General features: G+C 38.4%; 1 pseudogene; it reads right to left on the reverse strand.

The window, feature by feature from the left end:
• Positions 1 to 14566: 14566 nt before the first annotated feature.
• Positions 14567 to 33789, reverse strand: LOC127205535 (tubulin polyglutamylase complex subunit 2-like; annotated as a pseudogene).
• Between the last annotated feature and the right edge of the window lie 38300 nt (positions 33790 to 72089).

Raw genomic sequence — 72089 nt, forward strand, 5'->3', positions numbered from 1 at the left:
GGGGGAGGATGTTGCTCTCAGTCACAGTCATAGGGGAGGGGAGTAAGGGGAAAATTGGAGGGAGAGAGGAATGGGAGGATACAAGGGATGGGATAACCATTGAGATGTAACAAGAATAAATTAATAAAATATATTTTTAAAAATTGAAAAGCTTTAAAACTTTGAAATCTCTTGAAAATATCTGAAGTCTCTTAATTTGGGGCTCTTGTAAAATCTAAAACAAGCTTAGTATTTTCATACTACAAAGGAGAAGACCCAAGACACAAAACTCAAGTGCACTTAAGCAAAACCAAAGTCCAGAAGTGTAGCCCCAAATCTTGTAGTCCAGTGTCTGTCTACTTGGACTCACACATGATCTTCTGAGCTCCATGCAGCTTGGATAGCTCCATTTTTTTCCTGCTCTGCTAGCTGTAAGACAAACAGCCTGTCTTGTGTGTGAGGACCTGCTCTCAGCTACATGCTGTCCTTGGTGGTCATTGCACAGTTCTGGCATCTCTACTTTCCTAGGGTCTCCCTTGCAACTGAGCCCCTGGGCTCCTGGGGCCTCATCTTCAGGGACTTTGACCCTGCTATATGGTGCCAAACCTTAGCTTTTTCTGTGACCCTTTTAATACTGAGATTCCCTAGAATTTCAGTTTTGTCATTTGCTATTTTGTAGGTAGCTGAGTCTAGAGCTTAGGAGGTTATATATTAGATATAAACTAATTTATCATAGTCATAGCTTTGTTAAAAGCTGACTAAATATTAAATATGCCCTCTGTTCTTCATGTGTAACATGGAGGTAGGAGCATGGGGTTTTCCATAATTAATGAAGCATGCAGTTAGAAAAGACTTTATATGTACCATGACAGTTTTAGTTAATATTTCATCATCTCTTTTCATCATCTCTAACACACAACTGAATCAGGTAATATGAGCTCTACCTAAAATGTATCATATATTTTGTTATTTAAACTTTTCCTCACCTTAAACAGCCTGTGGTCAACTCTGCTTTTTTTTTTTTTTTTTTTTTTTTTTTTAGCAGTAACTTAGAAAAAAACGAGAATGAAAATGGTGACTCCATTGTTATATCCTTTAAGCTTTGAAGCAAATGTTGCTTCCCCTTTGAAGGGGAATTTTCTGTCTCAGTCTGGGAAGTAGTCTTAATTTGACCAGTCATAAGCATCTGTTTTATGGCTTAAGGGCAATTTATTTTGCATCACAATTATTTCACTGGGATGTCTTCTTTGACTTACACAGTAATTTGGCTGACTGATTTCTAACTTGTGTATTCTTCCAAGAATATTTGGTTTTATTATATTTATTTTTAGTTGTATACTATATATATATATATCTGCAGTACGTGCAGAGGGGAGGAGAAGGCATAGAATACCCTGGGATTAGAGTTATAGACTGTCATGTGGGTGCTGGGAATAAAATCCCTGGATCCTCAGGTATATCAGGTACTCTTAACTGCTAGGCCATCTCTTCAACCTTCTTATTTTTTGTAATCCCTTTATTGTTGAGAAAATAATCTCCTTGAAAGATAGATAATATGTCATTCATTACTTCTCAGAGAAATGCAGCTGGAATTTCAGCCTGGTCTGTCTTACCTCTTGAGTCAGAGCACTGTGCTAGCAGAGGGATGCATCAAAGAAAGGTTAATCAGAGCCTCTCCACCGCATCCTCCATTTCTGTTCCACCACAGGCTCAGCCACATTCTAACCTAGGATACGGAGGGAACTTTCTGAATGCTCCAAATCTCCACTTACATTAAAGAATGCGCTTTATCCAACCGTGATTCCTCACATGGGCAGCATGTCTCTAGTTGGTAGTCCTGCCAGCATATTTGCCTTATGGTCTCTGATGGTGATGAGAACCATCTTACTTGAGAAGACTTGTACCTGAGTCTATCAAACTATAAAACATACATGAACTTAAACTAAAGGCTTTGTAGTCTTTCAAATGCAGTTACATCACTTGTTCTAGGTGTTTAGGTGCTTTCCTGCTTATATAGACACCAGAGGACACAACTAAATAAAACTGCTGCATTCCTTTAGTTCTTTTTTGCTGCTTTCAGACAATGGATTTTGTACTCTTGTTTTCTAAGTAGCTACATAATTGTGTTTTTTTTTTTTTATTTGTGAGAAAGTTCAATAATGGAAATTTAGATGACAGGTAAGCAAAATGTATTATTCTCATAGATTTTTTTAAAAGTCTAATTAGATGGATACTTTCAGATGTTGTTAGAATCAAAGGAAACTGACCTTTCTTATTGAGAAGATAAATCTATTATGTTAAAAACATTATCTGGGTCTTTGATAAATTACAGGCTAGTCTCACTTGACAGCTACATACATTTGAAAACCAGGAAAAAAAAAAACCCATAACTCACTAACAAACTGTAATTTCCATGTCCATCTCTGAAAAATACTTCCAGGATTTGGTTCTCTGATTTTACAGATAAATGTTGAGAATTTTTGGATAATGAGGTTAGTTATGAGGTGAACCAAGCTCACCCAGAATATCAGGGTTCAGTCTTGTTGACGATACTTAAGTCTGTGGATGCACAAGCCCCTTATATATAAATGGTGGTATTTATATATAATCTATACAATCTCCTGTGGACTTTAAATCATCTCTCAAATGCCTATAATGCCTAATACCATATAGTATTCTGCAAATAATTGTCATGTGGTTGTTGAAGGGACAATGACAAGAACAGATTGCTGCATATTTAATAAAGACACAAAAATTTTCCTGCAGAGTCTGGCTGGTTGAATATTTAGATGCAAATGAAGAGTTAACATTGCTTCATCCTCTTCACCGTCTATTAGTGGGCATAGTAGTTGTTTATTATTCTTCCAAATTACAAAAGGGAATCTACAGGGCAACTGTATTGATACTGTTGTTCATGTTCAGAGTTGAATTTCCACTTTTCTGGTTGATGGAAAGGACCACTGTATCTAAGATCAACATATAGTTTGCCTTGGACTAGTGAATTAATCCCTTGTAGACAAGTCAGAGACGTTATAGAGTCTAGGCTTTGGGGACAGACTGTGTACATTGAAATATTAGCTTATTACCTCCATGGCCTTCAGCATGATGGTTAATTAAGAATTCATCTGTTTAATGTTGGAGAATTATGACTTTTTTTTTTTAGCAATGGGTCCAAATGACAAACTTATTTGTATGGGAAAGAGGTTGTAAAAACTACCAGGTTCTTAAAAATTAAACTCCTAATATAAATATTAGCCATTGCAATTTTTTTCCATTGTGTGTTAAAATTTTCAGAACAGTGTCTATTTATTAAGATGTTAACCCCTTAGAACAATTCCAGTAGATAGGAAGATATTTAGTATATGATAAGACTGACAAAAACAAAGACATTGCTTTTCATAAAACTCTGGTATCACAGGGCTGATCCCCTGTGGTTTCCCAACCACTACGTCAAGAGCGTTTAAATAAAAGTTAAATCTAGATTTTTGACATACTACCTTTCCCATAAGTCATGCTCTAGCTCACCCTTTTTCTCTTGGACAACTCTAATTTCCATTTTTGGCTACTCAATCCTCCTAGGTTTTATATGCACATTAAAACCCTTTCTGTATAGTGCCTTTCTGGCTTGCATGGAGACGTGGATTCTACTCATAAGTAGAATGATTGTGCTATTCTGGCACTACTTACCATTACTGCTTTCACTCATTGGTACCTCAGTTATCACTCAAAATGTTATGTGCAGATACAATGTTCAAGCTTGTTGTACAGGTAAAGAAACTGAGGTCCAGCTGAATCACTGCCAACCTAAGCTGGGAGGCAAAGCCCAGGCCATCAGTTACAGTTTTTTGGGGGGTTTTGTTTTTGTTTTTTTGACAACTACTGGGCCTTTTCCTGCAGAGCTCACTGTCTCTCAGAGTCAGCCAAACCCACAGTTAATCCCTTGCCCTCTGTCTTTAAGACAAAGCTCTTGTGGTCTCATTACAGTGAGGCTCTTTTTCTGCTTATTGCTATTCTGAAAACCTTATCTGTGCTGAGATTTTAGCAGGTGAAATATGCTAGTATGTGATTATCCCAGAAAGTGCATTTCCAGATATCAGAAAGGCTCCTGGGGAGGGTTGATTTCTGGCTGGGGAAATCTTTGTCCCTATCCAAAGAAGAATATTTATTCTGCCCATGTTCTCAGGGCACCTTTCACTTGAAAGAGCAAGTCATGATAAATCAAATAAAGCATGTGACTTAAAATTGACTTATTACAAGAAAGATGGGGTTTGGGTATCCCAAAGAGACAAATATGCATAACCATTATGAGCTCTGGATCACAGTGAAACATTCCAATTTTCTCACCAATTCTGGCACAAAGCAGAATAAAAATAAAATTCAGAATAAATGGTACAAAACATGCAATCCTAAATAACCATTACTCCAAAGGTATACCACCTTCTGTGAAAATGTAAAAGTTGACCTTTTTTCTTCTCCCAAATTTCAAATGCATGAACTCTTTGAACTTAAAGCAAAGAAACTTGAAATGTGCAAGAGGTCTTGGCTGAATGAATAACCTTGAGCTGTAAGCTCAAACGTATTGATTTACACTGCACTTTAGTTTTCAAATGCATTTAGGCTCTTGGTTTCTTTTGAGGCACTCCTGAGACCTCTCAGTCTGCTCTCTTCTAATGGACTTGGTTCTGCTTTTCCTCCAGTGAATATTCTAGTCCATCTGGATGCCAGGTTAAAGGGATGGACCCCTGTCGTGCTTTCTGCAGAAGTAGCTAGGCTTTGATTGCAACCCTCCCTGGAGGCTGCAAAGACACAGGCCACCCTTAGTGGATGAATCTCACATCATAAGAGAAAAGGGAGTGAGCAGGTGGACAGAGATAATGACGGTATCAACACATTATGTCTGAGAAAGGGTAAAAAGCATTTCTTCTACCTCATTAAGCTAAGAGGTTATGATTTAAAAACAGAGATCAGCTTCTTGGCTAGAAGGGAAAGACCAAGAAAGAAAGAAAAGGGGAATGATTTTCTGCTTCTACTACTTTAGAGTCCTCCTTCTCTCTCTTTTAGAAATTACCTAATGCTAGCATAAAAACTAGATGAAGCGTCAGGCCAGTGAAAAGCCTGGAGGTGTTCAGTAATAAGTTGCTGATGGAGGTTTTATTAAATCAAACTCCCAAGGCTCATAAAACAGAAACAAAAACAGCACAAAACAAACAAACAACAACTGGCTAAACTTTGGCTCAATATGTGGCATAATTTTTGACAGGTTCCACTGTTCTTTTATCTTCCTACAAAAGGAGACATTTTCTTTTTTCTTTTTTTAAGATTTATTTATTTATTATGTATACAGTGCTCTGCCTGCATGTACATCTGTAGGCCAGAAGACAGCACCAGATCACATTATAGATGGTTGTGAGCCACCATGTGGGTGCTGGGAACTCAGAACCTTTGGAAGAGCAGTCAGTGCTCTTAACCTCTGAGCCATCTCTCCAGCCCCAAGGGAGACATTTTCAGGTTGTGCACTTTGATACTCACCTGTGGTTTGGTGTACAGAATCAGTTTTCTGCCTTCTTGCAGGGCTGTGACTTTTGAGTGAAAATCACACACCCCATCAGCCTTATGACTTTCTGCATTCTACAAGCCCCTTTCTTGTGCCCAAGTGATTCTTGGGAGATTGCATTACTTTGCTGTGAAGTTCCTCATGGTACAGCAGTCCATGGATCCTGACATTGTCAGTCTCAACCAACTGTCCTGTCTTTGTCTAGAATACTGGGAATCTCTCATATTCTATTTATATTTCTCAAAGGACAAAGTCTCTTTTTATCTTGCTTTGTTGATTTATTGCAGCTCCACCCCCACTCCAATATAATATGTTCAAATCAGGTAGTCTCTGGTGAGCAAACTTTAGCATGTTTTTGTGAGATGTCTGTGAAGGAGAGATAAACCTGTTTTTTTAGGATCCCGAGTGCGGGATTGGAATGGTCTCGTGAGCGAACAGGTGAGGTTAATCCACTAGAAGAGCAACCACCTCGTGCAGGAGCTTAATTGCTGCCAGCTGAAAAGATCCCACGAACAGACTCTGGGAAGAGATATATAAATGAGCCCAGAACTGGAGGCAGGGCTTTTTGGAGACTTGGGATAGTTTTAGCTATTCATTGCTCCACTTCGAGATGCTCCTAGAGAGAACTGCTCAAGGGAAGGCTTCGGGGCTCTGGCTCCTGTTGAGGTTCTGGGTTCTGGGTACTCTGGGTTTCAGCAGAAGAAATCCTGCAGATTGTGCCAGGAGAATCATTCCTCGGAACTGATATCTTTACGGGTTTGTTATTGTATCCATTAATCCTCATTTCCTATTGTTTTGGTTAGTCGGGTTATAAGTGACATGTGCTTGGTTACTTCCAGTTTCTTTTCTTGTCATCCAGTTTGCAGGTTCTTTCTAGAAACAAGGAAATACAGAAATATTGTCTTTGTCCATTGGTCCTTTATCCTTGACATATTACCTTGAGATATTTCTTACCCTCATCACATCCAACATGACTCACCCAAAGCATATTGTCAGGAAAAGCCAGGTTGGTTGGTGGACTCAGGCCTAGAGTGCGCAGATACCCACTGTTCCCTTCCTCATACTTCAGAATCCTTTTATTATAGTTTCGGTGTGGTCTCAACTTTGTTGTTATCATACCACTGTTGGCACAAAAATGTCTGTGCAATTTACACTGATATTGCAACCACTTTGCAACAGGTATGTAGACTATTCTTACAAGTCTATATTTGAAGCACTCATAGATAGACTGTAAAAATATGTTTTAGTGCAAGAGCCAAATATACTTTCTATAAGGTTTATATTTCTCTGTATTTCCATAAATGTAGTCTTTTAGAGAAATACAGCACTATGGTAATGGAATAAGCCTTTTTATTTGTATTTAACACAATATATAAAACCACGTATGAAATATATAATTAAAACTAGCAAAGGTTACTTTTCTCTTCACATAGCACATCTTAACATATGCATAAAATTCAAGATAATTACTCACATTCTGTCATTCAATATCAGAATAAAACTAAGAACCAAACACAAGGCAAACTAAAGAAACTCAGATCTAGCATTTAACAATAGTGTCTGTTTTTCTTTTTAGTGCTTGCTGGCCTGGAACTTATTATATAGACCAGGTTGGCTTTAAATTCACAGAGACCCTCTGGCTCCTGTCCCTGTCTGCCTGAATGCTGAGATTTAAAGTATTTGCCACTATGCTTTGTCCAACAATGTGATCTCAAATAAACAGTGTGTCCTTGAGGAAATCAGACAGGAATTAAAACAAATTATAATCAAGAGAATATGGTGTTATAACTTCCCAGAACCTTTATCCTACAACTAAGACAGTTAAAAGGCAAGTTCACAGTGATGAGTACTTGCATTAAAACAATCAGGATATCTCAAACAAATAACTTACTGCCTGTCTTAGTTAGGGTTACAATTGCTGTGATGAAACCCCATGACCAAACAACTTGGGAAGGAAGGGATTATTTGGCTTATGCTTCCACAATACAGTCTATCACCAACAGAAGTTAGGACTGGAATTCAAGCAGAACAGGAAGCTGGAGTCAGGAGCTGATGTAGAGGCCATGGAGGGGTGCTGTTTTCTGGCTTTCTCATTCCCCCCTTTTATTTAATAGAATCCAGAACCAACAACTCAGAAATGGTATCACCCACAATGAGTTGTGTCCTCCCCCATCAATCACTAATTAAGGAAATACTCTGTAGACTTGCCTATAATCTGATATTAACTGTCCAGAACACTTCTTATATAAAAATCTTAGAAAAACTGGAGCCAAACTCCAAAGAAGGAGGTGAGAAGAAATAAATAATTAGTATCAAGGAAGAAATTAATGAAACAGAGTCTAAAAGACCAACACAGAAAACAATCAAAGAAGGACTCATATCTTTGAAAAAATATAGAAGATTGAAATAGCCTACCCAAATTAACCAAAAGAAATAGAAAACCAAATCAGTAAAGTTAATAGTTAAAAAGGCAACACTACAACATGTATCAATGAAAGGTAGAAGATTATTTGGGAATAATTTGAAAGCAGATTATGTAACCTACCAACATTACCTCAAGGAGATGCTAACAACACACAGATCCATAAAAAGCAAGAGATAGAAATAATAGTAACATTTTCCAACATAGACATGACTAGCACTGGGCAAATTGATGTCTAAATTTTACCAAATATTTAAGAGTGAATGCACACATTCTTGAAGGTACTATATAAACTAGAAGTGAAATATGATTCACCAATTTGTTTAGTGACAGCATTATTACTTTGATACCAAAACTAGATACAAACAGGGACAGAAAGAAAATCAGGTCACTTTATGATGACTGCAGATGCAAGATTTCTCCATAAAATTTTTACAAACTAAGTTAGAAAAAATGCTCAGAAGAGCACAAACCATTACCAACTTTGTCCCATCCTGTCTACACAAAGATGCTTTAACATAACACAAATAAATCAATAAATGTCATTCAGCATGTATATAAATGTAGAGAAAATATAATCATGTCAATAACTAGACATAATGGTTTTGATAAATTCCAACATCCTTTATGATGAAATCCTCAAAGAGTCATAATTAAAAGGAAGATAATTCAACAGAATAATATATATATATATATATATATATATATATATATATATATATATATATATATATCAAACTGTAGCCAATACTATACTGAGTGATGGAAAACTAAAATCATCTCTAAAATCAAGGATGATTCAAATACGAACGTTCTCTATGAATTTACTTAGTGTAGTAGCATTTGAAGTCTTTTTTTTTTTATCTCGGGCATTGTTTTATTAATTTATTCTTGTTACATCTCAATGGTTATCCCATCCCGTGTATCCTCCCATTCTTCCCTCCCTCCCATTTTCCCCTTATTCCCCTCCCATATGAGTGTTTGGGCCCAGGGGTCCCACTCAAACTAAGGCACCAGCCAAGGACAATACAGGCAGTAAACTTTAAACCTCTACCCAGATCTAGCCAATGGTCAGAACATTCTCCACAGTTGAGTGGAGAGTGGGATATGAGTTTCACATGTACTCTGGTGCCTCACATTTGACCATGTCCCCTGGAGGGGGAGACCTGGTGGCACTCAGAGGAAGGACAGCAGGTTACCAAGAAGAGACTTGATACCCTATGAGCATATACAGGGGGAGGCAATCTCCCTCAGGACCAGTATTTGAAGTCTTAAGCAATAAGAAGAAGAAATAAAAGAAATATCACTAGTAGAAGAAGAAATCAGGTTATTCCTAACTATAGATAACACAATGCTATACTGAAAAGACCTTAGAAGAAACTTGACCAGAAAATATTAGGACATGAAAAACCCACTCAGTGAAGTTGAAAGAAAAAAATCAACATGCAAATAAAGAGCTTTTATAAAGACCAATAATAAAATTCTGGGGAAAACAAAGAAAAAAGTCTTCATCCATAATAGTTTCAAAAATATGTAGGTGCAAATAGCCAAGGAGATGAAAGACTTCTCAAATGTAAATTTTAAAAAGTTGGGGCTAGTTTGAATAAATGGGACCTCATGAGGCTGAGAAGCTTCTGTAAGGCAGGAGACACTGTCAAGAGAACAAAGCGACAGCCTACAGACTGGGAAAAGATCTTCACCAACCCTACATCTGACAAAGGTCTAATATCCAAAATATATAAAGAACTCAAGAAATTAAACACCACCAAACCAAATAACCCAATTGAGAAATGGGGCTCAGAACTAAACAGAGAATTCTCAATAGAGGAATATCAAATGGCTGAGAAACACTTAAAGAAATGCTCAACCTCCTTAGTCATCAGGGAAATGCAAATCAAAACAACTCTGAGATTCCATCTCACACATGTCAGAATGGCTAAGATAAAAAATTCAAGTGACAGCACATGCTGGCGAAGATGTGGAGAGAGAGGAACACTCCTTCATTGCTGGTGTGAATGCAAACTAGTACAGTCACTTTGGAAATCCATCTGGTGCTGTATCAAAAAATTGGAAATAGGGCTTCCTCAATACCCAGCTATTCCACTCCTTGGAATATACCCAGAAGATGGTCCAGCACACAACAAGAACATTTGCTTAACCATGTTCATAGCAGCCTTATTCATAATAGCCAGAACCTGGAAACAGCTTAAGTATCCCTCAGTAGAAGAATGGATAAAGAAACTGTGGTACATTTACACTATGGAATACTACTCAGCCATTAAAAACAAGGAATTTCTGATATTTGTGGATAAATGGAATGAACTAGAAATGATCATAATGAGTGAGTTAACATAGAAGCAGAAAGAGTCAAATGATATATTCTCACTTATATCTGCACACTAGCCCAAGGGGCATGTCTCACAAAGCCTTCACTTACCAGGAAACTGGGACAGAGGGGAGGACATCCTATTGGTGAGAGAAGCATGGGAGAATGGGGAAATGGAAGGATCCAGAGGGTCCTAGAAACCTACAAGAAGAATATTATGATGGGCGGATCTGTGTCCAGGGGTCCTGCTCAAACTATGGCACCAGCCAAGGACAATACACGCAGTAAACTTTGAACCCCTACCTAGATCTAGCCAATGGACAGGACATTCTTCACAGTTGAGTGGAGAGTGGGGACTCACTTTCACATGAACTTTTGTGCCCCATATTTGACCATGTCGCCTGGATGGAGAGACCTGGTGGCACTCAGAGGAAGGATAACAGGCAACCAAGAAGAGACTTGATACCCCATAAGCATATATGGGGGGGAGGTCCCCCTCAGTCACAGTCATAGGGGAGGGGAATAAGGGGAAAATGGGAGGGAGGGAGGAATCGGAGGATACAAGGGATGGGATAACAATTGAGACATAACATGAATAAATTAATAAACTATATTTAAAAATTTTTAGAAGTTGAAGAACTAAATAGAATATGATATTAGAATATGCAAAAACTTCCCATGCCATGGAGTGATGCCATTGATACCATGAAGATGGTTGTATTTCTGAAAGTAATGTAAAAACTTAGTACAATACCCCAAACTACCACTGCCATTCTTCACAAGAATAGAATGAATGAAACCTAAAATCTATGTAGAAACATAAAAGACCTGCACAGCCAAAGCAATCCTAGATAGAAAGAAAAATGCTGGAGATATCATAATACTTTTCTCAAGTTGTATTATTGAGACATATCAAAACAGCAGAAAAATTGAAGCTTAGAGAAATTCTATTAGAAATATCCACAACATCCATAGCCAGCTAATCTTTTGCAAATGTATCCAAAACAGATGGGGAAAAGATAGATTTCCAACAAATGTTGCTGGGAAAATGAGATATCTTCATATAATAGAGTAAAATTCCATCTGTTTCTCCTACTATAACAGAAAAACAAACATAGAATATCAGCCCTGAGACTTTGGAACTTCTAGAAAGAAACAGACAAACTGCTTCAAGACATGGGTACAGAACTAGCAAAACCAAGCATTGACAAATGGGATCAGATGGAATGAAAAATTCTTTGTGGTATAGAAACTAATCACATAAGTGAAGCAACCAACTACAGATGTGACCTGTACATCCAAATAACTATTATTATCTGAGACCTTGAAAGAATTTCCAACTTAAGCCACCTCTCCAAAAAAGTGTCCAATTAATAAAAGAGATGAATAATTGAATGGATAATTCTCAAAGGAAGAAACATAAATGTCCAATAAATATTTGAGCAAGTGCTCAATATATTCAGCCAGCAAGAAAGTGTAAATTAAAATTACATTGAGATTCCATTTCATCTCAGTCAGAATGGCTGTCAACATGAAGATAAATGGCAATAAACATTGGGGAGGATGTGAGGAAAGGAGAGCCCTGCAGCTGCTGGCTGCAATGAAAGGCAGTGTGGCCCAACAGGGATGTCTTCTGAAAGTCTTCACTTACCAGAAGATAGGGATAGATGTGGGTACCACTTATTGGGACTCTCGGTGAGAGACGTATGAGAGAATGGGGAAATAGAAGGATCCAGAGGGTCCTAGAAACCTACAAGAAGAGCATAATGACAGGTTGATGTGAGCCCAGGGGTGTCTGCTCAAACTATTGTACCAACCAAGGACAATACACGCAGTAAATATTGAACCCCTACTCAGATCTAGCCAAGGAACAGGACATTCTCCACAGTTGTGTGGAGAGCAGGGACTGACTCTGACATGAACTCTGGTGCCCCATATTTGACCAATTCCCCTTGGTGGGAAGGTCTGGTATCAGTCAGAGAAATAATAGGAAGGCTACGAAGATGAGACTTAATAGGCTGTGACCATATGGTGGAGAAGGGTGTCTCCTTCTGTCACAGACTTCGGAGAGGGGGAATAGGGTTAAAGAAGGAGGGAGGGAGGAACAGAAGGAGACAAGCAAGGGGATAACAATTGAGATGTAATCTGAATAAATTAATAAAATATCTGAAAAAAAAGAATAGCAAAAAGAAAATTCTACAGGATAAGTATGTCAGAAAAGAAGAATATAAGATATAGGACATGAAAAGGGAGAAAGGAGGGTCCACTTGAGCTGAAGAAGGGTACCAATAATAGGCAGGGAGAACAGTGAAGAGAGGTGCGACAAATAAATACAAAGTATAATTTTATGTATGTGTGAAAATAAAAATGTCACAATAAATCCTATTGTTAGTACGGTAAACCAAAAATTAATAATGAAGACCCAACCATATCATTATGGAGAAAAATAAGGATCTTAATTTTATTTATTTTATATATTTTTCAAATATTTTTATTCCTTCATGTGTGTGCATAGGTGCCCATGGAGGCCAGAAAGCACTTGGAGCTCCCTGGAATTGTAGTGACAGGTGGCTGTGAGCAACTTCACATGGGTGCTGGAAAGTGAACCTGGGCTCTCTGTTGGGCCATCTTTCCAGCCCCCACCACAAGAATTTTAAACTTTCACTAAATATTCAAAGTGATGTCAGGAAAGCACAGGAGGAGAACAGTAGGGCCTCCTCCCTCGCATCACATAATAGAATCCCTACAATGGTCAGTGGGTAGAGGTAGAACAAAGAAAAGTCTAGACAACCACTATGGTAGGAAAGTAAAAAAGAGTGAGTTGGCCAATTGCAAACAGAGCACGCAGTCTGCCCCTCCACAGAACTCTTTATTCTACCTCTGGAATATCAGTACAAAAATTCCAGGTATCAGGAACACTGTGGCTCTATGGGTAACTCCTGCCCACTGCCAGGACTCCAAAAGAATCAGATATTATTAAATGAAAATCAGAGTAATGCCTTTCTTCTGCTATATGTCTAACATTTGACACAAGACATGTCTGAGGGGTGCCTCTGCCTGGTCCCATCATGTTTCTGTGGGAAAATGCCTTTGAACAGGACACTTACTTACAAAGACCTCCTGGCATCCTGCACTGGTGCAGGCAGCCTACGGCTTAAACCAGAGGAAATTGAGAAATATAGCTCCCAACTGTGAATAGGCAAAAACACTGGAAGTGCTTTTTTTTTGGATTTAATAGTATATTTAATAGTATATCTTTCTTTTTGTTTTTTGTTTTTTTTCACATGGCAAATTTAATGCATTCAATTTTTAACAAAATTGTTCATTTTTCAAGAATCAATCCATAAAATAGGAAAAAAATTTGCAAGCTCTGCCAAGTCAGGGTAAGAAAGTCCTCAATAGTTCCTGCCTCACAAATATGTTTGTCAGCTATATTGGGCCAGAAGGTTCAAGATGATGCACCAATGTTATAAAGAATTTTGAGTGACTGTTCAGGCAGCACACTGTCTCTGTTATCTTCTCATTTGGAAGCTGCTAACCTGCACTCCCTATATACTCAGATAATTATTTTTATTCCTTTTCACGTCTCTGATGGGGATGAACACTGGAAGTTCTTAAGAACAGACTGGCAATAACTGTAAACAGATGCCCAGAGGTTTAACAGATAAAATGCAGCAGGGGTTAAGCTCCTTTAAAGATGATTTTGGCAAATGTAGAAAAATCAATACAAAACTGGAAATAAAACTCATTATAGGAATTTGATCAGGAACATGGTATTTTATACAGAATTTAAAAAATGACTCAAGTGAGAAGTGTTTATGGTATTGGTTCTTAAGGACACAAGACCGTGTCTTTGAAAGTGTTTTCTCAAAGCATACCGCCAATGAAGCTAAGGCATCAACATTATATATAGTCTGAAGAACAGTATGAAAATGTTCGCATGAATTATGGACAAAACACTTGTATGAAAGAGATGTTCCCATCTCTGAGTTGTCCAGTATGCAATCTACTGTCATGTGCATACTCAAAATATGGTTAATGCAATTGAAGATGTGAACTTTTTTCATAACCGAGGTGGTCACGTGACTAGTCTTTAATTGATGTTTCATGAGTTGAGCCACAGGCTTATTTTGGGGGGACCTCTCTAGTTACTGCTAAAAAGTTAAGCACTGGGTACAGCCATAAGAAAGCTCTAGGTACATCTGAAAGTCTTAGCTGATTTTGGAGATGTGGTTGGCACAACCTATGGTGAAAGGGACTCCTGGGAAGATTCAGTGTGGTCTTCCTAACTCCTGGCTAATGACAATGGGAGTAACAGCCCAAGGCTTTGGGCCCTCAGGAGAATGCCTACAGCCACAATGTCTACGGGTGGGGTCACCCCAGGGCATCTGTGCATTGACACCATTGCTGTGAGGTTGATGTAATGCTTACCTTCGACAGTGTTTCTAGAGCCCAGGGAAGGTTTAGTGGTAGGAGGAGCTACAGCCCCAGGCCCTTTCTGGCCACTGGCTGGCTGCACTGAGCCTTTTTCTCTTTTGGGATTAGGATCTTGTTCTTGCTCTTGAATACTTAGCTGGGTCCACCTTGTTCACAAAGGTGTCGAGCTCTTCTGTGAGCAGGCTTGTGTTGTGGATGATGGGTTTGTACCTGCCGACCATTGCTTGGCCTGTGGGCTAATGCCATAGCTGGTGAAGGTGTTGGACTACTGAGGCAGGCCTAGGTGGGTGATGAGCAGGACGTAGTAGGCGGTAAAAGTATCTGTGAGAAAATGCCAGTCTAATGCTCTGTCCAGGAACTAGATCTCAGGGCCATGACCTAATCCAGGTTTCCCATTTTTGTAGATGAGGCAAACTTTTCCATTCCTGTTGCACAAATCCAGATCAAATATTGCACTGCGACAGTCAACGTGAGGCTTTTATCGCTGGTCTTCCTTGGCTTCTTATATCATCTTCTAGGTCTGCCAGAGTAGGTGCATTAGGAAGTGAATACATGGGAGACTGGATAAGTCGACCCAGTTTTGAAATGCCATTAATCAGGATGCTTCCGCGTAGAATGATATGCCCGTCTAGGTTAACGCTCCACGTCATGGGAAAACCATTGGTCATCAAGTAGAAGTTCCTCACGTCCTCAGGCATCATACAATTGTTTTTGTGTTCCCATGAGGAAATCCTATGATGTTTAGCAGGCAGCTTTTCTATTATGCTCACCTCTGTTACAACAAGGGAAGATTCCAGGATGCGGGTGACTCCCAGAGTCAGCTTCTCCGGGTGAACCTTGCTGCAGGCTTGCAGTGGGAGCAGGGTCTACCCCATGAGATACACCGGGACTCCACGCGCACCAGCAGTGGAGGCCTCAGTCCTGGGTGCCAGGGGAGCTGGCCTTGAGATCTTAATTTTAATCTGTTTTAGACACTTTTTATGAGGTGTAAAAAGAAAAGTGATTTGTGTGAAAGCTAGAATTTTCTGGATTGAGACACAGTACATAGCAATGAAGGAAAGTGAAACATGGGTTTAGAAATGATTTTCCTATACTTCATTCAGTCCTTATGCTTTGATTCTGAGGATAGAGACGTTTAGGAAAACAGTAGAGAATTTGTTAAAATCAATTAGATAGGGATAAGAAATAAAGCTTAACATTTTTAGGTATGAATAGGTATTTTTAATAATAACCCATTAGTAAAATCAATACCTTATTAGAAGTCAGTAACTGAGAGAAAAGCTAGCTCCCTCATTTGATATAAAGAAGTTTCATCAATAACATGTTACCATCGCACTGTCTACTCTCACAACATTTTATCCTTGGAGTTCCCATGTGAGATTTATAAAGGCAGTCTTTGGGGTTGCACATCATTTACTCGCTGGTGAGGCCAGCAGTCAGCAGTTAAGAGGAGCAACAGGAGTTCTCAAGGAAAGGGCACCACCTCAAGCTAATGAGACCCCCCCAACCCAGGGGATGATCTGAGATAGCAGGGTTCCGGATCTTAAGCTGGCATTGTGGAGAGTGTCCCAGTGCTAAGGGACCATGAATATCTGCCAAGGCAGCATACTGCCCAGGGAGCAGGACTTAGGTCTCAGCCAAGAGAACTACTAAGCACCAGGAATGAACAGGGATGGGGCTCAGTGAGATTTATGAAAAATACACACACTGGTCTACTTAGGTTCAGAGGCCCAAGAGTGGCTTTATCTTGGAGGACATGGGGGTCTAGAACTTATCATAAGAACCAGTGTAATATGGTTCTTCTATGTAACACAAAAAGCTTCTGAAACAGCTAGATTTTAAGTCAACAGAGTGACCCATTATTCCAGCAGATCAGCGGAGACTTGCTATAGAGAGCACAATTCATAAAGTGTGGCACCAAAGATATGAGTGTTTATATAGATGATATAGATGGGTGTATTACTTATGGCACACATTTTAGATATGCATGTGTAGTGTGTTATGTGTATGTGATTTGTTCTTGCATATTAACTGTGTTTTATATATAGTGAATTTACACATGTGTGTAGTGTGAAGTAAATGTGCGGTGTGTGTTGTGTGTTATTTAAGTGCATTATATGTTCATGTATGCTGTGTACGTTTCATGTACATTCTGTGCTTTTACAGATTCGGGTGCATGCAATAAACACTGGTGAACCTGACATCTTTGGTTACACATTCAAAGACAAGCTAAAAGCAACATAATAATGACAGTTATCAATTGGTGGCCTGGACCATGCACCACACTGGAATCTGTATGCAGATTGGGCATTCATTTCTATGGTCTCCAGTTGTGGTTAAGGAAATAGAATTGGAGAGCTTTTGTTGACAAGGAGAAGGACTTTCTGTAAAGAGGAGCTGAGCTAGCACTTCTTGAAAGGTTTTTTTTGACCCTACAGAGAATCCTTTCAATTAGGAAAAGCTTCCTTGATTGATTGGCTGTGTGTTTCTTTCTGTTAGCTTAGAAACAGGATTCCAAACATCAAAAAGAAGGAAAGCAAGTTTTCAGCTTCACTTCTTCCTTCCTCTGGTCCTAGATTGCCCTCACTGAAGTCTAGTTCAGGCCTATTGGCATAGACTGAACACTGTCATAGGTCCAGTTCAGAGGGCAAGAAAGTGCAAGGAAGAAAGAGCCACCTTTACCACCTAAAATATTTTTAACAGAAGTACTGATGACAAAAGCTATCAACATCACAAAGAATATTGATTCTTATATGTGAGCAGAATTGTGTGAGCAAGTACTGTCCATTTACCCCACAAATGGTAGCATAACAAGAAATCCCTGAACTCTCCAAGTTAAAGTTCTAAGGAATCTAACTTGAGATTGTTGAAAGTGTATCTCTGAGAGGTTAAACAAACACCCTTCAGTATCTTATGGCAGAACTTGCTTTAAAATCTGTCATTTTTTGATTTTTTTTCCCACTACCCTACTTAGTTTCACTGGTTGGAATAATGGTGCCAAATCAAAGGAGAAGAATGAAAATTATCCGGGAGAATAACTGCTTCCTTCAAACTTCTATTTCTGTTCCATCCACAGCCACAGCTTTAGAAGAAATGGCTCTAATAAGGTACATTGTGACCATATGTTCTAGAAACTAGGCACATTGTAATGATAAAAATACATTGATAATACTAGGAATTTGGGGGCCTCTGCATGGGATAGATAGCATCTTGAGGTCATAAATGAAAATAAATCTGCTTTGTGTTCAGTATTTAGAAGGCTGGATGCAGTACCATTTCTCATATTAAAAAGAAACAGATAATTAGAAGTGCTTAGTTGGAATATAATGATTTCGCTCCTCTTTTATGCTGGCCCTGCCACAGCTGTGCCCATTATTGCCATGCTCCGTCTGTTATCATCCATCACAGGAGTTACTAGGGGTAGAATTATGTATGTAGCCTGCTCTTGCATTCTGAAATTAGGTGTGTGAGCCTTTAAGTACTTTGAGGATCGGTCGTCTCACAAGGTGCTTGTGTTTCAACTTCTTAAGTATAACAGATTTTTATTGTTTGTTTGTTTTTTTTTTTTTTAATTGCTGAAAATTTTGTACTTGGACCTGTGGTTTTGTGATCGTACTCAATTCTTCCCTCCTGCCATGCCTGATGACAGCTTTCTTCCTCCCAGTCTGTCCTAAGCCTTGTTCTTCAGCTTGCTGTTGGAGAATAATGTCTGCCCAGGCCCTTTTGTCTTTGAGAGTCTCTGTGGAGAAGTCTGATTGGTCTGCCTTTATTTGTGACTTGGTCTTTTTCCTATGCAGATTTTATTATTATTTCTTTGTTCTGCATATTTAGTGTTTTGATTATTATGTGGCAAGAGGATTTTTCTTTTCTAGTCCATTCTATCTGGTGTTATATAAGCTTCTTGTATGTTTATAGGCATCTCTTTTCTTCAGGTTGGGGAACTTTTTTCCCTATGATTTTGTTGAAAATATTTTCTGGGCCTTGGGGCTTGAAATCTTCTCTTTCTTCTATCCCTAATATTCTTAGGTTTGGTCTCTTCATAGTGTCTCTGGTTTCTTAGGTCTTTTGTCTCAGGAACTTTTTTAGATTTAATATTTTCTTTGACTGATGTATCAGACTCTTCAATATTATTTTCTCCACCTGAGATTCTCACTTCTGCCTCTTGGACTATGTTGGTGTCTGTTTGTGTCTGTACTTCCTGTTCTCCTGCCTATGTTTTCCATCTCTAGGATTCCCTCTGTTTGGTTTTCTTTATTGTGTCTATTTCCATTTTCAGGTCTTGGACAGTTTTATTTATTTGATTTATTTTTTCTTTATTCATTTTCGTTGCTTGTTTAGTTGTATTTTTTTTTTATTTCAATAAGGGATTTAACTCGTTTTTTTCACATGTTTGATTGAGTTTTCTTGTCTTTATTTATGGGGTTTATTCATACTCTCCTTTAAAGCTTCTATTATCTTTGTAAGGTCATATTTCACTTCAGCTATGTCAGGGTGTCCATGGCTTGTTGTAGTAGGCTAGGTGGGCTCTGGTGATGCTGTATTGCCTGGCTTCTGTTGATTATGTTCTTATGCTGGCCTTTGGCCATGTGTTTGTCCCTGGTGTTGGCTGGATGTTACTGATGCTGACAGGGCTCCTTGAGGAGGCAAGCAGAACCTTGGGCCTGATAGTGGAGCTCAGGAAATAGTAGACTGCTAACTTCTTCTGGCTGGGTATTCCTAGAGACCTGCAGACCTGGATATTCCTTTAATAGCTGTGTCCCAGATGGACAGAAGAAAGGATGTGTAGGTTGTAACCTGGCTGTTCCTTGGGTCCAACAGGCCTGTATGATCCTGAGCCTGACAGGCCTCCTTCAGAGGGCAGGTGATGGAGCTCTGTGGGCTGTTTCCTCTGGCGGGCAGGAGAAAGGCCTGGTAAGCTCTAATGTTGCTGTTTCTTGGAGCCCTTAGGTCACGATGATCCTGGGGCTGGCAGGCCTCCTCCAGAGGGAAAGTTATAGAGCTCTGCCTACTCTAGATTTGGAGAGAAAAAATTGCTGTCCTGGAGGCTCAAAATGATGTCTAAATATAAAGTTGTTTGAAAGACAGATACAGTAACAGTTTTCTTCTTGAGCCTAAAAATATTGTATACCAGGCTATGACAAGGACAATGACACAGGTTTGAAATGAAACACCAGCTCTGAGAAGAGTCACTCTTGGGCCTGATGCACCCACCGAAGCTGGAGAACTGAATATGGGCAGTGAGCTTCAGTTACTTGCTTTGACCCTGATATGCAATAAGTGGAGAGAAAGAAAATCGACAGGACATATGTTTAGGATAGATTTCAGTTTTATGATTGGGATTCAAATACAACTTATAATTTCAAAGTGGAGATGAATATTTTTATAATTATTGATCAAAATAGTATCAACAGCTGCTGCATTTTATTTTTCATAGAAGACAATAATCCTCAAATGCAATTCAGATGGACAGTAAATGAGATTCAAAATATAGAATTATATAGAGCATTTTATAAAAATATATAAGTATGGTTGGTTAAATAGAAATGTTTCCCATAGGTCCATAGGGAGTGGCACTATTAGTAAGTGTGGCCGGGTAGAAGTATGCATGGCTTTGTTGGAGGAGTGTGTCACTAGGCAGTGAGCTTGGAGGTCTCAGGAGCTCAGGCCAGACTTAGTGGCTCACCGTATTCCTTCCTGCTGACTGATGATCTGGATGCAAAACTCTTATCTTCCTCTGTCTGTGTCCCATCATGCTTCTCACTACAATGATAATGGACTAAACCATGGGACTCTAAGCCAACCCCAATTAAATGTTTTCCTTTATAAGAGTTGCCATGATATTGCTGTCTTTTCATAGCAAAACAAACTTTAACTAAGACAACGAATATGTAGGATAGGGAGGAGGTTGTCCTCTAGCAAACAATCCTTACTTTGCAAAAGAGAAGGGATTATGATTAAACCACTATCACTTTCTGATGCCAAATACAGAGTGATAAAATCTCTGAGAAATGTGATTATTTTGTTGTTTGTATTTGTTTTCTAAATCTATGTTCAGAATATGTCCATTTTATTCAGGTTAACTCAAAAGATATTTCTACGCCATGTGAAGGATACTGAAGAACAAATGCAATATGGAAACAAAGAGAAATAAAGTCAACCCATGGGTTCCTGTAAACAGCACAGATTAATACTATCTGCAAGGAATGGCATTGTAGAAACCATAATATGCTAACTCCCATTAGTGTTTTCTTGTCACAGCATGATATCCAGAAAAAAGTTCAGAATTGATTCCAAACCCTGAAACTTCCAGTAGTTATACACATCAGCCCATGCACTAAGTATTCACAGACATGAAACATATCATCTTGAGGAAAGTGTTTTGTATGTAGAAAGAAAGAGAAAGAATTCCTGAGGAGCATGTTATCTCAGCTGACCCTAACTTTTTTTTTTTTATTAATTTATTCTTGTTACATCTCAATGGTTATCCCATCCCTTGTATCCTCCCATTCTTCCCTCCCTCCCATTTTCCCCTTTTCCCCCTCCTCTATGACTGTTTCTGAGGGGGATTACCTCCCCCTGTATATGCTCATATGGTATCAAGTCTCTTCTTGGTAGCCTGCTGTCCTTCCTCTGAGTGCCACCAGGTCTCCCCCTCCAGGGGACATGGTCAAATGTGAGGCACCAGAGTACGTGAGAAAGTCATATCCCACTCTCCACTCAACTGTGAAGAATGTTCTGACCATTGTCTAGATCTGGGTAGGGGTTTAAAGTTACTGCCTGTATTGTCCTTGGCTGGTGCCTTAGTTTGAGCGGGACCCCTGGCCTCAAATCTGCCTATCACAATGTTCTACTTGTAGGTTTCTAGGACCCTCTGGATCCTTCTACTTTGTTATTCTCCCATGCTTCTATAAGCATGATATTCTTCCAAAAATCTAAGGCTTATCTCTCTATGTCTTAGTGAGTTCTGTGGTCATATGTTTTAAATTGTTAATCTATATGTTTAATGACTGGGAACATATCTGAGTATACTTGCATAAATAAGCATAGCAATTATACATGTGGGTGAATGCATGCACATACTCTCACCCCTACTCCCAAACTCTTCTCCATTATTAGCATGGTTTACTTTTTAATTATGTATTCAATTGTACATCATGATCATTGCTCTTCCCTTCTCATCTCCTGATTCTACCATTCCTCGTTCTTCACCCATATATCCTCTATTCCTCATAAAGGATGAGCCTCCCCTAACAATCCAAACCCGCCCATCAAGTTGCATCAGTACTGAGCACTTCCTCTTCCCCTGGGCCTGGAAAGGCTGCCCCACCAAAGGAAAGTCAGCAAAATGCAGGTCACAGAGTCCTTGTCAGAGAGATACCCTGTTCACCTTACTAGAGGAATCACATGAAGCTTGAGCTGCCCATTGGGTATACATGTATAGGGGGTCTAGAATCCAGTCCATGAATGGTCCTTGGTGCTTTTGTCTCCACAAGCCCCTTTGGGTCCTGGTTAGTTGGCTCTGTTGATCTTCTTGTGGAACTCCTGTTAGTTCCAGGTCTTTTTTATCCTTCCTCGCACTTTTCCACAAAATTCCCTATGTTTGACTGTGAGTCTCAGAATCTATTTTGATACACAGCTGGATGGAGACTCTTAAAAGACAGTTATGCCAAGCTCCTGTCTGCAGGTATAGCAGAATATTGTTTATAGTGTCAGGGATGTGTTTTCTCTCATGGGTTGTCTCTCAGGTTGGGACAGGCATTGGTTGGACATTCCCTCAAACTCTGCCCTATCTTTATCCCTGGACATCTTATAGGCAGGGTAAATTTTGGGTCAAGTTTTTTTTTTGTGGGTGGGTTGGTATTCCCCTCACTTCACTGGGAGTCCTGTCTAGTTAGAGGGTGTCCTCTTTAGTCTCCATGACCCCTACTATAAGAATTCTAAGCCAGAGTCAATGCCATATTTTCCTAGAAGACTACCCTGTTTTTGGTCTCCAGCTTGTCACAGAGATGCCCCCATCCACAGTTTCTCTTCTCTCTGCAGGCCCTCTCTCCTCCCACCCTAACTTTCCCCAAGTCTGAGCTCCATCTTCATTACTTTCTGTGCTCACTTTGATACATTGTTCTATCTCTTCAAACATTTCTGCTGTCTATTAGATTTCCCCTTCTCAGTGAGGTTTAAGCATCCTCCTTTTGATCCTCCTTGTAACTTATCTTTGGGTCTATGAACTATATGGCTACACTATATGGCTAAAATCCATTTATAAGTGAGTACATACCATGTGTGTCTTTCTGGGTCTGGGTTACCTCACTTAGGATGATCTTTTCTAGTTTCATTCATTTGCCTGAAAATTTCATGATACCTTTGTTTTTGTTTTTAATAGCTGTAGTATTCCATTGCGTAAATGTACCACAATTTCTTATTGATTCTTCAGTTAAGGGACACCTAGATTGTTTCCAGATTCTGGCTATTATGAATAAAGCCACTATGATTATAGTTAAGCCAGTGTCCTTTCTGTATTGTTAGAATGTCATGTGTTCTTGCAGCTTACGTCATATCTCCACTGGAGTGAGTTGGCCAGAATATGAGGTCCTGGTAGGAAGACAAGAGTTAAGTGAGAGTGAGTGCATCAAGGCCATTTGACTCCCAGCTAAGTAATTCATATAAAACTTGCCAGGTTGGGTAGATTTCATTGATTTTTGAGTAGAGGAATAAAACAGAATACCAATGAAAGATTAATTTACTGGAGGGGGCATATTTCAATTCCTAGTTCCTTATTCATGATAAAACATTGCTCTACACTTTAATGGTAATTCATTTCACAGCTTTCCAGTTGAAAGTTTGCCAAAGAGAGGGAAATGGCTTGTGTCACTTGCTTATTTACTCATTTTCAGATAGATCTAAGGGGGTAGATTAATAGGCAACATTTTTTTCTTTTGGAAACCTTGTTACCTTTCTCCAAATTGCTCACATTGCTATAATTGCAGAGTTCTTTCCAATAAATCTTGCCTCATTGTAGGAAAGGAAATTGATTCCAATGCTTTCTCCATTTGCACGAGCTGCCCATGTACTCTCTATATCCAACAGATATAAAAGAAAGCTTTGCAGGAAGTGCCTCTCAGTTTCACCACACACAGAGCATGGTGGCTTTAATATTTCTGAAATCAATGTGCAGATTTCTCCGAACTTTGAACTCCTTTTGTGATGAGGCACCTGTACTTTGAAACATTGTGTCATTAACATTTTAATATCGCCATGGCAAATTATCATGTGAGCAGTGCTCGACTTAATATTATTGTTCTAGTTTTCCATTTAAATGATTGATTTACATATTTTAATCAGTCTTTGCCATTTCCCATCCTATTTCTTCTTATAGACAAACAGAGCTCTCAATAACTTCTAGATCTATACCAAGGTGAGTGAACAAAACTGCATTAAACCATGAACCTGTCAGAGTGAGATTTAAAATGAGTTCTATTTGGAATGACTCCTTTCAGGTTCTGGCTGTATTTACTTGATCAGTGAGCTTCAAGTTCATAATTTTGTTGACATGAGATTGTGCAAATATCCCACAAAATATAAGTATTTTATATTTTGAATCCATTTGAAAAGATTTTTCTACCCTTTATTGCTGAAATGCAGAAGAACATTTTAGCATTTAAAAATCTTACATAGCCTTATTCCTGATTGCTTATTATTTCTAGGATATTTTCTGTACATTCAGTAGTCACTCATAAATAATAAAAAATATTTATATCTATGCTTTTTATACCTATCCTACATAGGTAGACATTTAAAACCACACTGAATCACCATGAAAATAGAAATCCTTTTGTCTAAGACTGGTAGATAATACTTTCAATAATTATAACTTTTATTGCATTTGAATAATTTTTTCATCATTTTAGTGTTGTGAAAATATATATTACTAGGTTAGGAGAAAAATTTCTTAGTAACAGAGAAACTTATGATATGCTTCTCTGAATTATTCAAAATATGTATGTTTCAACTCAGTATTTCTAGAGAAGATTCTACTTTTAATTTTCTGCTGATATTCAGTTTTTCTAAATTTTTACATCTTGCCCACAATATATTATTATTATTTTAGTATAATGCAAAAACATGTATTAAATACAGACTCCTTACAAATTATTTCAAATTCATATACATTGTACCACAAGAATTATTTCAATTCTAAATGGTACTTAGGAAAGAGAATGAAAAATATTCAATTGTTAATTTTTAATTCTGTTGCATATTCTCATATTGCAAGTATTGACTCTTTTTAAATTTGTAAATATTTGTCTTTGACTTCATTATAGATGTGTAGCCTTTTAAATCATGTGTTTGTTCTCATGTTTTCCTTATTAGATATTTTCATATCATATTACCGTATTAAATATATGGAATTGATCTTTTAATTAGAAATTCTCAGCATTAAAAATTCTTTACTTTCTTAATTTTCTGTTAGGTTACATTATGTTATATTGATACTTAGAGAATTATAAAATATTAGCATGGTTAAATTTTTCCTCTTCATATGTTCTCCCTTGCATGTGCTGCTACAACATGTAAGCCCAGCACTCAGAGACTGAGATGAGAAAATCACAAATGTGAGGCCCATGTTAGCTACATCGTGAATTTGAGGTCAGCCTTGGCTACGAAGAAAGACACTGTCTCAAAATAAAATAAGAATAAATGTTAAAAATGCAATATTTTCTTCTGTTGGTTATTACTACAAGATTTATCTCCAGCTGTGTCATTTACTTTCAGGAGTACCGTTGGAGGATGGTATGATGTTGGTTCTACTTTTAATTATTTCTACTCCAATTTTATTTTTATTCGTTCTTTTTCTATGCATTCTTAACATTTTTCCCTGCTTGCCAGCTGAGACTGAGCTATGTGCTTTATCAGTTCTAACCAGAAGTACTTCCACAGGCATGTTAAATTATAGCATGGCAACATCTAGTTTTTTTCTTGTCAGCCTTCACTATACAAATCGCCAGTGTCTTGACTTAAAACTTCATCATTCATCTATTTTCACTCTCAAATGACCCATATTTTCTTTCTATTTCTTCAGAGAACAAGTAAGTGCTTTTCCTGGTTTATTATTATTATTTTTTTTTTTACAGTAAATCCTTCTGAATTTTTCATTTCAATTTGTTTATGTCTTGGTGTGCGGATGGCAAAACTGACCCAGTGTTCCTGCTCCTCCTTGGGTCTGTGTCCTTTACATACTGTCTAATGCTCTCTCAGCCAGGTGCCATTTGCTTCAGTCATTAGAGTGAAAGCAGATGCTGTTTGTGTTGTTCTGACCTTATGTATGCTTCAAAACACCCCAGACTTCCCCTTTGTGTCTAGTAACACTGAGTCCAGAGCACCAAGTAGCTAGATAAAGAGATCAAGTTCAGCTAGGGCTCCCATCATCACCCACCTGCCGGCTGGGAGATTCCTGAATAACAGGCTGTGGGCAAACACTGGAAAAGATAGGCTTGCCTTACTCCCCAACCCACTCATGTATTGAATAACAATCACTTTCAATTGCTGAGTTCTTTTTTTTTTTTTTTTTTTTGCCTTCTATTATGGCATTAACTAAATGACAATGACTATTATTTATTTATTAGATTCCAAAAATTTCAAAACTGTCTCAATTAGGAAAGCTATTCAGCAACCTAAGAAAACAAATTCCTAAGCAGGCAAACATGTAACTCAAGAATTCTGTCCTCATCAACGGTCCTCACAGCTACTTCCTGGAGGTGGCGCTCTGTGGTGGGTAAACTGCGTTTGTGTGAGATAGCCATTTCTAAGCCATTAGCTATGCTTCACATCTTAAAATGTGGGGCATCGAGGCAATTTCCTTTCAAATTCTGCTGCAAAGATGGGCCCAAGTGGCCCCATCAGTACCACTGTTTGAGTGTTATTGTTTAGTTATTGTTTGAGTATAGAAAGACAGCTCACTCATTAAGTGTTTGCTGCACAAGTATGAGAAACTGAGTTTGAATCACCAGAATCCAAGTTTTAAAATATGGGGGGGGGTGTTCCATCCTAAATGAGACATCTATATCACAACCTGTACTCCCCAGGCTCAGGGATCATTGTGGAAGAGGAGCATTAAACAAAATAAAAAATGTAAGGTCAACAGACAGCAGATGAATATAAGAAAACACAGTCCTCTGGACCCAGTAGGATAGTTGTGTATATGAACTCATGGTACATATGACAGCATGTCCCTGTGCAAGTTTAAGCCCAGTCAAATCTTAGCATGGAGAGGGGTGGGCACAACGTCTTACCTCTAGATAGGGAAATGTTGGCAATTAATAGAAGCTTGGAAAGGGAGAATAATTTTCTCTAAGTATGTAGCCTTGGTAAACAGATCTGCTTAAGTAGAGGGCAACATATTAATAGACGGGCCACACAAATCAAACTTGATGGGCTTAAAGAAAAAAAAAAAGAAGATATAAAATTGGGTTGGCAGGAAAGGGAGATGGATCTAGAAAGTTGTTTGAAGAGAGGTGACTGATATAAACTTCTCAAAGAACTAATATAGATTAGATGAACTTCTCAAAGAACTAATAAAAACAAACTAAATGCAAAACGCACACACACACACACACACACACACACACACACACACACACACACACACGAAATGTCTTCCAAAAGAAAAGCTCATGTGTTTGGGTCTTAATCACAAGAAGGTAATAATATTTTGATAGGTTCAGGATGTTTTAGGGTGTGGACTTACCTGGAGGAAGTAGGTCAAGATACAGACAATTAGGATATATTAACCCTGGTCCTGTGTTGCCTCTCTGCTTCCTGTGTCCCCTGAGGTTTGCAGGTCTCCTCCACTGCCCTGTTCCATCATCGTGTTCTACCATAGTACACAGGGCTAATTGACCATGGTGAGAAACTTTTGGAACTGCAAACCAAGATAAATCTTCCCTTATTTAATTTTCTCTCTCAGGTATTTTGGCCACAACCACAATAAAGCTAAAAAACCCAGTTCCAGCCCCTTCTACACATGGTTCTTTCTTATCCTTGAAAGATGGGGTTGGATGAACAGGAGGAAAAAGTATCTACATTCTTAACAGTCCTTGTGATCTGGCTTCTAAAACAGCCTTCTCAGTCCAACAGCTGTGTTCTCTGATCACCCTGGCCTGAAACTTTTGACAACTAAGGATCTATGAAAAATATTAATGGATTGAAACCATAACTCACCAAGAAAAATCACTCTGAGGCACAAAGCATCAAGATCATCCATAAAATAATTAAACACAAGGAAGTCAATACCTCCCTGAAGGCTACTTTAGCGCACTAAGATTTATATGTTTTCTACATGACATGAGTAAGGTTAATTCACCTATTGAACATGAGGCCTGAAGGGGCAAAGAAAGGGGACGAGTTTGAAGTGCAGTTGACATTTCTATTAACTGTACAGCTAAGCAACTTAAAATATTCATATGCACGAATCTGAACCTTTGCACTTTTATAATGATGTTTCAAAATAGCACTGTTAACGAAGTGTGTACAAACACACTGTGGAATGAACAAGCCGAGATTTCTTTTTAGGAAGAAAAAGAAATCTGAACTTTTATGTCTTCATCACGCACACTATATCATCATCTTCTTTTTATAATAAATACAATGTGCTTATTTTGGCCATAATTAGTAAATATCTTTTATTTTCTTTCTCTATCACTTCCAAAATTTTAGGATATTATTGATGCTAGATTTTATAATTGCTAAGATATTTAAATCATAATTTAAAAACTAAGAAATGTTGTTATTTTATCCTATGTTTTTACGAGATTCTAATGAACTCACTGTAACAGTGATTCCATGCAGAAAAAGAATTGGTTAGGGTATTGTAGGGACAGAGGAGGAATTCTGCATTCTTTAGAGTGGCATTTAGACTTCTCACTTTAGTAGGAGACTATGCCGCTCGCAACATTATTGTTTGCCTAACAGACTTGCAAAACTCAAAGCTTGAAAATACCCAAAGATGTGTATGTGTATCCTAGCTCTCATGTGTGTGTGTGTGTGTGTGTGTGTGTGTGTGTGTGAATGTGTTCATGCACACAAGCTTTATCTTACACCTATGGAAGGACTTTAGCAACTATCAACTCTTCCAGACCCAGAACTGCTGGGAATCTTCTACATACCATGCCCATTAAACTTTTGCCTCTCTTTTCTCTTTTTAACACAAGAGGTCTTTGAGACAATGTCTAGTGTGTTCCTGAGGCCCCAGTTTAAAGAAAACACTTCTGTAGGTGCATATCCTGTGGTAATATAACTCCCATGCTTGAAGCTAGCTGCAGAGGAAGCTCTGAAGGAACCATATAAATGATGTCACATGGTTTTCTATAACTTCTGAGAGCAGCCAGATGTAGTGGAGAACTGAGAGAAACTAGGTACCTTCTCACCTTAGTTTGGAGAAATTACAAATAAATCTTGTCTTTCACTAGTGTATCCTTGATTTCTTTTTGAATACTGAGCAACAGATTATGGAATTAGATGTCTGCTAACAGTCTTAGTTAACTGCAGTTGCTGAATTTGAAAGCTTTTTTTTTTTTTTTCTTTACTTATGAGAATCTCTTCTCACCAACCTGGAGACCAATTCCAGGAAAGTTTTCTTCATTGGTTAAAGGAAACCAAGGTCAATATAACCCACACTTCACAGACTGGTCCCCAAAGAATATATTGGATTTAGTTGAGGGCAATGGTCAAAATCTTTATGGGAAAAAACAGAAGTCAGACTTTTGGATTGCAATGCTTATAAGTGGGGCTGGTTGATGATCCCCTTTCTATTTGGGAGATCACAAAGTACTGTTCTGTCTGCTTGAGGTAGTGCTCTCTTTAGTCAGTGGTGAAGAGATGTTGTTCAGTGTCTAGCAGATGGATAGCCTGGGTCTCATGTCCAGCGGCCTGGTCCAGGTACTGCTTTCTTCTGGACAACAATGGACAGATCAAGGACCAGTTTCTTTTTCAAGGGAGGCTAGGGCATTTTATGGTGATGCCAGAATCTGGGAGTGCTAGGCCAGGTTACCAGTCTCTCCAGGGTCAGCACCAAGATAGTAGTGATGGAACGGCTGCCAAGGCAGCTTTGACATAGCTTCCTTGACTACTCTAATTGGCAGTCAACCCCACTACTCCTCACCAGAATAAATTGAGTCTCAGATGGTCATAGTGGAGGACCAGCAAGAAAGGGAGTGAGGGAGCATGAGAGCTCCTGCAAGCCAGCTAGCTTTAATTTATAAACTTTGGGTAGTGGGAGGGGTTCTGAGGGTGAATATGTCTGATTCACTAGAGTTAAGGGTGTCAGTATACTTAATCTACATACAGTGATAGGGTGCCTTATTTAGTTAGCAACAAGGGGCCCTATCATAAGAAGGAGAAAACAGTACTTAATTACCCTATGTGTGTGGGAATGACTTCTAGGTACAATTAAAGGTTATTTGCTGGAGGCTAGGTCTGTTCAGCATAGGGTGGGGTACTTTCAGGAATTCCCCATGCTTGCTGATCATGTTCCTTATCAGGAAAGGGTGGGCTTGAATTTTTTTCCTGAATGCTATGTGATGTTCCTTACAAGATCTGGGGTTACCAGATGAGGTAGACTGAGAACTGTTGAGAAAAGGGAGCCCACCAACGTAGACCTAGTGCAAAACAGCTATCCAGAGAAGTCAGACTTGAACCCTTTGCAGCAGAGTCTCACAGAGAGGAGTGAATTTGCCTTTGGGTAACCCTAGAATCTAGTCTGTAGATGGTGACATTACCTCTTCTCTTCAGTAGTGATGGTGATTTGTTTTCTTAGTCTTTTCCCCATGGAATGACTCAATGGATCACACTGGTTCAAATGACATTTTCCTGAAACGCTCTTTTGCTATGCATATTGACTTGGAAAACTAATGTGGAGAAATATTTTAATATGATGACTTGGAGACTTGTCTATCTGTGGGAGTCTGTTTCCCAAGAGTACCAGGTTCTGCTCAAAAATGAAGGAAGGAAGCACAAAGAGAAGATGCCAGAGCTTTGTTTTCTGGATGGCGGTAAGAATGTGGTCCTTTTCTGTCATGGGCTTGCTGCAACCGCCTCTGCATCTCTGCTAATTGAGAGAGCATGTACCACACATTCTGCCTCTTTTATTGATTCAGTCAGGGGGTTAGCAAAAGGTCCCAGGGGTCAGACCATAAGAAACATCAGTTTAAGCATCACACTATCAGGATTATTGATCTTTTCACTTAATGCTAGTGTGACACTGGCCAAACCTTTCACATTTTATGGAGCATCATGCCTGGATGTCACTTGTTACACTCTCCAAGCAAAGTTCTATTTTCTAAATGGAAGCACAACTTGATTTTAACATAAAGGTCAGTCTCATCGTTGAGGCAGAATTATAAATGAGGGCAACTTAAAAGGGAAAATAATCAACTATTAATTATTTAAAGTGCTTAATGATGCATGGAGTGTGTTACATTTCCAAGTGCATCTCTAATTAAGTAGGCATAAACGACAAAACCCTGAGATCCAAATCAGCTATTAATTTCAAATCAAAACATATTTAAAATTCAGCACACAAAACTTCTATTTTCTAAACCTAAAAGACTCAAAGTCTATGTTCTGCCTTTCCATGATATGTGGATCTGTGTGTTTCATTTAAATATATCTGTTTATGTTAGAGAAACCATAAAATAGCTACTTAAAAAAAAAAACTTTAGATTTGCAATGTAAATTTAAATCAGCATTGTGTGAAAACCACCAAGTTAGCTCTTCAGAATATTATGTTCAAATTACCTTAATAACAAAATTGGAATAAATGCTAACAAAATATGAAAAAAGAATGAGGTCATTGTGTTTAAATATTATGCCCAATGTGAGTTAAGGAAAGAGTAGACATTTGAAAAACACAATTAACCTTTGGAAAGAAAAATAAGCCCTATTGCATTAGGGAATAGGCAAACTCAACTAATGAAAATTTATAGCCTGTAATGTTTGCCAAGAAAAAAAACTCCCTAATTTGAAATGTCAGAATAATCTCAGATCTCCTGTTAAGCAATTTGTTAAACTTTAAATGGTAATACACATTAGATTTAATAATTGAAAAATGCTCAAATAGAAAGAGACCACTAAAGTGGATTTACAAGCTGTACCTCTTAATTTCAAACATCTGTTTGTTTGTTGGATAAATGATTTATTCCTTCTTTTAGTCACTACTCAGCAAATGTCTCCTAGTTACCAAGGCACCATACTAGATTCTACTGACACTAAAGCCAAATAGGTGACCCCGTTCTCAAGAATCTCACAATTGATCTTGAAAGTCAAACCACTGCAAGGAAATATGTAGTGACCTTGCAAATACACCAGCAGATCACAGGTTATTGACAGGCTATACTCCTGAATTGGTTGTATTTAAAAGGCCATATTATCCAAGACTCACTTGTTTCTATGTGTGATCCTAATCAAAGGCCAAAGGCCATGCTGGTTGTAAGTATGGGCAAATATATGGAACTTTGTGGGAATTAACATGGGGAATAGGACCAAGCCCTTCCTATGTTAATGGCACATGTGATGGCCAAAGCATCCACAGTCATCTTACACTATGAAGTAACCTGGAAGATTTGTTCTCTACTGGGATAAAGACATTAGAAAGAGGAAGGTCCAAGTTCATAATGATCATGGAGGCCCAAGAGAGTGCTGGTAGAGGTTGTCTCTGAACTTTCCTAAAACAGTACACAGTTGTATTTTATTGGGATAGAATTCAGTGATGCTCACTCTGAGACAGCAGTCTATTCGGTTCTGGTGAGCGTGTCTCCTTCTATTCTCTGTTTAGTCAATGCGCGTCAGCACACAGGGGATTCAGTGGTGGAGAAACAGTGAGCTTCCAACATACATCAGAGAGAAGACAGCACGGCAGGGACAGTGATGTTTCTGTGTGATACTGGGAAGTTCATTTTCTGGAGAAACTGTGGTTTTGACCTGCAATATATAGCAATGGGTAGAGAGATGCTGAAGAGTCCATTCACTCAGGTGTGTGTTATGCAGCTGAACAGCACTTTAGTTCATCACTGGACCTTTTACTGAAGAGGAATAATGCAGGCTGAAGGAAGAACAGATATGAAGGCAGAAGCATCGCAGATCATATAGTCTGTGTGTGAGGTAGAGGGAGTGGTGGCCGAGCTGCGAGTCTAGAATGACGGTTGTCAAGTCTCATCATAATAGGACGCACATCCTCACAAGTGGATTCCTCTTATAGGAAGATGACGCAGATGCTAGGTGATGGCAACAGACAAGGGATTTTACAAGCTACTGTGTAGGCGTGCAGGTTTATGTATGCCTCTGGAATACATGGAATTTTCAAGTTTCAGCACAAGGAACACTGACATTTATTAGGACTTATGCTGTGTGAGGCATGATTACAAACTTCTATGTGCAGCGCATTTTATCCTAAACCTAGTCCTGTAGACCTTAGGTTGTATTAGCTCTGTTTTACTGATGAGAAAGAACTCGGGTAATAACCGTCTTGGCTAGATTGGAGTCTAGACTTTCAAGATGAGTAAACACATTCAGTCTCCAAAGACTGGATTTTCTTCCTAAGTCATATCACAAATAGTGAGAAGAGCTTTGTTTTATGGCTCTATGGTTTACAAAGGCAAACTTAAATAGCCCCTTTCCCAGCTGCAGGACCATAGGATGGAGCCTTGTAGCACAGAAGACATATTACCGAGTGCCAAGAATGTGCTGGCAGTTGTGCTGCGTACTGAAATGAGGAACATCCAGAACCAATGAGGCCTGGTCTCTGTAATCAATTATGTGCACATATAACTTCAGGCTGGATAAGGTCCAGGAAGAGATGAGTGTAATAGACAGTGACTCACTGTAGGGCAAAAGCGGGTCACGTTGGCGGGCATCCTGACTTGGCTTCTGAAGAACTTTGAAAGTTACTTCTTCATCACAGAGGTTGATTCTGAGGTAGGGAGGAAAGTAGAGGGGACATATATCCAAATGGAGAAATATATTGGGACACATATTCAAATGGAGAATCATGGAGGAGCTGTTGTCAACCCCTATTCCATACATTAGGCCCAAAGGCTCAAGCTGTGTGTTCTCAGGTGAATTCCCAAAAGCACACTTAGTGGCTCCAGTTAGAGTGTGAAGACAGTGCAGTGAGGAACTTCAGGCTGTGCTTCTGTAAGTGGGCTTGGTCAATCAAGGAGCATCTCCCGGACAGCAATGGGACCAGGCTAGGTGGATCACTGCACTAACTGAGCACAGGATCCAGCCTGCACTGCTCACATCTGCCTGTTGCCTGTGTGGCTTTGACTGTTTCACAACATAGTGATTCCAATTTGTCTGTGTCTCTGAAGTAATGAAGCCATCCCCAGTCAAATGTTGATGCTGGTCACAAATGCTATAGCTGCCTATTTCTTGCTGTCCCCAGCAAAACATCTTGGATATGTCTGGGCAATAGTCTAGACCTGAAAGATGGCCCTCCTCCTCCTGGAGTGCAGCAGCAGTTCTTACTTCTCAGAGTAACCTGAGTAGATTGCTCATTAACTAACTGAGAAGATTTTCTTTATCTGCTTTTCCACACGCTGGTGGATCCCTGAAGGATTAGCTGATGGCTCCGGGTTCACATTCTATGAGGTATTTTCTATTCTCTTTGGCAGAAGTGTGGCGTTTCTTTCTTGAGTGTCTGATGTGGGAGCTTGCTTGCAAATGGAAACATCTGATTTCTGTGTCAGGGCCCCCTTTGGCTTCCAAGAATGTACTGTCTTGTCTTCTGCACGGCAGATACCCTAGCCCTAACAGGGTTCAATCCCCAAGGTGAATGGTCACCTATGATTTCAAAGGTGCCTGGCTATTTTGCTAGTGACATAATCTGTATAAGACCAGTTAATATTAAGAGTATTATTTTTTAATCTTTATTATAAATGCACCATAGTTCAGATAATATGATACAGGTACTTGAGAGCCTCAGAGGTATATTTCCTAGATTGTCACGTAGTAGTATAGCTTGAGGCCTTTCAGTCAATAGCTATATGTAATCAGTAATACAGAGAAATACCAATTATAGTAATATTTAATATATTTTAATAATAAAAATTATGCACTGAGTTTACATTAGTGGGGTTTGAGAAAATCCAAAATCGGGGACATTTGAAACACACTCTTCCATTGGAAGGAGGCAATGTCCACATCTAACCTCTTTGCTGCCGCTGAGATTTCCTTACTTTTTTTGAATCTGCTGGGGCCTTCTCATTCCAGACATAAAGCTGATCATTGAATGCTCAATTTCTTCACTACAACTTGTGGGTAGATGCATTTGAGAAGACAGTGGTGGGGAGCTAGGCTCACAGGGGCTCTTAGATCAGGCTCTACTAGACTAACTTTGTCCTTTGCAAGAATACAATTAGCTCCAGGGTTCCTACACAAAACCCCAAGCTATAAGTGAGGTTCACACACCACTGAATTCTCCCTACCAGGTTTACAGAAGTGAGTGGAGAATACAACATTGACCAAATGAACTTGAGATCTAATGTTTACCATCTTACTTCATTGATGGAAATGTCTAAATAGATCTGATCATCCACACTAGTGGATAAAGTCCAATAACCTAGATTTGTACTTGCACTTTTCTCAATGTTAAACTGCATTTGGTTGTTTATGTTGCATAATAGATTATATACAACATGAAAATTGCTTTATGGATTTGCTGTGTTTTGCATACTGTTGGCTTGAAAGAACCACTGCTCTATCGCCCCTGCAGCTACCATTACTACTAAAAAACACACACACAAATGCATAATTGCACATATACAGTACATGCCTCCATATATGCATTTATACACATTGTCTTATGATTGTACTGACATAAAGGCAAGGCTATTCAATTTGGCTCAGATGTTAAAGGGGTTCACTGGCCTCTAAAAATGCCATGGCTCCTGCATGGTAAAGTACCTGTATTACCAATGAGGAAGTGCTTTGGGCCAGAGATAGCCCCATCAAGTCTAAGAAAGAAAAATTTGTTTGAATACAGCTATTATACTTGTAGCGTGGTTAGCTAAGTTCTTGTCTGGCTCAGCTTCTTCATCTATAATCACAATCACCTACCTCACCGATTGCTATATACATTTAATCAATCTCTACTTGTGACACTGACATATATATGAACATCAATGTCTGTTTCTACCCAAATGCCAAGTACATGCCCATCCACTTGAAGTTACACATTGATAGTATAAAGGAAATGTGAGCCGATTTGCCAAGCGTCACTACCTTGTGAACATAAGCATTGTTATTTTCTGTATTGTTTATAATATAGTCCTGTATCAAAATATTACCAACAGTTTAGGGTGGTATCTGCTATTGCTGGGGTTTATGTGAGAGGAGAGGTGAGGCAGAGTAGAAGATGATGATTAATTAGCCTGTCTGTCCTGAGAAGAACCCCATACTTCTGTGCACAGAGATTGTTACACTATGGAAGCCTGTCTGTTTACATGAAAAACAAACAAAAAAAAACAAACAAAAAACCAAATCTGCTCTTTTTTCTATGCATTCCTAACCTTACACAGATATGCCCATCATAAAGCCATCTACCATGAAGCCTTCACCAAAAGCCAATCAAATTTGCCAACAGGAAGTTGGCACCTCCAAACCATGAACTCAATAAACCTTTAAAAAATATGCTACATATGCTCATATGTTGTCTTTCTTTCTTTTTTATTTTTGAATGATTTATTCAGATTATATTCTGATTGTTATCCCTTCACTTGTATCTTCCTGTTTCCCCTATGCCTCCCTCTTTCATCCTATTCCCTTCCCATGTGTTTTCTTCTGTTAATAAAATTCTGACAAATAGTGGACTTAAGAGGAAAATAATATGAGTAGCTTGTTGCTACCCAGCCTGGACCATAGCAAAAAAGTGGCATATGAACATTCTGAGCTTTATAAACTTGGAAGGACTCACATTGGAATCTGGTAACAGAGACTCCATTATTTTCTTTCCTTAATAATATTAGATGGGTCGTATAATCAGTTTCTTCACCTACCATACATTATTACTAATAGCTCAGTATTAGCTAGCTGAAGTGAATATTCTTTATGAATGAGAATATGAAACACAGCCTGGGGACAGTGAGCACTGGTTTTTCTGTTTATGCCATTTCATCCCATCACTTTATTAGAAACTCAGAGCCAGTTACTTGGAGCACACCTTGCTCTTCCAGTTCTTAGAAACTGTTTCATGTAATGATAGAGGTGCCTATAAAGATATTGGAGTATCATATCAAAGAGTGTGAGAAAGGTACAAAGTAATCCATCTTAGGAAACACATAATAAAATACATAAGCTAGAGTGAGATTAAAATGATAAAATATCTAGCCAGGAAGCTGAAAGATTGGAAGGTTTGGGGTAAAGATGTGCTGTGAGGATAAGACATACGGATAGTCAAGAACCAGAAATAGTTAGCCTACTTGTTGCCTAATGAGATGCTAGTAAGAATGTCAAGCTACTGGTGTGCACATGAGGTAGAGATCCTTGTGTCTTCACCTCAGACACTGGTCATCCTTTCCACAAGGGAGATGTGTGCAGATGACACAGCTGTAAGATCAAGAGGGCCTTATGAGATAAGACATCCCCTCCATCAAGAGAGTGAAAGAGAAGACACCAGGGTCAGTGTTCTAGTTCATTCCTTCCTGTTTAAATCACTGTGTGTGTGTGTGTGTGTGTGTGTGTGTGTGTGTGTGTGTTTGTGTATGTGCATGTGTACACACACATGCATATGTGCATGAACATCTATGGACGCGCACACATGTTTTTATAAATGCCCTATATAGCTCAGATACTCTGTATTTCTCATTTTCCTTTTCCTAAAGCAACCTGTTTGGTATTTCTCATTTCAGTTTCTAATGTGTCCTCTTTGTATACCATGAGCAGCTAAAGGAATTTCCATGGGAAAGGGTTCTTACTGAACTTTGTTGTAAGAAGAACACCCTTAGGTTAATATTCTCTTGAAACTCATTACTGGATTCTTGATACACATTGGATTTAGCATTAATTTAATTTGGTGACTTGAAACTCTCTTGTTGCAGTGACCTAATTATCTTGTCCTGATTGATCCCCTTATGTATGATGTTTCAGGAAAGCTATTGCCCCTTGAATCCATACTGAAAAAAAAAATCTTTTAAAGAATTTGGGAACACTGCCATTATCATGATTAGTAGTACTTTGGCAGGGAGAGGGGCTTCCGGCAGTGTTTTCCAGCCCTCTAGCAAACACTATGACTAAGGATTCATTTTGGCTCATAGTTCTTGGGGTTTGAGTTCATTGTTTGATAGCCCTCCTGTGGTTAGGCCTGTGGCCTGGGGTACTGCGGCAGGAGCTAATTCTCTGGAGGTAGTCAAGGGAAATAGTCCTTGGTGAAAACTGAAGTTGTTCACAAACATTGCAGTGAAAGCAGAGAGTGAAATGAAGAGAATGTGTCTGAGAGGTTGGAGGGTAGTAAGGGTAGACAAGTAACTGACAGTGCAGACACCGAAGCCAACAATTACCAAAGAGTGGAGTGTGATATGGATCAATGGGGGGCAGGTCTTGAGCCACCTCTAATTGGGCAGGAATCATATGGACAGCACAGCAGTTTCCTGATTAGATGAGAGGAATATTCTATACACATGTGGGTTCTTCACAGCTCAGCCTATGTCTTCCAGGAATTATCTCAGATTTTTGTCTTGTTTCTGCCATAGCTTCATGTGGTGATTTCAATGGGTACGAGCCACATAGACTCATGTGTTTAATGCTTGGCCATAGGGAGTGGCACTGTTAGGAGTTGTAGCCTGGCTTGAGTATGTTTGGCCTTCTTGAAGGAAGTGTGACAGTGTGAGGCCACCTTTGTCGTTTCCTATGCTTAAGCTATGCCCAGTGTGGCTCACAGTCTCCTGCTTCAGATATTGAACTCTCAGCTCCGTTTCCAGCATCATGTCTGTCGGTATGCTGCCATGCTTCTCCCCATGCCAATAATAGACTAAACCTCTGGAGCTATAAGCCAGCACCAATTAAATGTTTTCCTTCATAAAAGTTACTGTGGTCATGGTGTCTCTTCACAGCAATAAAAATCTAACTAAGACATTCCATAAAAATCCCTAGAAAAGGAAGTACAATATATTTTTCTTGTCTTGAAAACACTTCCCTCTCTGGAATATCTCTCATTTTCCCTCAATTTCTCATTTAAAAAATTCTGAACATAATTTGTTTCAATGTTGAGTACTACATGAGAATTTATAATTTTCATTGACATAAAACAACAGGGTCAAAGCCACTGTTCCTAGTTGGTGACTATGAGTGCTCAGTCCAGTGACTAAGTACTTGAGTCATACACAGCTGAGGCACACAAGGTCTCATCATATTGAAAACCTTCATATCAATACCATGGAGGCAATCTATGGCAAAGCTATTTACCTCATGGCAAAGAGGCAGAGGAGAGAAAATGGAAGTGGTTGACTGTTTAGGACCTCCTTCAAGGGCACATGGCCAGTAACCTTACTTCCTTTCTCTTAAATGTTACTTGTCCTATACCATCATGCACATAGGACCAAACTTTAGACTATGGACCTAAGTGGGACCTTAATCTAGACTATAGAACTTATGCAAGTTTTCCTATACTTATTGCTCCTAATTCTAAATTCTGTGTAAAATATCATCCACAGTAATAACACAATCTTCCGTCCCAGTTTGATTTTTTTTCCTGACCTCTCCAGTAACTCTTATGATCACAGAGGCAGACCAAACAAATGTTCTGGACATTCCTAAATCCTCTACATTGGTTTGTAGACTGCTCTGTGTTTGAAAATATACTTCTTCATTTTTTTCCATATAGTATGAATTTATCATCTTAAAGGTTCACTCCCTTGGACGTATTCTTGGGCACTCCCTAATTTCTCTTCTGAAATAATTCCATGGAACTTTATCTATAGCACCTTAATTGTTTTATATTCTCTATTTTATTTATGCAAGGAATACATAATATCTATGTTAGACTATAAATTATTCGTGATGAAATGCAGCACAAATGGGAATAGAAGAACTGCAAATTATGTAACTAAAGTCTACTAAATTAGGAGCTATTGACCCGCCTTCACCTCCATAGTGCTCTCAGGCCCCACTAGTTCTGTGATCATTAATCACAAGAAACTTTCCAAGCAGAGTCACCTGTGGTGCCTCAGGTCACATGGCTTTTACTAACACATCTCCCATTTATCTCAGAATATCTTCGTCATTACAGCAGCTTTTAATTTCATAGCTTCTCTTTCTCAAGATTAGTCAATCCTTGAAGGCATCATTTGATACACTTGCTCACTCCTTCTGCCTGATGTATGTTCTGACTCTGATTTCTACTAGGCCACATTTTGTCCCGTGGCCTTATTCCAGCCAATTCAGTTTTTCCTCTTGAAATTGCTCTCCTTGGTTCAGGTTGATAGTTTGAAAGTTTCCCAGTCATCAGTTGAAGATCCTCAAGTTGCTTTATCTGTGGCGTTTTAAAAGTTGATTTTGTTTGCTCCAGCTGCACTAAGCAGAGAAACTAAACTGTATAGCCAACCCTACTCTACTAGCAAAGCAAACAACCTGTAGTGAGAGTTAAAGGGCCTAAGAATAGATATACCCAGAGCTGTGGCCTATGGTACTTGTTTTTCTTGGGCATAATAAAACAAGGCATAAATATTTGTCTTGAGTGCCTTCTCCCAGGCCCTTGTCTCCCATAAGCTGACTTGAGAGTTACTTTGAAAGCATTTCAATTCCTAGAAGGAGCACTATGTAAATTGAGGGAGTTCTAGCAAATTCTGCTCCAGGCACTTTTTGGATTTTTTAAGTTACGGAAATTAAATGAAAAGTTCATTAAACTTATGATATTTCATGACTTTCCAAAGCTATGTGATTGCCTGTGCAGAGCTGCCTGCACTACTATTCCTTAAAGAAATATAGCAGTCAAGTTACCTAGTGCTTGGGCTTTTTAAGCAGAGTATCAGCACCACTTTAGAGTTAATTGTGAGCATCTGTTTAGGAGAAACTAGTGTGTTGCACAACATTAAGAAAAATAAATGAATTCATAATTGAAAATTAAGCTATGATTTAAGAAGTTTCCTATTTCAGTAAAAATACCTATGTGTGAGTGAGAGTTATTTTTGAATTAACTTAAACAAAAATGCTTCACATATTTTAATTGCTAACTTAATAATAGATTTTAACATACTCAGCTTTAGAAGCCTGCAGTGGCTTTTGTGATCATCATATTCAAATGATCATAGAGAAAATAGTGAACTGCCATTAAGAGTCATTTCAAAGTTAAAAAAAAAGGAAATGAAAACAAATGTGGATACCCTAATTTTAAGCAGAAACACTCACTTGCTCAATTCTGGGGGCAGTATGCCAGTCCCCAGGCCTCTTGCTGTGCACCTGTCAATGGAGCTGCACGAAAGGATGGTGATCTGTTAGAGATGCTTGTGAACACAGGCAGGGCTTGTAAGTGATGAGCATGCTCCTGTTTGTACGGATGGATTGCAGCTGTGACTAAAACACTTTCTGAAAAGACCTTGTACTTCGAAGGAATGAGTGTTTGGGTCTGAGCTCTTCATTATCATTTTCAGATTTCTTTTCCCCTTTATTTTACATGTTTCCTACTCTAATATGGAGGAGCAATGCCATTGCATGCCCTACCAACTCACGTGTTACAAGAATAGTGGCTGTGAAAAAAGGTTAGCTCCCAAGAACATTCTCTTCATGGCACAATTTACCTAAAACTGAAAGGGAAACTGGTGGAGGGCCACTGGAGCCATAAACGTGCTTAAGGTGGGACGTAAGGCACAAGGATGCTTGTGAACTCAAGGGAAGCCTGGATTACATAACAAGTACCTAGTCAGATTAGACTACACAGTAAGACCTAGCCCCAAACAGTAACAACACACACACAACAACCCTGAATGATCATAGGCAGAATGATCATACTGCTTTAAGAATACTTTTTCTTTGCATAGGAAAAATTAAATAACTGTTTCTCAGCATCTTCCAGTGCTTAAATCCAAATAATAGTAAAAGTCCAAGGGAAGACAGGCTATCAAGCTAACCAATGTATACTTGGATTTTTTTTGAAAGGCCCTGATTAAACTATTTTTATAAAATTTCCACCTCGTTCAATCATATAAATATGTATATCACTACATACATATTTTTTCAATATAAACTAATTGTTCAAAATTAGTTACAAACAAAACACTTGACTTTTCCTTCTTCCAAAACTTTGGGTAAGATATATATTTTATAGAGAATTTTCCTTTAGCATTTTTGACACCCTCCAGTGCATGTGTCCACAGTTCTCATAATATTTTAATATTTAAAAGCACTCTGTGCTATTACTAAATTCCCTGTTAGCTCCAAATTTTGTTCAGTTCATGTGTGGAAAAACATTAAAACTATAGAAGGGATGAGTATGATTAAAGTCTATTATATGCATTTATTAAGATGTTACAATGACACTTGTTAATACTACTTTGTATAATTAATATAAGCTAAAAATATGATAAATGTAATGCACATACCAATTGGAATTTAATGACTTAGTACAATAATGTAATTTAAAGGATCACTTAAGATAAAAAAGAAGGTGAGCAGAGAGAGTAATTAACACCAACAAATTACACCCTGTCAGATGGTATGACAATGGCCATTCCTACAGAAAAACTGATTATATTGAGCACAACTCACTGAATAAAAACACGACTGTAGTTTAATTCTGTTTTATCTTTAGCATTAAATTTTTTTCCTTTGAAAGTTTTATGCACATATCTATGCATGCTATATATTGTACATATATAATGCGTTCTGATTGCTCTCACCCAACCCTCCCTTGTCTTGTTCTATCCCTGTCTACTCCATTTCTCTATTTTTTTTTATATTTTTAAAAATATTTTAAAAATATATTTCTTTCTGCTTCTGGGTTAACTCACTCATTATAATCCCCAAGGGGCATGTCCCACGAAAGCCTTCACTTACCAGGAAACTGGGACAGAGGGGAAGGCATCCTATTGGGACTCTAGATGAGAGACGCATGGGAGAATAGCAAAATAAAAGGATCCAGAGGGTCCTAGAAACCTACAAGTAGAACAATATGATAGGCAGATTTGGGCCCAGGGGTCCCGCTCAAACTAAGGCACCAGCCAAGGACAATACAGGCAGTAAACTTTAAACCCCTTCCCAGATCTAGCCAATGGTCAGAATATTCCCACAGTTTAGTGGAGAGTGTGATATGACTTTCTCACGTACTATGGTGCCTCTCACTTTGACCATGGTCTCCTGGAGGGGGCACCTGGTGGCACTCAGAGGAAGGACAGCAGGTTGCCAAGAGAGACTTGATGCCCTATGAGCATATACAGGGGGAGGTAATCCCCTCAGGACAGTCCATAGGGAGGGGGAATAATGGGAAAATGGGGGGGGGGGGAGGGAAGAATGGGAGGATACAAGGGATGGGATAAACATTGAGATGTAACAAGAATAAATTAATAAAAAAAAAAGAAAAAAATATATATTTCTAAAATATAGAAATATTCCTATATTTCTATATTTTTTTCCACATTCTTGTCTGCTTACTTTAGTTTTGTGCCTTTGGTGTGAATAGGGTTGTACGTGTGGCCTTGCGATTGTAACTATCCATCACACTCTCAGGGTTATACCAGTGTTTGCACAATTGAAGACAATGGCTCCCTGATTCGTAGCATCCACATGAAAGCAATAACTCAGCATTAAGAAATGAGTAATATGTATCTCTTCGGTACCCATGACTGACTGTTGAGAGGGCCTGTCTTCTACAGACCTGGGCTTGTGATTGCAGCTGCTGTGGGTTTGTGACATTGGTTGTGTTATGTCTATAGGATGAGATTCTGCCAACCTTCTGCCTGTCTTCTTGTTCTCACAGTCACTTCACACACTCTTCTGTAATGCTTTTTGAGCCATAGAGGGGGTAGAATAAATCATCTAGGGTAGTACCCTTTTTTGTCATATATTCTCAGGTGCAAGTCTCTTTGTTCACCACTGTTCATTGCAAATGCAAGCTTCTCTGACTAGGATTGCGAGCAGCTCTTGTCTAAGGGTATACGTATAGACATTCAGAAAACAGCTTGATATGTAGCTAAATATCAGTAGCAATTTCCTTCCTGGTGCCTACTAAGGCATCATCTGTTTTTGATCAGGCACATACTATGGGCATGAGATCCATTCCATGGAGCAGCAGGCCACAAGTGCAATGAGAGAGCAGCTGGTTTCCCTGGAAACCATCATGCCACTAGAGTGCCACTGAACAAGTCTCACAGGGTTATATTTTAGAGAACATTATATTTTTGGAAGGAGAAAGGATGTTAAAGGTTAAGAGCCCAAATTTGAAGATGCTTGTGTTATCTAGTCAATGCATAGTGATGAACATAATTGAAAAGCATTGAGTAGGTAAAGACATGTACTTTGAAGTTCTTTTGACTTAGATTCACCAAAATTGATGACAGGCTCAATGAGATAGATGTAGGAAAGAAAGAGGACACTTTGTATAATAGCAATGTATCTGACCTGCTATCTATGACAGACAGATAGGTTTTGGTCAAAAGAGGTACTCAGGAAATGTGTTAATTAAACAAAGCATTGAACAAGTAAATGATGCTACTTTTTTTTTTTTTTACTTTTTAAAAATTAATTTATTCATTTTACATCTCAATGGTTATCCCATCCCTTGTAGCCTCCCATTCCTCCCTCCCTCCCATTTTCCCCTTACTCTCCTCCCCTATGACTGTGATTGAGGGGGAGTTCCTCCACAGAGGAAGGATAGCAGGCTACCAAGAAGAGACTTATACCCTATGAGCATGACGCAACTTTTAATATTTACTGAAGGCATCTGAAGGAAGAGAGATGTATCATGTAGTAAAAGTCCTTCCCAGAGAGTGCCCATAAATTGGTTGTTCAGTGCCAAATGGCCATGCTTGAAAACATACATACATATAACATGGAATGAAAATATTATATTTATGAATATGTGTGGATATACATCAATGTGTGTGTGTGTGTGTGTGTGTGTGTGTGTGTGTGTGTGTGCAATCTATCTATAACAAAACAAAAAATAAAGCCATGGATTTGCAAGAGAGCAGAGAGGTATATAGAGGGATGTTTCGAGTAAGGAAAGAGAAGAAAGATTGTAATTATTGTATAATTTAAAACACATATGAGGATCGTGTGCATGCTCACATGTGCCTGCACACACTTACACATGGACACACACATGTATACACACACACACACACACACACACACACACACACACACACACACACACGCAGTCAACAGTTATTGGTCATGCAGAAATGGCTGAGGACATAGGAAAGACAATAACCCAGAAAGTCACAGACTTAGTAACAGTAGAGGAGTCTGCAGCAAAATCTAAACGTAGAAGATTTTAAGAACTCAACTATAGTTTTGGCTTCTTTGTCAAAAATCAAGTGTACATAGGTGTATGGAATTTTATCTGGGTCTTTGATTCAATTCTATTGATCAACCAGCCTATTTCTATGCCAGTACCATGCCATTTTTATTACTGTTACTCTATAGTACAACTTGAGATCAGGGATGGAGATTCCTCTGGAAGATCTTTTATTGTAAAGGATTTTTTCCATGTGAAGTTGAGAATTGATCTTTCAAGATCTGCAAAGAATTACATAGTGATTTTGATAGGGATTGCACTGAATCTGTAGATTGCTTTTGGAAAGATGTCTATTTTTACTATATTAATCCTCCTGATCCATGAGCATGGGAGATCCTCCCATCTTCTGATCACAGCCTCTTGGCAAGGCAGCCTTGTGGGCAGACAGAGGAAAGGGATGCAGGCTATCCTGCTGAGACCGGATATACTGAAGTCAGAAGGTGCAGGAGGAGCCCCCCCCCCCCATCAGAGTCATAGGGGAAGTAAAAAGAGAAGAAGAGGGTGAGAGGGTGGGAACGGGAAGATAAGATCGAGGGGATAAAAATCGGGATGTAATATGAATAAATTATAATAAATAAAACACTAAAAAAAAAAGAACTCAACTATGTGCAAAGCCTTGAAAATGAAAGAAAACAAACCAAATGTGAAAAAGTAACTCTTGAGAGAGGGAAATGGCATTGAGTGAGATCAACACAATCAATAGACAATCCTGAAAAACTGAAAGTCAAGGCAGAAAGCCACAGTTCACATAACATGAGATGTCAAAGCAAGGAGGCTAAGGTTATCAGAAGGCGTGCTAATCAAAAGGTGCACTCTGCCAGGTGATGTAATAAAGAGTTGCCACTTCTCCAGAGAAGCACTTGTATATCACTGGATGCAGCGAACTGGATGCAGAAGAGGACCTTGGAGAGAGGGGCTCTGTGGGAGGCAGATTTGGGAGATTTAAATATTAGAGCAAATTTATCAACTGCTCCCCTTCACAGAAAATATGGAGTTAAAAGCTTAATTTTGCATATAATGCTACATACAGAAGCACAGGACTAGCTAGTAATTTCAGGAAGATTATGATAAGCAATGGATCATTTAACTCTAAAGTAAAAAGGGAAATATGTACATATATATTTACACAGTGTGTTTAGATTAGTGGGTCTCAACCTCTGGGTCATCACCCCTTCAGGGGATTCACATCAGGTATCTTGCACACCACATATTTACTTTATAGTTTATAATAGTAAAAAAATTACAATTATGAAGTAACAACAAATTAATTTTATGGATGGGGGTCACCAGAACATGAGGAACTGTATTAAAGGTTTGCAGCAATAAGAAGGCTGAGTATCACTGCTTTTTAGGTGATTGTTAAATTTGAACATTGAAGATTCTGGCTCACCCAAAACGGGATGGAAAGGCAAAGGGGTGGAAAAATATCAATTGGGAAAAAACTGAAATAAGAAAATAGAAACATATACCTAAATATGCATAAAATAAATGTCCAATTTCAAAGAAATAGATTTTCAGCCTCTTTAAAAGTAGAAATATGTATTAGGAATTTTAATATAAAGATTATTTGAAAGCTTGAAAAAGAAAAGGAATAGCATATTGACAATTATGAGAAACTAATTTGTCAGTGTCAATATCAGATAAAGTAACTATATTGGTTGTTTGTTTGTTTGGCTGTTAGAAAAAAATTCATCACAAGTTTTTTGCCTTGGAACAGAACAAATTTACGTCTTTAAGGTTCTTCAGATACGATGCCTGGCATGGTCCTTGAGGAACAGCAATGTTCTGTTACACCGTTTCAGGGACAGTCATCTTCCTTAACATTTTCTGGCCTAATAGGTTTGTACATCTTCAAAGCCACAGTGCTCTGATGACTCACCATATTTATAGCTCCCTCTCACTCTGCACTCTCAAATGAAAGTGTTTCCAATGATAAGACCACTTGCAGTTAGTCTAAGTTCACTATCCCAGGCAGTTTCTCTGTACCAAGTGACCTTTGCTAAGGTCCTGGATGTGACGGCTTCTGCCACGGCCTTATTGAATATATTTAAGGACTATCGAACAGGGCATGAGTACTTTGTGAGGTCATTAATCTTAGCCTTTTTTCCTGATGCTGTGAAAAATAATTCAAAGAAAACAACTTATGGGACAGCTTACTGTGGCTCACAGTTCAAGGTTCATTCAGTTGTAGCAGAGAAGTCAAGGCAGTAGGATCAGAAAGTAGCTGTTCATGTTGCATCCCATCTCAGAAGCAGAACGCAATGAGCTTTTGCTGCTACTCAGTTCACTTTCTGCACTTACATAACTCAGGATCCCATCCAGGGAGCGGTGCCATCCTCACTTAGCTCTTCCAACTGTCCCCACCCCAGGACCCTATCATGTCTCCCTCCCACTTTCATGCCTTTTTAAAAAATAATTTAAAATTTAATTTAAAAACACATACATTATTTGCTTAAGTAGACCACAGCTAATACTATAAATCTTAAAACAGTTCTTTTACTAAAATATTATTTGAACTTTTTAACTTACTTTCAGTAAATGTGCAAAACAATGGGTATCTTTATGATAGTTTTACATATGTATATCATTGCTTTTTTGTTTAATACATTTCAAAATGGAAATCCTAGATAGATTTTTTTGTGTAATATATATCATTAGAGAACAAAACATTGGGATATCTAATATTTGGAAATTAAAAAAAGCTTCTATACAACTTTCTTTTTAAAGAAGAGACAAAAATAGGAAATACTTAATCCAACTACTAATCAAAATACAGCATTTTTAGATTGTGGAATAAAGCTAATGTAGTGCTTATAGAGAGGTACATCATAATTTTTTTGGAAAAGGTAAAACTATCAGAGAAAATATCAAATGCATGTAGCACAGGAAATATAAATAAGGACAGTACCTTCATTTTATTTCTATTTGCTATGATAAAATAACCTGACAAAAAATACATCAGGAGAGAAAGAGTTTATTTGTGTCATGGTTCATGTTTGCAGTCCACCATTGTGGAAGAGTCAAAGTGGCTTGAAGTAGCTAGTCATATCCACAGACAAAAGCAGAGAACAGAGACGCCGATGGTTAGCTGGTTTTCTCAGTTGCTACACAGTCTAGGTTCAAAATAAATGGTATGGTACACTTCTCTTGTCACTTCTGGTCTGAGTCTTCCTACATCAATTCACCATAATCAGGAGACTATCCTACAGATCGTCCACAGAGTGAACCTGGCCTATACAACAGATTTTAGATCATGTGGCATTGACAAACAGCTGCAACCATTTGTCAATCTGATTCACAAATAATAACTTTAACCCAACGCTTTCCACCTATTGTCACCAATGTTCCAAGTTTATTTTATAATGTAAAGTATAGTACAACTTTGAAAATCCATAATATCATTTGTGTATAACTCAAGAAATTAAACACCACCAAACCAAATAACCCAATTGAGAAATGGGGCTTGGAGCTAAACAGAGAATTCTCAACAGAGGAATTTCAAATGGCTGAGAAACACTTAAAGAAATGCCCAACCTCCTTAATCATCAGGGAAATGCAAATCAAAACAACTCTGAGATTCCATCTTACACCCATCAGAATGGCTAAGATAAAAAATTCAAGCGACACCACATGCTGGCAAGGATGTGGGGAGAGAGGAACACTCCTTCATTGCTGGTGGGAATGCAAACTAGTACAGCCACTTTGGAAATCTATCTGGTGCTATCTCAAAAAACTGGGAATAGGGCTTCCTCAAGACCCAGCTATTCCACTCCTTGGAATATACCCAGAAGATGCTCCAGCACACAACAAGAAAATTTGCTCAACCATGTTCATAGCAGCCTTATTCATAATAGCCAGAACATGGAAACAGCCTAAGTGTTCCTCAGTAGAAGAGTGGATAAAGAAACTGTGGTACATATACACTATGGAATACTACCCAGCTATTAAAAACAAGGAATTCCCGAAATTTGTGGATAAATGGATTGAGCTAGAAATGATCATAATGAGTGAGTTAACCCAGAAGCAGAAAGACTCAAATGGTATATACTCACTTATATCTGCATACTAGCCCAAGGGGCATGTCCCACGAAAGCCTTCACTTACCAGGAAACTGGGACAGAGGGAAGGACATCCTATTGGGACTCTAGATGTGAGAAGCATGGGAGAATAGCAAAGTATAACGATCCAGAGGGTTCTAGAAACTATAAAAGGCAGATTTTGGCCCAGGGGTCCCGCTCAAACTAAGGCACCAGCCAAGGACAATACAGGCAGTAAACTTTAAACCCCTACCGAGATCTAGCCAATGGTCAGAACAGTCTCCATAGTTGAGTGGAGAGTGGTATATGACTTTCACGCGAACTCTGGTGCCTCATATTTGACCATGTCCCCTGGAGGGGGAGACCTGGTGGCACTCAGAGGAAGGATAGCAGGTTACCAAGAAGAGACTTGATACCCTATGAGCATATATAGGGGGAGGAGGTCCCCCTCAGTCACAGTCATAGGGGAGGGGAATAAGGGGAAAATGGGAGGGAGGGAAGAATGGGAGGATACAAGGGATGGGATAACCATTGAGATGTAACAAGAATAAATTAATAAAAAAATAAAAAAAGAAAATCCGTAATATCTCAAACTTCTACTTTAAGAGTCTAAAGTCCTAGCTGAGGGATCCTTTCAGACAAAACTAAGTTACAAACAAAACTAAATGCAACGCAAACAGGAAACAATTCAAGATACAGCAAAGCAAACATTAAAACCTGCAGCTTCATGTCTGACATCTTAGTGTTACGGGTCTCTTTTCTGGACTCCAGAGAGCTGTGTGTCATCATTGCTCAAACACTTTACCATACACAAAGTCTCTTGTATTTAGGTCAGGTACCCTTGATATCGTCACATCATTCCTTTTTAGATAAATCCTTGCATCTCTCCTATTTTGAGGTCCCAATGCAACTGAGTCTAAAACTTCAAAGCTTAAAGCCAAAACCTCTTACACTCTTACACACTGCATGGCCTCAAATGCTTTTTATTTTCTCCTAAATCTTGCATATGGGTGATGTTGATGACACTGCCAAGATGTGTTACCACCTCAAGATACAGTCTGGCTCCATTGGACTACAGCTGAGCCAATTGTGTTCTGGTTCCAGGAAATAACTTTCCTATTGTCCTAATTCAGCAAGGAGAATTATCTATAATGATAATGATAATGATTTTTCCTTTAGTCACAAGTTGCTTTTTCAGGGAAATACTGAATACCATCTTGCCTTGAGATTTCCTTTTCCAAAATATAAATTTGGTGTCTTTAAATTGAACTTTAGTAAGATTCTTGGGGACATGGATAGAATAAAGCCACAATTTTTTTCACCAAAATATATGAATAGCCTTTAACCTAGTTCTTGATAGAGTCCATGTTTCCATCTTCATGAACTAGGTCTCTATTTGTCAGAGTTTCTCTGAGCACTCTTATCTTCTAGATTTCCACGGGAAGGGTCCATTGAAATCTTCTAGAGCACCAAATTACTTTTCTATTGCAAAGTTCTGCAACTCTTCCTTCCAAAGAATTCCAAAGGCTTAAAGTGACATGGTCAGCTTTGTTACAGCAATGGATCCACTCCTGGAACCACAGTTTGTATTTCTCAGGTTCTATAGCATAATAGATTAAAAGGAAATTTATTAAATTAGTTTACATGGTTTGGTCAGTGTAGTCCAACAATGGCTGTCTCACAGCGAAGAAACTGAGAAACTGGTTGACACTGACAGCCAGAGGATTCTTGAAGAGGTGCTAGTTCATGTTGGAGGCCCAAGGAAGGTGAGTTCTGATATCAAAGGAAGTCAGCATTACAAACACAGTAACATGAACTTGCAGGCAAAAAGCCAATCTTCCTTTTCTCATCTTCCTTTCTCTGCGTTGCCACTGAGGGGTGCTGACTGAATTTACAGTAAGTCTTCCCACTTTAAACAATCTGATCATGAATATTTCTCATGGAATTTGCTGCTGTCTTATGTAAAGATAAGTTGCTTGCCTTCTAGTGGAATCCAGATCTAGTAAAGTTGACAGGCGATTAATCATCACAAGCAGAAATTATTGAAATAGAAAATGGTGTGAAATGTTTACAAAGTCTATTTGATTTTTGTCAGAATATGGATAAGTTTTTACTTCTTAAAGTATTAAAATATGGATTAAAATATAAAAAAAAAACATAAGTCACCAAAACCCAAAATGAAGGAGAGGACCAAACCTTAAGACAGTTAAAGAATAAATAGGACATATGAAGAGCATTTTATTGCTCATATATAAACACTGAAGATGGTTATTTGAGAAAATAAATGAAACAATATTGAATATATCAACTCTGTGGTTTTTAATCCGTTTTATGTTTTAATCAAAGACCCTATGATATATATGAAAGATGTAAGACCCAGGCATCTCACCAAACAACTTTTAAAAAGTATCAAATTTAAATATGTGACATTAGAAAATACTGGAAGGTAGAAAAACTATTAATTATGTCTGAGCAGGATATGTCCAAGCAACAAAACATGCAAAAAACCCCAAGAAAATGAATTTGTTTACCAGAATAATTCATGGTCTCATTTGTAATAACAAATACTTAGGGAAAAGCTAGCAAAGAAGAACAACAGAAAAAACCCAGCTAAATATAAAAGACTACTATAATAAGAACGAATCAGAAAACACTTACAGACAGAAATTCCTGTTGAGAATTATTCATGACATTTTTTTCATGACAGACATAAACTATCTAAATGGCTATTGGTATGAGAATAGATATAAAAATTGCTATATTCATAAAATTGAACTTTACTTAGCAATTGGAATTATGAAGTACAAAACAATATGGTTTATTTTTACATTCTATGCTGTACACTTGATCTTATCCCAAAGTTATCTAATATTATGTAGTAATATTGATACTGGATCCAAAGAATATGGACAATATAATTCAACATTTAATTTTTTTTCTCTTATTTTTCCTTCCTCCAAATCTTCTCAAGTTATCTCCCCTTTCTGATTTCAAATTCATCACCTATATACATATATACATATAAACAAATATACATAAATATGTATTCTTAAATATAAAACATAACCTGCTCAGTATGCATAATATCCAATATGTGGCTATAAAAAGCAAATCAATGTTTGCCTATAGAGAGAGTAGATATATAAGAAATTTCTAGGTCCTAATAACAGTAGTAGTCATATGAACACAATTTTCAAAATGCATCGCTTTTTTATGCTTCTAAAATAATACTTAATAATTATTGAGTATAAAATTAATATTTTCTTTATATGAAAGCACTGTATGTTTTCCCAGTGTCTATAAATTTTTATTTAACTGAAGACTGAGGAGCTTTGGAATCTGAGCTAAGATGGAGGTTGTTAACCCTCCACATTTTCATCATAATTGAGACGATGATGTCACCTAGGAAGACTTCAGAGTACATAAAAGAAATATGGCTAATGATGGAGCTCTGGACAACAAAAACGACGAATAACAGAATAAAAGGTGTCATTAAACAGATTGAGAACATAAGAGTGAACGCTGAGAGAAAATTGTAAATACAGTGTCAAAATTAATGCCTTCTCTTTATCTAAAGACAATATCAAAATAATAAGAAAACTGCTGAGAAGGGCAAAATCAGATGAAGAAGATGTGGGTAATTAAATGAAGAAGATTAATGGATGGAGTGAGAGATAATAAGCAAAGGGAATGACACAAATACGTATTCAGAACACACAAGGAGAACAGACTAAAACCAGTAGAGCCAACAAATAACCCAAGAGCATAACCATGATACATGTCAGGAAGTGCAGCATAAAACAGATTTTCCTAATCACTGATAAAGTGCTTAATTTTGTTGGCACTATCGCATAGTTATTTCCTCTGAATTGACACATTATCTTTTAGAAAGGAGCAAAGAGACTCCTGCCATTTACCACTTCAAAGAACTTACCAACTCCAAACATTCCAAAATGTGCAAGGCGTGTCCCCAAGGTTATGTACTCAGTAACTATTGCTGGAGGACAGAGACTTTCCTTATGGAGCTGCCAACACTCTGTGACAGGAACTCCAGGGACATTGTGTTCCTGAGTTTTTGCCCACTTCTCTGTAACAGTGATGCTTTGGACTCATCTGTGCTTTAGTAAGTATCCACAGAAAGCTTTCCTTAATGCTTCATTAAGCCATCCTTGAAGTGGGTTGTCTCTTCCTTCTGTTTTCAGTGATTTATCTAAAGTGAGTGGAAATTTGCTTGTGTCTCTTCAAGAAGTCACAATTGAGTGGGGACAGATAGAACCGAAGAACAAGTTGGGGAGCATGAGTTGCGTGAACCCCCAATGAGTGATGATGCATGTATTTGAGGGTGACCTCTGTCTGAGAGTAGAATATTTGTTGAGTCAAATTTCCCCATTCATGTGCCCTCCTTGATACAATGATGGTTTCATGCTCTTTGAGATGGGTGATGAGATAGACAACCAATTTGATCTGAGAGTGAAACAACCTTAGGTGAAATTACAGGGCGTATCTCTCCTCTACCAGGCATGTCTAATCTGAGACCCAGAGGATCCAAGTATCCCAGGGTAACTATGAATAAAATCCATCACAGACTGTAAACTTTTATAAAGCATTGTGAGACTGTGTTGTGACTTTTTTTTACTTATTATTATGCATGCGCATACATGTGTATGTGAGTGCATGTATGCACGCACGCACACACACACAAACGTGTGAATACACACAACAAAGCATGAGTGAAGAGGTCAGAGGAAATCTTTTCAAAGTCAGTTTTCTCTTTTTACACCAGATTTCACATATCAAACTCAGACAGTCAGGCCTGCTTAGGAAGAATTTTTATCCACTGAGCCATATTCCATCAGGCAGACTCCTTTTTTCATTCGATTATTCTTGTAAATTTATCACACAGTTCTCACATATGAACCTTATAGATGACAATATTGGACATGTATGCTGGGGTGGCATGTTTTTATGAGGAATAGAATCTGAACTAGACACCTGTTTTGTGCAGGCTTTCGTAATTTCTAAATGCACTATGCAGCAACTGGAGAAAAAATTTCACCACAGTGTCCTGATCTGCAACTGACGTGTGTGCTACACTGCCAGCATGCCACGGAGAATGTGCTTGCTCATGCAATAGTGGTTGACTATTAGGGGTGTAAAAAACACTTCTATAATACATAAAGCTCAGTATATAGAAAACAGCTCACAGTTGGTACTAAAAGATAAGATGAAAGCCTGTGGCTGATGTCATTGGAACCAGTGCAAAACACTGGTTTGCTTTGTTTTAAAGTAAATGTGTTTTGTGTCATCAATTGCCTTCTATACATTGTGTTTAATTAATAATTTAGAAATAAGAAGTATGGCTCACTAAGGACCCTTTTATTCAAACTTGCTGATGGGCCCATTTTGGTGCAGAATTAGTGCAGGCATCTGTAATAGCTATGAGTTCATGATTTCAGTAGTTATGCATTGTCTGTAAGAAAGCAATTTATAGTTCATATATATATATATATATATGAGCATATATATATATATATATGCTCCTTACATTCCCCTTTTTATGCAATGATGCCTGAGCCTTAGAAATAATAGTATGAATGTCTTATTTAGGAAGAACTTATATGTTGCTTATTTTCAGCACCTTAAGTAGTTATCAATCTTGCCTTAACTACTTTTTACTAGAAAAAGAAGCTTCTCTGATCAATCTATAAGTGTAAGCATATATATTAGAAGGCTGTTTAATACTACATCAATTTTGCTATACAATGGCAGTCCGTTCTACCTTAGGGAGTATATCCCCTCACACATTATGGGGTTTCAACCAGAATGACAGTAATAACTAGGGATTACCTTCAGTGGTGTGAACCTTGAATCGCATCAGAGTGTGAGGCATCTAAGAGTAGTGTCATTATTGCACATGTGTGCACATCTTGCCTCATAGAGTTCACGTTGGTTCATGGATAAGACCATTGGTGCCTTTTCTCTCCCAGGAGCCCGAACAACATATTCCTGGGCTGTGTAAAGTGGCCAACAGGAAGGAGTTTCCAGACCACTTCCAGCTTTATTTCTGTATGCTATGAAACTGGTGTGTCGAGTCCTCTTCTATAAAAAATTACTATTTAGTTATATTGGCAATCAAATGAAATAGCAAGAGCCTGTAGGTTTGAGGGTGTTGGAGTTTCCCTGCCCAATATTTCACAGGTAGAAATCTTATTGATGATATTGAGAATTTACTTGATAAATCATTTTTTTTTTTTTTTTTTTTTTTTTTTTTTTTTTTTTTAAGTAACAGTCTTTTCTAGCCTTTAAACCCTTCTAAAATTTCTGAGGAAAAAGAAAGGATGATCATTACTGTACCATGTGCTCTGTTCCCGTCACCTAACTTATGTATTGGAAGATGGGGTAGTTCTCACACTTATATAGATGGATAAATGAGTCTGATGAGATGTTCTGTCAAGGCCCACGAGAGCTGTTGGGAGTAACGTGCTATAAGACATGCTGTGAAACCCTGTTCTTTGTTTCTTTTCCTGATCAACTTTTTCCATGGAACTCTATAAGCACACAGCAGGTTCTTTACTTTAGAGGGAGTAGCTAAACACCTAAATGTAAATACTTAATTTGTGTTTCTATAGCAGGATACTAACTGAATAGAGTACAAAATGGGAACAGTTTTGTTTCTCAAATATTCGGGCTTTTATAAGAATTTTACATTTTAATATTATTTTAGTAACAAAATATAATTGTACATATTTACATGTGTGATGTGATATCTTGGTGTATTTATAAAATGTAGAATGATTTCTATAGCTTAATTAGTATGCTTTTACTTCTCATCATTTTCCGTGGTGGTGCATGGACATTTGGTCTTCCAGCTGCTTTGAAGCGGTTATTGTTATGCTTAGAGTCATTCCAGCCTACAAATCAGCATCTCATTTTCTTGTCTTTTGCACCCCTCCACCAAGATCTTCTGATTCCCTTCTCCCTTTCCACACAAGACTCTGAAAATTACCATTTTACTTTACTTGGTTGGGTTTTTAATCTTTTAGATCTACATAAAAGTAAATATAAATAACGTTTATAAACCCCTACCCAGATCTAGCCAATGGTCAGAACATTCTCCACAGTTGAGTGGAGAGTGGGGACTGACTTTCACACATACTCTGGTGCCTCATATTTGGCCATGTCCCCTGGAGAGGGAGACCTGGTGGCACTCAGGAAGGACAGCAGGTTACCGAGAAGAGACTTGATACCCTATGAGCATATACAGGGGGAGGTAATCCCCCTCAGGAACAGTCATAAGGGAGGGGAATAAGGGAAAAATGGGAGGGAGGGAAGAATGGGAGGATACAAGGGATGGGATAACCATTGAGATGTAACAAGAATAAAATAATAAAAAAATTTAAAAATTAAAAAAACTTAAATAATATTGGTAATTGATAATTATTTATTCTTCTGTATCTACCTTATTTCACTAAGCACAATGCTCCTTTTCATCTATGTGGTTTCAAAGGATGGAATTTCCTTTTTTTATCAGGTTGGATAAAATTCCTTTGTGTATGGTATGTTTTGGTTTTACATTTTGTTTATCTATTCATCTCTTGATAGACATCTATGTTGATTTCTTTTTTTCTTTCTTTTTTTTTTTAGGCTGGTGAAAGCATATTATTTACTTATTTATTTAATTTATTTAGTTTACATCTCAATTGTTATCACATCTCTTGTATCCTCTAGTTCCTCCCTCCTTTGGGCTTTCACCCTATTCCCCTCCCCATGTCTTTGATGAAGTGGGAGCTCCTTGCCCACTATATGGTCAAATATGGGGCACCAGAGTTCCTGTCTGAGTCAGTCCCTGCTCTCCGCTCAACAGTGCAGAATGGCTTGTCCTTTGGTTAGATCTGAGAAGGGGTCCGATGTTTAAGAGGGTCCTAGAAACCTATGTTGATTTCTTATTTTTGATTATTGTGTACACTGCTACAATAAACATAATTGTGTAATTATCTCTTTGATATCCAGACTACAACTAATTTAAATACTCTCAAGCTGGAGTAAATGAAAATTTAATTTTTCTAAGCTAAAAGCTTCTGCACAACAAAGGAAATCCTTCATAGAGAAAGAAAACATATGGAGTTTGAGAAAATATTTGCTAACTACGCATTTGGCAAAGGGTTAACGTGCAAAATATGTGAAGAACTCAGCAATAAAGCAAATAGCTCAATTTCTGAAAGCGTAAAAACAGAGTTTTCTCAACAGGCAAGAGATGAGTGGTCAAAAGGTCCATGAAAAAAGACTAAGCCTTGCTAATCATTAGGAAAATTCAAATTAAATCCATAATGAGCTATCCTCTTTTGCTTGTTAGAATAGCTATTATAAAAAGCAGTGAAAAGGATAGATGATAAATGTTGTTCGCGAGGTGAAGAAAAGTATTGGCCTTGTTGATGCGAATGCAAATAAGTAGAGCCATTTTGGAAAATATTATGGAAGTTTCTCAAACCCTTAAGCAATCCAAAATAAATTGACTATCTTAAAAAAGAGAAAGAACTAAAATCTTTTATATTCCAAGAAAACATTAAAAGATAATTTGCATGTATTAACTTATCTTTCATATATTATCACACAGAAAATGAAATTTTCTGGTGAAATTTCTGAATAGCACATGATTTTTCATGTTCATATTACAGTTTATACTTGTATAAGCTTATAAGTACCACTATTATATCTATTATTATCTATCTACTATCTATCTACTATCTATCTACTATCTATCTACTATCTATCTATCTATCTATCTATCTATCTATCTATCATTTATTTACCTATCTATTTATCATCTATCTATCTATCATCTATCTACTATCTATCTATTATCTATCTATCTATCATCTATAATATATATTATCATTTATCTATCTAACATCTAACTGTAATTTATTTATCTTTCTACCTAACCTATCTTTCTTTGTATCTGAATCTTGATTTCAATGGAATGGTCAACTCAATAATTAAAAGAGGTTTTAAAAAATTATTATTGCCTAATCTGAGTGTGGTGGTCATCCTGTCATGCCAGCATTCAGAGCACCAAAAGAGGTGGATCAGGCCAGGCAGGGGTACATACTGGAAATTTTGATGAGTCTCTTCCCGGTCAGCACATGATAGTAGGAAGGTCAAGGCCTCCCCTTGAGCTTCTTAGTCTACATAATAAAATATTACCAGAACAGACCCAAATAGAATCCCAAAGACCATTTTACTTGAGTTTAAAAGAAAAATGACAGGTCAGATTAGCTGTAAATCTTGGCAGCTGCCTGGAACAGGAAGCTACATAGAGTCCAAAAAGAGAGAAAGGCATCAGTGAAGCTAACATTAAGTCAGCCACAAGGCTGACAAGTAGCCACATGATGGGGAGAGAAGCTTTTTAGGAGTGACACCCAAAGTGTTAGGAAAATTATGCGTAGAAAAGAGATAGGTTGCTGAAAGGAAATACTAAACTTTTCTGAGTAATTAAAAAACGTAAGCAGCCTTTGAAGGCCTTAGGACTCTGTAAGCTACTATGTTAAGTGACTAGAAATCTGGGAAGAAATAGCATATTAGTCTCCTTACAGAGCTAATTATTCCTTTCATCTCCTCAGAAAGGTTTAAGAAGAACTCACTTTCTCGAGGGGTGGTCCTTTTTTTGGGTGATTGGCCAGTAGATTAACTCTTAAAGGGCCTGACAACCATATCTGTTCTCCCGAAGTAGATTCCATTTATTTGGCTAGGAGAGGACAGCTTCCCCTTAAAGAACCTTCAATGTTACTCTGTTAATAGCATGATCTTGCCTCTGGGGGGAAAAAAAAAAGAAAAGAAAAATAAGGAAAGAAGGAAAAAGAAAAAGGAATAGTGTTGTTATTTAAAGCCAGATTTACCAGCCCTAATTCAATTTCAGAGATGGCAGCAGATGTTCTCATTTGAGAACCTCAAGGTAATAAGCTGAGAGAGAAAAAGAACATGAAGATCCTTGAAGCTGTCAGCTTCATTCCAAGTGCATTTCAGATTTATTCCAGCACTAAGGCCAGCGCCTGCCCTCATTTTCTCCTTTCATCCTTTTCCAGGTCGCAAGGAGCCCATGGCCTCTCTAATTCATGTCCCTTTCCCATTCTCTTTTTTCTCCCTCTTTCTCTCTCTGTGAGTTCAATTCCTTTCCACACCATAAAAGGAGGAAGGCTTTTGGTCTCCCAGCACAGTCACTCACTCAGGCCAAATGCAAAGGGGCATTTTCCTCTCCAATGCATGATTGTTGCTTTGTTTCTTGCCTAAGAAAAAGGAACTCTGCCTCTGATAGGTCAAATCATCTTCTCTTTGGGTCTCTTCCCATCCTGTGGTCTAGCTGGTACTTTCCTCCTTACCCTCAGTGCTTTCTGTAAAATACATCTGTCTCCTTGCATGTGGATCTGCAGGCATCATGTTGCAAACATAAACCCTAGGTTTAAAAAATCCAATCTTTGTTTAGAGTCAAATTAGACAAGGTGAGTTCTAAGAAAATATAATAAAACATTTTTAAAATTTTAGATGCTATAGCATTTCTAAGAATACTGTCTTATCCAGGTCAGTCAAAAGTATTACACACAATTCTCTGTCACTCATCCTCAATTATTTTTCACCAAGGAGTTGTTTTACAATTCTCCTTTGACATATTCAAAATGGTCTTCATTGAATCATCTCTCTCTCTCTCTCTCTCTCTCTCTCTCTCTCTCTCTCTCTCTCTCTCTCTCTCTGGCCCTTCTTCTCTTTCTCTCTCTCCTTTTGTTATGGACCCAGCAACACCTCTAGCAAGCAGCATCTTTGAGGTTGCTGGCCCTGCCTTGTGCTCCATGTTGAAGTTGCTGTCACTACTATCTGTAGGACTCTGACTCTTTATTCTGGGGGTGGAGGCATCAGGATCCTGTAAGATTTTCTTCTTTTGGTTGTTTTTTATGAGTCTCGCACAGAACATTTGAAGAACTGAGTTTTCTACCTAGCTCCTTTCATGAAAAGCATCTGCTTTGAAACCTTCTGAATGCATGTGATTGCCTAAATACCTTTAATGTCTCTCCAGAGAGCAGTTCCTCACCTTGTGCTACAGTGGCCCTGCCCAGCATAGATCCTGTATCCTGAAGCTCCTGCCTTCTCTACTCACTACCACCCTAATTCTTGGCTTCATTGAAAAATTTGCCCACGGTTTCCTCTGGCCTCTGTAAAGTACTCCTTGGCCTCTTGGCTTCTGGGGCACTGATCTTGTCCTTTTTCTTTCTCTGTGTCTTTGATATGGAATTTTTTTTGCCTGCTTTTGGCTCTTTTCTTCCTTATGATTTCAAAGTATGAAAATCTCGGAATTAGTGGAGAAGTCAGGGACCTTATAAAAAGTCTGACTTCCATGTTGCTAGACTCCTGTAGTTCCTTATCACTTCCCAGATCTTATCATTACATACACAGATAAGTGTCTCTATCACCCCTCACCGAACAAGCCTCTCATTACAGCAAATGGAGATTATCACAGAAAACCACAACTGGACACAACACAGAGATTAATGGGTATGGGAGGCCCAGCTGCCCAAAATACATCTACATTATATCTCCTACATCTATGGCTCAGGGATCATTTTGGAGGAGGGCAGAAAGATTTTAAGGTCCAGAATACTAGGAAGTCAGCTGTGATACAGTTTGTTGTAGAGACTGTACACAAGATGATAATAATGGTAACATGAATGGGCATATTAATATGGCAGGGTATTTCACAGGGTCCCACTACTAGACTAAGAATTACAGGCTATTGATGACTGCTGGAAAAAGGAGTATTAGGCTTTTCCTAAGGATGAGCCCCCTTATTGGTTGCCTGATGCAGAGCGGTTAGCCTTGAAGCCATATACACACGAACATAAAACATGAACTCAGCAGGTTTCATATATATGCACATATAATAAGTGCTCACACATTTATTTATTGCATAATAACAAATGAAAAGGATACTGTAAACTAGAGAGTGGGGGCACAGGAAGAGTTTATAGTTTAGAAGGGCTATAGTGTTACAAAAGGAGAGGGGAAAGTGATGCAACTCTATTTCAATTAAAACATATTCTAGGAATAAATGGATGAAAACAATAATCTCTAACAGAGTATTCATAAGCAGATTCTCTTTGGGGGGAAAAGCCTAGAAGTCATGTCTATCTTATTCCTGTTCCACCAGTCCACTGATGAAGACCTGACAGTCCTGTCAGAGATGAATTGCATATCAACTTGCTGAAAGGCAAGCTCATCCTGTCCTGTCCTTTCCTCTCTGTTTCCCCTCTTCTCATTACAGTACCATTTCCATCCACCAAAGGATTTCTGATCCCTTCTTATACTTTTATAACCACGTGTGTATTCTAGAAGCCACAGTGAGTGGTGAATCAGTGTTGTCATCGTTGTGCTGTTGACTCAGCCTTTGCCTGTCACCTGTGCGTGAGTTCTCATTGCCTAATGATGGATTTATAAAATCTTAAAACTGCCTCCACATTCTGACTTCTGTTCTCCCATTACTGTTCAGACCTTAGTGCTTCTTTGTGACCATTGTAGTTGTTTTTCTTCTACATTGAATGTATATGGCTGGCTGGAAATGGAGGGAAGTTATATTTAGCATACAGGGGACTATTAGTATCTGCTTACAACGAAAGGATCAAGGGAGGTACAGAGAGAAAACATGATGAAGCACAGACCTAAATTTGACTGACCTATGAGGCACTCTGGCTCAAAACTTTCCCTTAAAAGGGAACACTCCTTCATTGCTGGTAGGAGTGCAAATGTGTAGACCTATGGTGGAAATCAATCTGAAAGTTTCTTAGAAAATGTGGGAGTAGATCTACTTCAAGACCCAGCTGTACCACTACTAGACCTATACTCAAAAGATGTTCCTCCATAGCAGAAGGACACTTGCTCAGTCATATTTATAGCAGCTTTTCTCATAATAGCCAGAAACTGGAAACAACCAAGATGTCCCTCAACCAAAGGATAGACAAAGAAACTGTGGTACATTTACACAATGGAATACTACTCAGATATTAAAAACAAAGACAACATGCAATTTGTGGGTGGATAGAACAAGAAAAGACCATCCTGAGTGAAGTAATTCAGACCCAGAAAGACTCACACAGCATGCAGTCACTTCCAAGTGTGTATTAGTCATGAAGTGCAGGATACCCATGCTACAATCCACAGACCCGAAGAAGCCAAAGAGGGCCCAAGGGAGGATGCTTGACCCTCACTCAGAAGAGGAAATGAAATATACATCTAAAGTAGATCAAGGGAGGAAACTGGGTGCAAGAAGGGGTGGGGAGGGTAATGGAGGTGGGGATCAGGTGTCTGGAGAGCACAGGTTGGGAGGAGGGCCTGGGAGAGAAAACAGACACCCAGTGAAGGGGAAATCTCTGGGACAGGAGAGGGTCCTAGCAGTCTGTGGGGGTGTCCTTAGGCAAGACTGCTAGTATTGGGGGTTAAGGAGCCTGAAGTCCCCACCTCCTGTCACCAGGTGGTGGGACTTTCAGTGGAAGGAAGGGGATACCAACCCACCCATAAATCCTTGGACACAAAATTTATCTTGCCTATAAGAAATGTAGGGATAAAGATGGAGCAGAGATTGAGGAAATGGAAAACCAATGATTGGCCAAGTTTAGGACCCATTCCATGAGAGACAGCCAGCCCCTGTCACTATAAATGATACTCTGCTACTTGCAGACAGGAGCCTAGCATAACTGTCTCCTGAGAGGCTTCATCCAGCAACTGGTGGAAACAGATAAAAAGACCCACGGCCAAACAATAGGCTAAGCTTAGGGAATCTTGTGGAAGAGCAGGAGGGAGTATAGAGGAAAACTGAGGGGTCAAGGTTAGAGGAAGACTTAGAGAGTAAACTAAGCTGGACCCATGGGGGCTCACAGAGACTGAACTACCAACTAAATAGCATGCATAGGCTGGACTAGCCCCCTACACATATGTAGCAGATGTGCAGTATGGTCAACATGTGGGTACCCTAACAATGAGAGTAGGGGCTGTCTCTGACTCTATTGGACGCTTCTAGATCCCTTTTCTCTAGCTGGGCTGCCTTGTCAGGCCCAAGTGAGAGAGGATGCACTTAGTATTTCTGTGACTTGAGGTGCCAGGGTGTGTTGGGTACACCTTAGGGGCCTCACCTTCTCCGAGAAGAAACAAAGGAGGGAATGGGAGGAGACAGGCATAAGAGTGTGCCTGGGAGATTAGAAGGTAGGGGGCTGGGATCAGCATTTAAAGAAATTAACTAACTAACAACTAACTAACTAACTAACTAACTAACTAACTAACTAACTAACTAACTATATAAATGAAAATAAAAAAAAAAAACAACCAGACTCTGGGTGGAGCTGTTTATGTTCTTGAAAAGTTCATTTGTTTAATGCTTGGTTGCTATTCAGAATTGTTCATTTGATTATGTCTGTAAGGGTGTTGCTTTCAGAAGGCATTGCAGTAGTATCCATAGATCTCAAGCTAGTTCTTCCATGAGTGAGAGATAATAACCCTTGACATTTGTCTGGCTTCCTGACTAAGCATGGTCCTGCCATACATATTCTGAGCACTATGATACCATAATCTATCAGGTGAGACTTATTGAGCTATATCAAGGATATCCCGTGTTCTTGAAATTCCAGAGTTGTGAACTAAGTCAATTATTATTTATACAAATGCATTTTGTTTTTTTGTTTTGTTTTGTTTTTTGCATAAAAGAAGTATTTTTTTTTTTTTTTTATTAATTTATTCTTGTTACATCTCAATGTTTATCCCATCCCTTGTATCCTCCCATTCCTCCCCCCCCATTTTCCCATTATTCCCCTCCCCTATGACTGTTCCTGAGGGGGATTACGTCCCCCTATATATTCTCATAGGGTATCAAGTCTCTTCTTGGCTACTTGCTGTCCTTCCTCTGAGTGCCACCAGGTCTCCCCCTCCAGGGGACATGGTCAAATGTGAGGCACCAGAGTATGTGAGAAAGTCGTATCACACTCTCCACTCAACTGTGGAGAATATTCTGACCATTGGCTAGATCTGGGAAGGGGTTTAAAGTTTACCTCCTGTATTGTCCTTGGCTGGTGCCTTAGTTTGAGCGGGATCCCTGGGCCCAAATCTGCCTATCATATTGTTCTACTTGTAGATTTCTAGGACCCTCTGGATCCTTTTATTTTGCTGTTCTCCCATGCGTCTCTCATTTAGAGTCCCAATAGGATGCCTTCCCCTCTGTCCCAGTTTCCGTAAGTGAAGGCTTTCGTGGGACATGCCCCTTGGGCTAGTATGCAGATATAAGTGAGTATATAACATTTGATTCTTTCTGCTTCTGGGTTAACTCACTCATTATGATCATTTCTAGCTCAATCCATTTATCCACAAATTTCGGGAATTCCTTGTTTTTAATAGCTGAGTAGTATTCCATAGTGTATATGTACCACAGTTTCTTTATCCACTCTTCTACTGAGGGACACTTAGGTTGTTTCCATGTTCTGGCTATTATGAATAAGGCTGCTATGAACATGGTTGAGCAAATTTTCTTGTTGTGTGCTGCTCAACCTCCTTAGTCAACAGGGAAATGCAAATCAAAACAACTCTGAGATTCCATCTTACACCCATCGGAATGGCTAAGATCAAAAACTCAAGCGACACCACATGCTGGCGAGGATGTGGGGAGAGAGGAACACTCCTTCATTGCTGGTGGGAATGCAAACTAGTACAGCCACTTTGGAAATCTATCTGGTGCTATCTCAGAAAAATGGGAATAGGGCTTCCTCAAGACCCAGCTATTCCACTCCTTGGAATATACCCAGAAGATGCTCCAGCACACAAAAAGAAGTATTTTAATAGAAATAATTTAAATGTTGGGTATATCCAGATAATCAAATTCCATAAAAGTAAAAAATCTAACAAGAATTATTTAAGATTTCTTGTTTGTGAAAAGAAGAATTTTTATCAATTAAATTTTACCAGGCACAGAATCTTAGCTAAATATTTAAAACAATCTTGTGGAGACAAAGTCTATTTATTTAAGAGAAATATAACTTTTATGTTTTTTTTAAATTTTATTAATTTATTCATATTACATTTCGATTATTAGCCCTTCCCCTGTTTCCTCCCATTCTTCCCTCCCTCCCATTTCTCTTCTTCTCCCCTCCCCTATGTCTGTGATTGAGGGAGACCTCCTCCCCCTATATATGCTCTCAGAATATCGGGTCTCTTCTTGGTAACTTGCTATTCTTCCTCTGAATGCCACCAGGTCTCCCCATCCAGGGGACATGGTCAGAAAAGGGGCACCAGAGTTCGTGAGAGAGTCAGATCTCACTCTCCACTCAACGGTGGAGAGTATCCTGTTCGTCGGCTAGGTCTTGGTAGGGGTTCGAATCTTACTGCCTATATTCTCCTTGGCTGGTGCCTTAGTTTGAGGAGGACCCCAGGACCCAGATCTGCCTGTCATAAAGTTCTTCTTGTAGGTTTCCAGGACCCTGTGGGTCCTACTATTTCCCCTTTCTTCCATGCTACTCTTGCCTAAAGTCTCAATCGGATGTCCTCTCCTCTGACCCACTTTCTTGGTAAGTAAAGATTTTCATGGTATGTATTCCTTGGACTAGTGTTTTGATACATATACCGACAAATGCACTTTGTTAGTGCAGCAGACACTAAGACCTTGGTGAGTCTATGATGAGATTCTAGAGGCTCCCTCTAGCCCAATCATTCATCACAGAGGCCACTGGCTTAAAGTTCTGAGAATAGCCTTCCTAGTGTGTTCGTCACTGAAGAGGCTAAGCAGCTTCCCTAAGTGAACGACAGAGTCTGTAGTCCCTCATAGCCTCTGAGATAAACTTGAAGGTCTTTAATTCTGCATTCATGAGCATAACTGTCTTGAGCAAATCCCCTTGCGATATCACTTTTCTAAGTCTCTATAGTGAAAGCCTTGGCTGTCATGATGTTGACTTATTAGTGTTCCTTCTACATGACACATACTTTTTCAACTCTGTGATTTGTTCATGATTGCCTATTTTGCTAAAACTCCCTATTCAATCATTCCTGTTTCTCAAAACTCACTCTGATTTTCAAAGTGCAGTTCATATGACACTTTCTTCAAAATCCTTCCAACCTTAAAATAGCTTCTCCTTAATTTGTTCTCCAGATGAGCTTCTACTTCAATAAATCAAAAATGATGACAACAGCACTTCCTTTTGTTGTCGCCATTATTGCATTTTGTCATTATTACATTTTCATTTACACTAAGTTTATCCACCACGTGGTACTGTTCACACATCAGGTTAAGTGGTGCTCAGACTCTGGCTTTGTAGAAATCATTTGTGTCTTGTCTTTCTGTTTTAGTTAGTTGCTTTTCTCATAGCTGTGATAACATGACTGACAATAGCAACTTATGAAAGAAGGCTTCTTTTTTTCTTTCTTTTTTTTTTTTTAGCTCATAAGCAATTAATCTCTCGTTGCAGCATTTTAGGACTTGCCTAGTCTTCCAAATTTTACCTCCTTCTACAAACCAACCCTAGAAGTCTGAGAACTACACAATCGGGTTTACTACAATAACACTCTTTAGTAATACTATTCTTTATCAGTTACTTTTCTTTTTTTCTGTGACAAAAATAGACTAAAATCAACCTGAAAAGGAAGAGTTTATTTCAGATCACATGTAAAGCTACAGTCTGCTATTGCAGGAAATTCATGGTGGCAGGGACTCCGACAACTGCTCATATCACAGAGAGCAGCAGAACCAGATGAATGGTCATGTTAAACTTGCCTACTCCCATTTCTTCTGTCTCAGAACACGGTTATGGAGCAACCCACTCTGCATTTAGGGGAGACTTTCACCTCAGTCAAAACTTCCTGGAAATGCATGTGACAAGCCCAGGAATTTGTTTCTAAGGTAAATCTAATTCTGTCAAGTTGACAATAAGGACTAATCTGTAGACTCATTTTTTAAAATGAGAAAACCCTTGAATGTGGCCTGACAAAAATATGGAATGCTCTTAGAGATACAGGCATTGCTCTGCTTGGGGTCCAGATGCTAATGAACTACTTTTCTAAATGGCTAAATAGACATATGTTATTAGAAAACTTGTCATGAAAACTGATGCATACCTAGCATTAAAATAATCCTTAACACTATATTGAGAAATTCTATAGCATGAGCAATCGTTACACCTGAACTCCTCAGCTTCCCAAAACATCGCTCACATTCTTCAATCTTCATACAAATGATCCTTTTAGACATAAAATTAGAAAGATCACAGATGAATCCCAACTTTGTCAAAACGAACCAAATATGGTCCATTATTCAAGTTAAGTTTTCTTACTGATATCCCATGATTTCTTAGCCAAAAATAATAGAATATTTTTGAAAAATCATACCATTAGAAACAAGCATGCCAAATATCAGAGTGAAGAATTAGTCCCCACAGGAACAGTTGCCATAAAGCAAGCCCATGTGCTTGGTGTCTCCTGAGTTCATTGGAGTCCCTTTTCAGATCCTCCATGTGGATGCTTCTAGTTTAAAGAGCTAAAGTATCTTTTCAACCTGTAACTTTAAGATTTGAACAATCTTGGTTAGAGCATCCATTGAGTGTCCCTCAAAGCATAAATATCAGATCAGGCTCCTGATCATAATGAACAAATTTAATTTGAATAAATCTGTTGTACTTGGCTTTACTTTTAAGCCACAAGCTCCTCTGAGAATGAAGGCTTAGAACATGCAATGTACGATGTTAAAATTATTAAGTAGTAAGGGTTTATGTGGACTAGAATAGCTAGGGGAAAATGAGATTGAAAGGGGATATATCCAAGATAAGCATTAGTAAGTGTGTTTTCTACTGGGAAGTGGGAAAGAATATGTGTCAATTATGCATAGCTAACATCATTACAGCTACAGACTTATTCAAGTTTATACTACTGTAAAATTCAATAAATAGGTTATTTTTATGTGGTAGGGATTACAGCATCTCTCAAGGTTCCTACACACAAAATTATCTTTAAAATGGGTTTTGACCTTTTGGAATTTTCCTTCATCTTCTCAAGAAACAGAATGTTTTCCCCCCAAATGTCCTTTGATTTCAGCTTTTCCTTCAAAGCACAAATAGATGACTTTAAATTGACCAAATGCTAAAAATTTTATCAAATTGTCTTCAAATGGATGTAAGGCTCCTATTTCCGACAAGGAATAGGAGACACATATACTACTACACTTGGTTTTGCCTGGCTGCCCAAAAATCCTTCTGCTGTCAACTAGGTGTCATTAGGTGATACTAAGGTATTGGGAGCTTTAAGAGGCAGAGCTGAGTCAGATATTCTGCAGTCATGGGTTTCCAATCTCACGCATTGATTAGTGTTAGTCTTGGAGAATGAATTGATTCTCACAGAGACAATTGCTCTAAAGCAAGGCTAGTTCATGTGCTTGGTGTCATCTGCATTCATCTGAGTCTCTTTTTAGCTCCTCCTTGTGGACGCTTCCAGGAGAAGCCTTTTGCTGAAACAATAGTTGTATGCTGTTTAAAATTGTTATCTGCCATAACTATAAACCAAACCAGTCTCTTTACTTATAGATACCCCAGCCTCAGGCATTTTGTTTTAGTAACACAAAGGCAATCGCGAAAACAAAAATATAAATATATAGAAATACATGTATTATAGCCACAAAAGATGTATTAATATAGAATTTGCCTTACTTTAACTTTGTATTGCTGGCTTTGAAGCATATAATCTTGTATTACCCTTATCAGCCCAAGAACACACCTCATTTTCTCTCTATCTCTATTCTACAGTCCTCTTCTATCATGTATCCATGCAGTTTTACTTTGCCACTCAGTGATAGTTTTATCTTTTATGCTTTCCCTATAGTTTGATTGTCAACACATAGACTAGTTATACTTTTTCTGATTGTTTCTGTAGTTGATGAAATGAAAGATATACTACTCAGGGCCCAAAACAGAAAATCTATAATAAATATCATTGGTCTTTATGACTGAAGAGCACAGACTTCCAAGTCAGCCAAGTGTTGCTGTTTTATAACAGATTTTTATGACAAGGACTGTTATGGGTTAGAGATTGACCTGAATGGAGAAACAGCAGACATAAGTACAGTAAAGTCAGGATTGGGTGGGCCATATGCTATGATAAAGATGTCTGAAAACTAAATACATTTATTACATCTGAATTATGAGGGCAGTCGTTATATACAGCTGAATGAGGAGGTGGACTTATCACAAAAAGCTGAATGAGAAGATGAGTTTATGATATATACAGCTGAATGAGGAAGCAGGTTAGCTTGTCTCAGGAGAGGGCCTCTTTAGGAGAACAGTCTCAGGCTGTAGTCCTATTGGAGGATAAAGCTGTGATTGATGCTTTCTTTATATGATGTCATCAGGTACGGGAAGTCATTGCCACTTCTGTGGGTTTAAGGTCTTGGAGTCTTTGATATGGCCATGCTCTTGTCAGTTGATCCCAAAATAAGCAAATAAGATATGATCTCAGACATAAAAGGCTGAATGCAGATATAAGTGAGTATATACCATTTGACTCTTTCTGCTTCTGGGTTAACTCACTCATTATGATCATTTCTAGCTCAATCAATCTGTCCACAAATTTCTGGAATTCCTTGTTTTTAATAGCTGAGTAGTATTCCATAGTGTAAATGTATCACAGTTTCTTTATCCATTCTTCTACTGAGGGACACTTAGGCTGTTTCCATGTTCTGGCTATTATGAATAAGGCTGCTATGAACATGGTTGAGCAAATGTTCTTGTTGTGTGCTGGAGCATCTTCTGGGTATATTCCAAGGAGTGGAATAGCTGGGTCTTGCGGAAGCCCTATCCCAGTTTTCTGAGATAGCAACAGATAGATTTCCAAAGTGGTTGTACTAGTTTATTTCCGAAGTGGCTGTACCATGACACTTAAATTTCTAAGTTGGTTTTAGAAGAAGAACACATTAAAATCATAGCAATGATTTCCAGGTACCAGAATTAAATTAGGTAGGTTTGGATTTTTGTACACTGAGCACATGGCTATTTTAACTTCCTAGGACTTTGTCACTTGGTATTTTAGCTTTGATGGAGTTATTCTTCTCATGTCTTTAAAGCAGATGGTGGGATTGTGTAAATCTTTTCTGTAGTGTATTTTCGCAAGTGCTGAAAAAAAAAAAAACAAAAAACAAAAAAACAAAAACGAAAGATATGCCTTCTGCACATCACCCAGGGGCAAGAAATGGTTACATGGTTCCTTGGAAACATTGAAGTCTGAGATGGTAGAGATCTAATTTAATGCCACCATAGACATTCAATCAGCATGTGCTTGGGACTGGAGTCTCAGTCACAGCATTTACAAAAGATACTTAGTTTCCTATCTACTGATACTGAATTATTTATTTGTGTTGTTATCTCACTATGATAGTTTTTACTTCATTAAATATTTTCAAGTATGAAAATTAAGGAACTTCTTAAAGAGATATCCTATGAGCATATACAGGGGGAGGTAATCCCCCTCAGGAACAGTCACAGGGGAGGGGAATAAGGGGAAAATGGGAGGGAGGGAAAAATGGGAGGATACAAGAGATGGGATAACCATTGAGATGTAACAAGAATAAATTAATAAAAAAAGACAAAAAAAATCTGTAAAGATAGCATCATTGAAAATCAGATAACTGTCATCCATGATGTCTAGGTTCAAGAAATCTAAGTTTGGCTATTTCCTTTACATGCCTGTGTGTTGCCGATGAATTCGCTTCACCTTTCTTGCCCTTCAGTTCCTGAGCATTAATGTGTAAGACTATCTACCGAGCAAATGGTTTTAAGAATTCATGTCTGCCTGTGATATTCTAGTTCTGCCCTTTGGCTCTTCTTTGATGTTGAAATAATATTATCTAACATAAACTAAAATACTTTGCTTGTACCAAAAGGCAGCGAAAAAAAAGGGATGACGATAATGTTCTGTTTAGTGTTTTTTTCCATGTTCGGACTGATTGCTTCATTGAGATAATTTCTTCTTTTATGGGAAATGTTATATGATCTATATGCACATAGGCTTGTCGAACAAAGTCTTGGTATGGTGGGCCTCACACAACATCTTGTACCATTGTGCAAGTATTAGTTAGCATCATCATCATTACCATCATTATCAGCATGAAATCAATGCAAAAATCAAAATTACATTTCTTTGTTCTCCGCTCTAAGACAACAGAGCAGAACAGACACCCTAAGTACATCAGACACAGAGGACAAAGCATTTGCCTGTGCAGCTGGGCATCTGGAAGTGCAGACATCCTCAAGTATCTCCAGTCATCCCCAGGAATGCAAATCAAGATTGAAGAAAGAATCTTCCTTTCCAGGCCCGAGGAACCATCTCATCTGTGGAAATGAACTCCCATTCTCTCTGGCTATTAGTTTCACTCTAAAGTATGATAATTCTTTGAAGCCTCACCAGGAGAGGAAATACTGCATTCCACATTAAGCAAAGGAAATATATGGTGTTGGCAGAGACATTAATCTCATTTGCTCTGCACCTGATTTTTCACCATTAGAATATTGCAGCAAAGCTCTCTGCTAAATCTCCAGCAATTTAGTTCAGCAAAGTAGATTAGTTAGAGCCAATGCACAGCTCTACCTTATAAGTTTCTTTCAGTAAGATGATATTTGGATATATAGGCTGAAGCTAGAACTGGAAGCTGTGGTGTTCCACTTCTAACAATATTAGATGTGACTAAAGGTCATCAAAATATACTTGTGGCCTGGGCCTTATCTCTAAAAACATTTAGTTAAATAAATAACTTCCACACAGCAAGTATTTTTTTTTACCCAAAGAGAAGATTACTT

Source organism: Acomys russatus, chromosome 22, assembly GCF_903995435.1.
Source record: "Acomys russatus chromosome 22, mAcoRus1.1, whole genome shotgun sequence".
NCBI lineage: Eukaryota > Metazoa > Chordata > Mammalia > Rodentia > Muridae > Acomys > Acomys russatus.